The sequence below is a fragment of the Electrophorus electricus genome, chromosome 21 (genome assembly GCF_013358815.1).
Source record: "Electrophorus electricus isolate fEleEle1 chromosome 21, fEleEle1.pri, whole genome shotgun sequence".
Taxonomy (NCBI): Eukaryota; Metazoa; Chordata; class Actinopteri; order Gymnotiformes; family Gymnotidae; genus Electrophorus; species Electrophorus electricus.
Window position 1 is genome coordinate 7301540 of NC_049555.1, and position 71028 is coordinate 7372567.

A 71028-nucleotide genomic window follows, 5' to 3' on the forward strand; every position below is an offset into this window, starting at 1 on the left:
CCTGCTGTGTGGGAGCCAAGCGCAGGAAAACACACACACACACACACACACACAGCACGCGCACACACGCTCACTCTTAAAAATACACACACTTCATGTGGATTTTCCATTAAACTATGTATTATTGTAACACAACACAAACCTTAACCCCAACCTTATTGGAAACCTCAAAGCCTCAGTAAACTAAAAGGCAGTTTGTTATATTTAAAATAAGAGAAAAATTTTAAATATATGTAAATGAATATTTTCTCATGGAAACAAAATCAGGATCTCTCTCTCATTGTGAGATCACTATAGGAGTACTTGAATTGTACCTTGTTTGTATGTTGTACCTAGGCACAAAAGCGGGGCCCTACAACATAAACAATTTACACACAGCAGCTGTCCAGTTTCATCCTGTATTCAGTTTAATAGCACTTGTATATTACAGCCAGGGGAAATCTTTCATCTCCCACCAATCCTTAATGTCCACCATTGCTTGACCACACAATAAATTAAAATACATTTCAGTCTGTGGCCAACCATAGCCATTAAGTGTTAGTGACCACAGTTTTAAACAGTGCATTAATGGATGGGCACAGCACTGCCAGGCCTTAGCCTCACGTCCGCAGACCTGATCAATAGATCTCAGAGTGAGCGATGAGGCTACCAGGGCAGGCGGCCGATCTCTGACGTCTGGCCTGGTCCAGCACCACTCCATAACAGCTGCTTTAAAGAGACGGAGCCAAAACCTTTATGGACTACGCAGGTCGTGTTGCTGCACTATCTTCCCCCTGTTTGAAGAGTTTATATAGAACTCTTCAGGTATATGTTGGGAAAAGAAGAAGCAGGGGAAGCAGATCTATCTGAAGCGACACCACGGTGTTTGTTGTCAATGTCTACAGCAGCAGCATGTTAAACAAAGGCCAGAGGTAGTCCTTCAGAGCTCAGCAACGTATGTGCGCTCTGAAAAATGTTGCTCTCATTCTCATCTATTTGCTGCCATTATACGTGTTCTAAAGCCTAAAATGCCGACCCATGTTCAAATTCTTAACATTGCAATGCAGTAGTCAAGGACGGTTTCTGCTAGTGTTTAACTAGCTTCCTTCTTATATTGGAGAAAACAACATTTCTCTTTAAAGGAAAAAACACATCATTTACCAAGCTAAGAACAAATCTCGGAACATTCCACCTACATGGATGCCTTTTACATATTTGGTAAACCCCAGAACTCACTGAGCAAATGTTCTCCAGGAAAAACTAACAAACCCAAATGCTGGTGTATCATCGCTGTGTGCTTGTTGGAAAGACTCCAGAACGGTGTCCCCCACTAATTCATTTGTCTTGTCAGCTCTGTGCATAAGAATGTTGATGTTTGTAGGAAAATGTTCAGTCACTGTGTCCTAGTGTTTACAAAAGGAGACCCATCAGAGGAAGACTGAAACACATTCTAGAAAGCTCCAAATAGGGGTTGTCTGATTAAATGGAACTCAGATTACTGCAGGTGATATAGAATTATGCACATAATCATATTTACAACATTACAACCTGAATGCATGGGAGTGTGGACACAGCAAGTGCCTCACACAAAAGGTGAAACACCTCCTGTCTGTCTTTCTCTCTCAAACACACACACACACACACACACGCACACACACACACGCACACGCACGCGCACGCGCACGCACAGGCACACACGCATACATATAGTAACATAGCCCATCCCTTTGTGCTGGTAACTGTATTGTGCTGGGGGCCGTGTGACATCTGCCAACACCAAGTCCTTTGTCCCCTGCAATGACACACAAGCGCAGCCCAATCAAGCAGGCGTCTGCACCCAACCCCACTCCACACCCTCTAGGCAGATACAAGGCCATCGAATGCTCCCTTCTCATACTATAAATAGCATGAGGCCTGGACCTCATCACATTAATACTTAAAAACAGCGTTTAAATGTCTGCAGACCAAAAAGTATCTCCCCCCCCCCACAGACAGGCACACTATGCACAGGCAGCAGAGGCTGATATACTGCTAAACGGTTAAGTCAGAATAAGTCATTGATGAAAAGAAAGACACCGCAGTATTTATGAGTGTGTGTGTGTACTCACCGAACTGGGGGAAAGAGACCGAGAGCCCTCACAACATAAAATAATAATAAAAATAATAATAATCATCATCTTATTTCATATTGCACTTTTTATTTTAGTTCCAAAATCTTTAAACTAAAGACTAAAACATTTAATTTTATTATGGCAATAAATTCACAATACTACAAGGTAAAAAAATAACTAAAATAACTAAACTAAACTAAGCAAAGGACAGCCTAATCTGGATTTCATTTTCAATCCTAATATTCTCTACAACACTATTCCAGAGTTTAGAGCTTATTCCACCATCTGAGCGCAAACTACTTCAGAGAATTACCACTTGGCCAACTTCATCTGTATGAACAGAGTAAAAATGGAATGCTGGGACTCTCTCTCTCTCTCTCTCTCTGACTCGTTCTCTGACTCTTCTTTCTGACCCATGATTCATTATGGCCATAACTTCTTTTCTTTCATTCTGTTTCTTATTCTCTTTTCCTATTTTGTTCTGCTTATTCTCACAATTATACTGATGTTAACGGAAGGAAAATTATCCATCGAGGCAGCATTGCTGCAATGACCTGAAATAGAGAGAGAGAGAGAGCGAGTTTGTGCACGTTTGCATAAACATGACTTATCTGCCTCGTCATGGCAACCTTGTCAGGACGGATCTGCACATAAAACTCAGCTTCTCCGAGCCTGCCACTCCAGTGAGGAGAGCCCCGATGTTAACCTTTGACCCCCCAGCTGGTGCCCACGTGTCATGCAGCACTGAACAATCTCGTTAATGGGTAAACCCGGCCACCCCAAACCTCAGAGAAACCACTGACCTCATTACCAGGTCTCCATCAAAGTTCTGACCTAGGCCACTGCTGCTGGGCCTTTGCAAATATAGCGTCAAACAAAACTAACAAGCAAGCATGACAGTGAAAGATGAATTACAACCACTCCTGAGAATGAAACACTTGCTAACCAATTGGAACCAATTGGAAATGACAATTGGAACCAATTGGAAATGACAATGAAAAGCAAAGGCACTGTAAATTTTAATTCTGAGTACGGCCCACCCGTGGAGTACAACGTGGGTGGTTACAGTCCGTTTCCTCTGTAAAGGGGTTCTTAAAGCTCCACCAAACCCAGAGTGCAGAACAGATTTCTTGAACATTTGCAGGTGGGAACCTGTTTTAACACTGTGTCACTTTATATGACATTACTGTAAAGTAGTAAACCAAAACAAACAACAGGCATGTAACAACTGCTTTGGGGAACTGTGAGGCTCACAGACTGTCATGAAAGCCACAGAAAACAACAAATAACCTAATCTGCTATAATCTTTAAATCAAATATCAAACGCAATTCTAATGTGAAACTGGAGTCAAAATGTTACACCGATGGTCAACACTAAAGCAAACAGCGCAAGAGACGAGAACTCATAGCACGTGATCACTGCATCCGCTGCATTCTAATTTAAGCGCACTGATGGAATAGCTATTATCTTGTCACTGAGAGAGCTTCTCTTTAATCTGTTCACAAACTTCAAGGCTTAAGAACCGGAGCTAATTAACCGCACGCCAAAACAGGGAATACATTTCGATATTGATTCGTATCGCAGCGCCTGTCTTCCCGGTGCGCTGTGCACCCGGGCGCGTATGATTATGAATATTTCAGAGGCGCATTTAACGTGGAGAAGACGTGCGGCAGCAGAGAGCAGCACGCGCGCCTAATGACCCTGGCCGCTTCCAGAAAAGCGCCCTCGGATCTTAAAGAAAGTCAATAGTGCAGGAGCGCAGTCAGCAGCATTAGGGCTCGCGAAGATGCTGCCAGAATGCGCGCGGGCGCGCGCGCGCGAGAGAGAGAGAGAGAGAGAGAGAGAGAGAGAGAGAGGAATAACACGCGTGCCTAACAATCCTTCCTGCGATTTAGCGAGCCGCTGAGACACTCTGCTTGAAATGCAAAGTGGTGAACACACGCAAGATGAATTCTATACACGAATCTCCACATTCCCTTTTACGTACAGCCCCTCGGGCTACGTCACCTTCTTTTTAGGTTTTGTGCATATGTACAATATTGTGCAAATGTCTTAGGCCAGATTTGTTGTTTTAGCAATGGTATGACAATATACAATTATTTCTCAATCTCTATATTAGAATACAACCAGAAAATACAGGAAATTTGTATGCAGTAATAAATCAAATAAAGCAGCTTCTATAGGCTACAGTGGTAAATACTGAGCATGACCTCCCTTTAGCACTAGGACTATCCTGGCTCTCTGAAACCGGAATGGAATGGAACTTGAAGATGACTCAGAAAACCGCAAAGGAGTTCTTACTCCTTATGTGCTTAGTGCCAAGGGAGGTCACTGACTTTTGCCTGTAGAAACCATTTTGCTCTGAAATGTTTTTTATTTGTGAACATATTTCCTGTATTTTCTGTTTGTATCTTAATAAAGAGACATAATTACTTAATAAAGAGACTTAATAAAGAGCAATAATTATATATGTTCATTATACCAATTTAATGTAATGGTGGCCTAAGATTAAGCTGTTTTATCTGATTTTTTTTTCTTTTTTTTTTAAATACCGCATATACGAAGCCTCAACAGACTTGGGCAGTGGAACTGGTATGAGAGCCTCTGCAGCGTGGTACAGTGTATTTATGAGACATAAGGGCGATACTGCAGGTCTCAGTGTAGCCTCATTTTCAGTGATAGATAGAACCAGTAACTTGTGTGCACACACACACACACACACACACACACACACACATGCACAAACACACTTGTGCATACACACAGATACACACAGTTCTATGAACTAAGCAAAAAGACACACATGCTACTGGATCAGGGTCACAGAGGGGCAATGATACAGATTGTTACTGAAAGAAAAGTTCGACGAGCTTAAAGCCACAAAGCATACAAAAGCTGTCTCAGAAATAAAGCTCTCTCTCTCTCTCTCTCTCTCTCTCACACACACACACACATCATCCCTCTTTCTTCCTTCTTCTCCCTCCATCTCTCTCCCTCTCTCCCCTCCACCCCGGTCATCAGCGCCTTCCCCTCTGCCACATGCAGGCAGTGTCTCTTTTCTGCAGCAGGGCTGGGCCTCTCTCCCAGAGAGCCTAGACAGCATATGGTGCTGTCTATCTGTGAACACAGCACCAGAACAGCGTGACAGTCTCAGTCTCAAAGAAAGAAAGAGAGAGAGAGAGAGAGAGAGAGAGAGAGAGAGAGAAGCAGCTTGAGATGAGGAAGAGCAAGAGATGGGGGGGGGGGAAGCCCGACAAATACCGAGCCAGGAAAAAGAAAGGAAAGGATGTAAGACGAGAGGGATGGATGGATGAATAAATGGAGGAATAGAAGCAGAAGGAGGGCAAGAGTGCCAAAGAGGAAGGACTCAGCTACCCATTCAAATCCCAGCCATGTCACCACCGCAGGCTCCGCCCTGATGGGGTCGGTGGGGTGACGTGGGTCAGTGGGTGGTGCTTTACCACACACCATTATAAGGATCCTGATCTGGGAGCACGGTGGAAGAGCAGACAGAATCCCACGTGGAAAACTCAGGGGAGTCCAGGCACAGCGGGAGAAAGGGGGCAGTGAGGGACTGTGTGTTCGTCAAGGTTGAGTTAAAGTTCCCAAAACCACAATGGGGTTTAACAAATAGATATGACTTTACTTAAAGGTAAAAACATTCGGGTAGATGTTTTATTTTTATAATAACGAAAATGTTTTTACAATACACTCCCGACACTCCCAAATCTGTTCTAAAGACTTGATGAAAAGAATACAAGCATTCTATCTGGAACCCACTCCATAATGCTCCATCATAAGTGCACAAAAGGGTTAACTCAAAATTAAATAAGCAAACTATGAAGACATTCCAGCCAGAGACGAGGCAGGCCGGCTTTCCTGTCTGGACGCAGGGGCTATGGTTCTGGAGCAAACCACTCTGGCTGGGAGTCGCAGTCTCACCTCCTTGGTCATTTCCACAGCCTTGAGGAAGCACTGTGAGGGAACGGAGGGGGATCAATAACTCATTAGAGGAAGACCATGAGTCTATATGACTGAAAACTCAAGCGGGCGGAGCGAACAGACACCAGTGGCAGCGGGTCTGGCAAAGAGACAGGGGGACAGGGGAGCCCTCCTTGGCATGGCATGTTCCCCAGCCTGATCGAAACCAGCTTTCAGAGAGCTTCTAATGGGTGAGAGGAGCTTTACTGGAAGCCATTGGAAAGTTGCTATGTGCCCAAAAACTGACCCCCTGGTCCTAACCCGGCCCAAATCTGCCAATCATTCTTCACAGTTAACACGTCAGAGTGCATGCTCTTATCCTATCAATCACACCGCCGGCTGGGTTGGAACCCTGTGATGTTGCCTAATCACAGCCTGCTGACTGTGAATCATGACCGATTGGGGGCCCGGCTGTGTCTGGCTGAGTGCCAGCATGGTACCGTGTGTGTATCTCACACACCGTGGTCCCTGCAGGCATGAGGCTCATGCACTGATACCCTCCGCATGGCTGCCCGCCTGGGGCAGAGCCGTCTGGGCAGCTGCTAGCGTAGCCGCTAGGCACACTGAGCAAATGTCTGGCCCGGCCATGACTCAGGCTGTAATCATGGAAATGAGGGATGTTTTTCTTGGGGGGTGGGGGTGGGGGGGGGGGGGGGGGTTGAAGGCATTTTAAGCCTACTGGGCATTTCAGATCCTTTGGCACTAAAAGGCAACTTTTCATGACTGTATGTTTGGAAGTTGCATTCGAGCAGAGGCCAGAGTAAACACCCCCAGAACTGCAGGTCATTTGAGGGGAAAAAAGCATTAGGAAGTGTTCTCTCAGCAGCAACCATACACAACTAGTAACACATCATTTGTGTTTCTTTGTGTTCCTTCTTTCAAAGCATACGCGTCCACACGCGCGCACACACACACACACACACACACACAAAACCTCTCCACATGCTACACAAAGGAAAGCCCTTGTAGCCCTGGCAGAGGGGCATGTTCTCCTCCAGAGCCTCCATCGTGTGGGGTCTGAAGGGCCAGTGTGGATGACATATGCTGGTGAGGAGCTGCAGCTCGCCAGCCTGTTCCAGTGTCAGAGCAGAGGCGTGTGTCTCCTTGTTCCATGTCAACACCATCGCATACTCCCTCACCCCCGCACATATGCTCCACACACAGAGCAGTTGGACGTGACCATGGGCTAAAGTGGGTCACCTGCCACAGATAGAGCCAAAGGCCAGTGGGTCACCAAGAACACACACACACACACACACACACACACACATATGCACATGCACGCACACGCGCGCACACACACGCGCACACACACACGCGCGCACACACACGCGCGCACACACACGCGCGCACACACACACACACAAAACTGCCAGGCAGAAGTCTCTTAAATCTTAAGATACAAATGAAAGTATTAAAACCAAAACAAAATCCAATCTGGGTTGTAGAGAATCTGAGACCAGGCTTCTGGATGAAACAGATGTCTGGACCACAATAACACCAGCACATTCTTCTGTCAGATGGTTGCAGTGGTAGCCGTGCAGTTGTTCCGCTTTGACATGAGCAAACCAGTTCACTGGCTTGTAGAGGACACAGCACACAAGGCTTTATTCAAACCTTCTGAGGCATACTGTTGCTTCCTGAGGTTTTGCAACTTTTCACAACTTTTAAAGAATGCTTACAAAGAGCTGAAGTACCACATCCAAAGAGCGAGGACTTTGGACACACCTCAGAAGAATGAGGACCTTGGACACACCCCGGAAGAGCAAGGACCTTGGACACACCCCAGTAGAGCGAGGACCTTGGACACACCCCAGTAGAGCGAGGACCTTGGACACACCCCAGTAGAGCGAGGACCTTGGACACACCCCAGTAGAGCTAGGACCTCGGACACACCCCAGTAGAGCGAGGACCTCGGACACACCCCAGTAGAGCGAGGACCTCGGACACACCCCAGTAGAGCGAGGACCTCGGACACACCCCAGTAGAGCGAGGACCTCGGACACACCCCAGTAGACCGAAGACCTAGGAAACACCCCAGTAGACCGAAGACCTTGGACACATCCCAGAAGAGCGAGGACCTTGGACACATCCCAGAAGAGCAAGGACCTTGGACACACCGCAGAAGAGCAAGGACCTTGGACACACCGCAGAAGAGCAAGGACCTTGGACACACCGCAGAAGAGCGAGGACCTTGGACACACCGCAGAAGAGCGAGGACCTTGGACACACCTCAGAAGAGTGAGGACCTTGGACAGAAATCAGAAGCAGTAGCACGTGCAAGGTAAAAAGAACTGGGAATATTCTGGAAAAGAAAGGTGTGTACATCATGTTGGACATTTTAAATATCAGACTACCCCACCCATACTTTTTTTTCCATAGATGGAAAACACCATTCATTATTGATGCATGACATAGCATCCCAGAAAAAGCTCTGTATTTTAACCAAAGGATGTCAACTATGAAATAACCACAGTTCCATAGAGTCCAGAAGCACTAAGGAAGCCATGATCCTTAAAGAGGATATCTCCACAAATCATACATCACAGGCCATGCCCTCTAAAACTGAGATTTGCCCATTGTGAACTCCAAAGGTTTCAGAGGAGGTTTATAGAATTTTGAGCAAACTGCATTTCAAAAATCCCATTGTCTGTTAGCCCCTTGGCTGAAGAATCTTGCACCCTAAAAAAGACCATATCTCCCATAGAGATCACGCTCCCGGAGAGATGTCGTGTTGGCCCGGCTGCAGCAACGTCCCTCTTCCTGTTCGGTCGTGTGTGACTGTGTGTGGCCTGAGCGAGTGGTGTGCGTTTACACGGCTGCATATCTTGGAAAGAACTCAAGTTCGCAGCTGCAGTGCCAAATAACTCAGGCCCCCCTTCGCTTGCCCACGAGGAGCCACAGGTAGTTGATGAAGTGGCAGTGCCAAGCGTCCCAACTGGCGAAGACAATGCGCAGCTGCCGGGAGTCAGCCTGGCCAGATGCCGCTGCCGCCGTGCCATGTGTTCCGAGCGGGAGGTGGGGGAGTTGGGGGGTGGGCGGGAGCTTGCCAAGACGTTCTCATCTGGTGCCAACCCAGCTTTCTGGCACTCCCCCCAATTTCTGCATCCTGCTCACTCTCCTGGTATCTGAAAAGAGGTGGTTCCCATGCCTCTCTCTCTCTCTCTCTCTCTCTCTCTCTCTTTCTCTCTCTCTCTCTCTCACTCACTTTGATGTTTCTCTCAGAATCCTGTGCCAGGCATACAGAAAGTTGGCGCCCACTGCCGGACATTTTACCTGCCAGCACGCGGAATCCAGAAAAATCGTCCTGGCTTGGCGCCTCGAAGCCCTGGAGTGGCGCGGAGCTGAGCGGAGTTGAGCGGAGGATCTGCACCGGAGTGTCGATGCTTGGGCTTGGCGCCCTCCTGTCCCATGGACACCTCGATCGGCGTTCCTTATTGTATTCCCACATTTACCTGAGCCTTGTGCCAAAAACATGGCTGAACCTGGAGACTACAAAACGCTAACTGTGTCATGCAGGGCAGCTGGGATCGGCTTCCAAGCAATCCTAGAGAAGAGCAAAAACATCCACAGACCGTATCTTCTTATGCACCCAAAATCGCAACCACCTGCTTTAAAATGCAGAGCAAAAATGCAACATTCCACCGAGCTTTTCCACCTTCTGTAGGGCGCCGTGTATTCCGGCACCTTCTTTTTGTGTGCGAAAGAAAGCGCTGACGATACTACTCCTCAAACTGGAGGGGAGATTCTGAGAGAAAGTGCGCAGTTCACAGGAACATGCCATCCTCGTTTGTGGCGGAGGGGTTTTAGGGAAGGGAAAACTTTTTGAACGGGTGCCATCTCTGAGCGGCCCTTATCTGAGGCCCGCGAGTGCCAGCTGGTGGCTGAGTGTGCCCACGCTGTGAGGCAACGCCAAAGCCAATGGGCGTTTGCGCAGCCTGCCTAACAACAGCCTAATGGCATAACACATGTTTAGGTGTTGTTACACCGATCCGAATAGGATGCCGTCTGTTCTGCCAGTCCGCTTCCTCTCGCCATCTTTGTTTTCAGACAAGGTGCCATTGCTGAATGGTAAAACAAAGTAGTTTGGACTTTATTGCAAAGAGTTTTAGTCATTAAACGTTGTCTGTTAAACCAGTTTGTGTTCCTTTCCACTTCAGTCATGTTGGTTGGTATATTTATACATTTAGTTTTCTTTAGATGGATAGTTAATTAGTTTGTTATTAAGTTTTGTAATGGTAACTCAGCAAACTTTATTATGGGTAAGTCTGTAAGCTTTGAAGGCTTGACAGATCTAAAATGCCAAAAGCATCTTTGTGGATATGTGTGCCCATTAGTTTTCTAAGTAATAAAGAGTTAATTGAGACCAGATACTTCAGTTATATTAAGTACATGCAAAAGTACCGACCGTATTGAGCCCGCGATGGTATTCTATGACTTGGTGATTGATTAAAGAATGTGTTTTAATAATTTCCAACTGCTACATACAACGCATTTTTAAACCAATCCATGATACCAATTATCACTCATGCGAATGTTCCGGTAGGGGTTGGTTTCTACCCGGAACATTAAGGCGTCGTACTCCGTCGACAATGACTTTTAGGTAAGTGGATAATATCTGTCGTTTCGCAAATACTAAATTCTCACCTAAATTTTGCATTTTTATTTTGAAATGCGTCTGCTGTTTAAAATAAAATATTTTTGTAAATATAGTAATAAACGTAGTATTTGTTAGAATAATCCCTGTTGTGTTACTGCTATTCGGCATCGTGTTTACTTCCTCTCGATCGTTCTTATACATGTTTTTATGTGATTGCATCAACTTTTACAACTAACAACTAACAACTAGCGTCAATTAACAACTTGCGTTTATGCAAAAAAAAAGACGCTGTTGGACATTGTTGAGTAACGTTAGTCGCTGTCGTAGAAACGTCTGCTCACACACTTCTTCTACTAGGCTCAGGATATTAACAATATCTCAAACTGTATTTTAGCCAGTCATTTTAAACTGTTGACTCACTTTCTTCCCTTGAATTATTGCCCCGTGTCACTGTTTAATATTACTATCTTTTTACATTCCCTTGTTCAGCCTCTCGGACAGTTGAAGGTGGCCTTCAGATTGTCGCTGCAATCTCCCGTCATGCTGGTTGCTTATATGTGTGCGGTGAGGAGATCCTCACAGAACTGTTTAAACTACCAGGCTGGTAGAGCCTCCCTTCAGCGTCTTCTGGGAAATATATTCCGAAGGCCCTTGACGTCCTCTGACGTCAGACTGCCTGTAGCGGGCGAGAGGGTCACTCCTGTTTTTTTCAAAGCCCCAGCCTACGGAGAAAAGGTGGCCATTATAGACCATAGCGGAAGACACAGCTACAGCTCCCTTTACAATAGCAGCAGAGGCTTAGCAGGGCGAATCAGCCAATCACTCGCATGTCACTCACGAGACCTGCAGGGTGCACGCGTTTCCTTCCTGTGCGCCAATGACGCTTCATACACGGTGGCTCAGTGGGCAACTTGGATGTGTGGGGGCACAGCCGTGCCCCTCTACACGAAGCTCCCTCCGGCCGAGCTCGAGTACGTCATCTCCGATTCCCAGAGTTCCTTGCTGCTGGCTGGGCAGCCATACATCAACACTCTGGAGCCCCTGGCCCAGAAACTGGGACTGCCCTGTGTGGAACTCCCCGCTGTCTCCTGCCTGGACAGCTTGTATACGCCAGAGCTGCATGACCAGCCCGTGGAGACCCTGTCTGGTTGGGGTGAGAGGCCGGCGATGATCGTCTATACCAGCGGCACAACAGGGCGACCGAAAGGAGTCCTTCACACGCACAGCAGCCTGCAGGCCATGGTAAATAATGAACCGGAAACTCTGCATGCAATTCGTTCTCAGAAATAGTTCAAGGTCTTCAGCTATTCTTGTGACCGTATTCCAAGGATGCGCAGTGTGAATCATCTCTCTAGTAGGTTACCGTTATGTTTCTCATGTAGGTAACCTTATTTGACGTTAGTTAATTGCCTGCTCACTGGCGTATAGCATTGGATCTAAAAGCATGTTTTTCTTTTTTTTAATAAACATCAATGAGCCATATTTTTTAAGCTCTTCAGTATTTAACTCTTCTGTGATTTAATTTCATATGATGATTTCAAAGTTATTCTTTTAAATACCCTTCTACAAATTTTAACCAGCTGAATGGAATATTGGCAACTATACTGGTGCTTGGAACAGTGAAAATGAGATGTGCTTTCCCCACTGTGTCGCCGTAATGGTGCACGGTTCATCACTTTTGATATCACTTTTGATATCACTTTTGTCTCACAGTTTCACATACATCCTTCCAGTTCTCCAGTGACCCGGACATGTAAAGAACGCGTGATAATGAGGGATGCTAATGCTGCAAACATCGTCACTTCCATGGCACACTTTTTGTTTCCATGTAATTGCTATGTGCAGTTTGACTGCAGAAGCAGCATCCCATCCAGTAACTGGGGGTGAAATGACTGCTAGCTGTTCTCTGCACTGATGGAGGGCACGTCATCCTGCCATTTACTGTTTGTTCCGCACGAGCTGTTCAGATCGCCACTCAAACTATTTCATTTGCACAGGACACTCCAGGCACTGTGGGATTTTTATTTAGCAAATGTTTGACCGGTATTGACCAGCATGTCTGATAGAGTAGCAAACTGGATCGCTCTCAATTAAGACTGCAGTGCTACTGCATTATTTTTATATATATATATGCTGATCAATTTTTTTATATATATATATATAATATATATATATAATTATTAGATGTCAAGAATTTACAATTGTAATTTTGTCATGCAACAACTGTAAAAAATTTTACATACCTGTTTAATAATTTTTCAAATTTGTTTTTAGAAAAATCATTTAACTAACATGGTCTGAATGTGAGCATGATTCATAACTTGACCCTGTATTTGAAAAACGTTGGGTTTTCACCTGGAGGGAGACTGATCACCCGAACATGTCAGTATCTTTATGACATCCAAACAATAATGTGTTCCACAGCGCACGCCCTCTATGTTAACACTGCTATGACCTTAAATACCACAACTCGGTTTCTGTTCTCGTTTACCTGCTCGGACCCGCGTGTTTCTCTAGCACAGAGGAGCTGCTCTCTCACACTAGGCCCACTTTGCAGTCTGGGGTGTCTGGTGGTTCCTGATTGTTGGCAGCAGCTCGTCAGTCCAGGAGCATGTGATGGGTGTGCAGGCCACGACGGGCCCACCAGTCACACTAACCTACTTTTCACCATAGACGCCTTTGCTGTCTCCTGTTGTTGCGGGTTTAATGGCTTTTACTAGATGATTGATGTTGAATGGAAATATTCGCTGGGCCTAACTGCGCTTGCTTGGCCTGTGAGACATGTACATCATGCACTCCCTTTGTCTCCAAATACATTTACCGCGCGTCAGGAGTTGACCTAGTCTCTTATTAAAGGCTCTTATAGTGCAATATCAGCAATCCCAGATCATGATTTTCAGTGCTTTTCCAGCTTTCTCTCTGACTCTACCTCTTTCAGTCTTTCCTTCTCTAGCTGCTTATTGTTTCAGTTTGGTTCGCAAGGAACTTTAATTACATTAAAAATGGTCAAAACACAGTATTATTCATTTATTTATTTATAAACAAATCAAAGGGAAAAAAGTATTGAGTGCAGGAAATAGAAAGAATGCAGTCAAGACTGTTGGAAGGGAATGCAGCCTCCTGCGGATCTCTGTTACAGGCAAAGCACATGTCAAGGGAGGCTTAAATATGCATAAAGGATGTTTCTAATATCCCTCTCTCTCTCAGATCCGGGGCTTGGTGAGTGAGTGGGCATGGAACAGAGAAGACGTCATTCTTCACACTCTACCCCTCCACCACGTGCATGGCATCGTGAACAAGCTCCTGTGCTCCCTCTGGGTGGGGGCCACCTGTACCATGTTGCCCGAGTTCAGTCCTCAGAAGGTACCATACACCCTGCCAGACCTGGCGCCCCTGTCTCATATATAGTCATAACCGACTTTCATATAACAGTAATAATATCTATTCAAACATGCTGTATATACAAACCCTGTCAAAAACTTTGAGCATACCTCAATAATTTTACCTTAAAAATCCCCCCCCCCCCCCACCATGTGTGTGTGTGTGGGGGGGGGGTATGAGTGTATGCCTGCATGCCCAGTGATGGATGGCACTTTGTCCTGGTTGTTGTCCTCTCTCCACTTCCTGTGCTCAGTGCAGAACCCCTGGGGCTGTGGTTGCATTGTGTGCAGTTGGCTGCCACTTCTCACTGGTGTGTTGACTGGACGTAAAAGCAATGTGCTGGGTGCTGATTGTAATGCGTCCTTGAGCACTGAGAAAGGCGCTGTATAAGTGCTACTTCATTCATAACTTCCACATTGTTTATTTTTACTACCTTACAGCGAAACACAATAAAACTAACAAATAACATATGGAATTAGGCTAGTAAAATATTTAATAACTTTAAACTACCCTATACTTCAGATTTTTTTTTAAGTAGCCATTCGTTGCATTGATGGCAAGTTTGCTCACGCTTGGTTCTCAGCCATCTTCATGAGGTAGCCATTTGGCATGCTTCTCTAGCAATACTACATGAAGACCGTTCACATAAGTATTCAGGTCCTGCACCTTTGGCAGCATTGACAGCCTCATGGCTGTCTTCTTGGGAGTGATCCTACAAGTTTGGCACACCTCTCTGTTGGAAGTTTTTCCCATTCTGTCTTGGCAAAGTCATTCATGCACAGCCAGGTTTGATGGAGAGTATCGATGCACAGCCACTTTCTGTTCTCTCCAGAGATGCTCGCTTTGGTTCAGGTCCCGACTTGGCCATGCCAGGATTTTGACAGTTTTCCTGAAGCCACTCGTGTACTTTCTTGGTGGTATGCTTTGGGTTGTAAACCTTTACTCCAACCTGAAGCTTGGGCACTCTGGAAATGGTTTTCACCCAGGATTGCTCTGTATGTTCCAGCATCCATCCATCCCTGGCTTCTTCCATACAAGTCACTGGGAATTATGGTTAATTCCCAATAGTTAACCAATAGTTAAATATTTGTTTCATCAAATCAGATCTTGCTGCCCTTGGCCTGAGAGTTGTTCGGGTGCCATTTGACAAACTCCACATGGGCTGTGACATTCCTTTAGTGAGGAATGGATTCCCTGTGTCCACTCCCATAAAGGCCTGATATGTGCAGTGCTGCATTGTAATCCTTCTGGAAGGTTCTCCCATCTCCACAAAGGAACTCTGGACCTCATTTCATCATGTCCATTGGGTTTTTGGTTTTGTGTCTGACCAAGGCCCTCCAACCCCCATTACTTAGTTTGGCTGGAGGGCCAGATCTAAGAAGACCTGTTACCTTTGAGAATAATGGATATTACCACACTGTTGGGCACTTTCAAAATTGCAGAAATTCTGTCCTCACACAGATCTGTGTCTTGACACAGTTCTGTTTTGCAGGTCTACAGACAGTTCTCTGAACCTTTTGGCTTGGTTTTCACTTTGATGTATACTGTCCAACCAACTCCGTTGGATTCTGAGGAAGATATGGACGCATTTCCAGGCACTACTGATAGATGTAGTATGGACCAGAACACATCTCATAACAAAGGATCTGCTTATGTAAATGCAATATTTCCAGCTTTTATTTTTAAGAAATTTACAAAACACCTAAAACCACAATTTTTACTTTCTCATTGTTGAGTAAAAAGAAGAAAATGGATTTTAAACTGAGTTGTCTGAAAACTTTTTGTATGCACCTTTTCTTAGATTAAAAAAAAATTGATTAGAATATTTTCTTGTTCTAAAGGCTTAGATCAAAGTGTTTATGGAGTACTTGTATTCAGTCAAGTATGTCCAAACATGGTTCTGTACACTTTGTATTACTGTCTGTAAGCAATCGGAGTCCTTCAGCTAGCAGTGTTTTAGCTGTTCCTAATTGACATATTAAGGAATTAAATTGATTGATAGATTTGTTTATTTCTTTATTTTTACGTGTGGTTTCAGTCATTTATTTCAATCATTTCAATTTCAAACATTTAATGTGTCTTAGCTGTTTGGCATCCTACCTACACAGCCTGTGTAACAGCTTCTGTTACAGGCTCTGTTAGGCTCCTGTTAAAATACAGTACAGCAGGGACTCTCTGTCTCTGTGTGTGTGTGTGTGTGTGTGTGTGTGTGTGTGTGTGTGTGTGTTTGTGAAGCAGGCAGGGTGTTCAGCCTTATCGGGAAGTTGTCAGAAGGCCTCACTAATTGTAGCCACGCCGCTGTGCTGCCACAGCTATATGCGTCAGTGCCAGCGGTCAGGAGCTGACAGGCCGAGGTGTGTGTGTGTGTGTGTGTGTGTGTGTGTGTGTGTGTGTGTGTGTGTGTGTGTGTGTGTGTGTGTGTGTGTGTGTGTGTGTGTGTGTGTGAGAGAGAGAGGGAGAGAGAGAGAGACTAGACTGTCATGCTAAGTGTTAGAGTCTGTGTGATGGATTGCCTTGTGTGGTTTAGTATCTGACCACAGCAGCCTTCGGTAAGGGTCTCAGAAGCGGATCAATCGATGGGCTGACAGTGAAGAATGATGCCACTGCTCTGTAAAAGCAGGGGGTCATCGCGCGTGGACGGGACCGTCGGGACTTCCGGTCCTACCGCTTTCAATAGGAGACAAGGTGCTGACTGACATGGAAAAAATGACAAGGAGCAAAAAGATCAGCTTCACAACAGCAAGAAACATATATTTTATTTTCTGTTGTGACCTTGGATGCTTGGTTTTTAAAAAAAAAAAGAAATCAATGTGCTTTTCTGTATTTGCTCTCTCTGGCTTTATCATTTAAACATGGGCGTCAGGATTTTTCATGATGCGTAAAATTTTGTAGATGTGGCACTATTCTTTTTTTAAAGCTGTCTGAGTGATTATGATGCAATTTTGCTTCTTCTTAAAGCGGAAGATACTTGTGGCAACAGTAAGAAAGTCCAAGTTGGGTCAGGATGAAACAGAGACTACTGTCTGCACTGCACCTGAGCTTACATTGCTGTTATTTGGGTATGGCACACACAAAGTGCACATCCACTCTCGGCTTTGCTATAGACCCATCTAAAGAGCAGTGCGTGAATGGCCTCTCCCTAACAGACAACACAAAGTGAGGACTGCATGCACAGCAGATCTGCTTATGAAGACAGGCACTTGGGTCATGTTGGCATGTGCAAACATGATGGTCAAGTGAATGAAATCAGAGTTAAGGAAGGAGGAATCTGCTGACCAAGGAAAAGGGCTGGAGAGAGTGAGAGAGAGAGCGAGAGAGAGAGCGAGAGTGAGAGAGAGTGTTCTGAAAGTTGGGAACGTGGAAGTTCCAAACCACATCAGAATCCAAGGAGAAAAGAAGAGGGAGAGAATACGAAATGGGTTACATGTAACCTATTGTGTGTGTGTGTGTGTGTGTATGTGTGTGTCCGTGTGTGTGCGTGCACTTGCACACCTGTGTGTAGGTGTGGAGAGTGGGCGAGACAGGGAGACTGATAAGAACAGGGAGCCAGTGAAGCACAAAATAATGAAATGGAGAGATAGAAAGAGAGAGGGAGAGAGCGAATGAGGAGGAGGAGGAGGGCAGGCTGAAAGATGGAAGCGTCCCGCGGGGGGACGGAGCCGAGGAGAATCTGTCGTTCACCTTCAATTAATTCACACTTTTCTCCCACAGTGTTCTGAATGCAGCCAGCCGTGTTGCTGGGCTCTGTGACTGACTGACTGTGTGTGTGTGTGTGTGTGTGTGTGTGTGTGTGTGTGTGTGTGTGTGTGTGTGTGTGTGTGAGACTGAGACAGAGTGAGTGAGCAATTACCACTACACGCCTCCTAATGATAATTGATGTGTGCATGTTATTGTTATAGACCAGTATTATGTGTTTTGTTTACATTTAATGACATTATCTATTAAGGACTTTTGTCATGCTAGATCAGATATAGTTATAGGGTGATAACATACATATGTTTCAGAATCTGAAGGTCATTTTTCAGTAAGACAGCACATAAGGACACAGTCATTTTGCAATAGTATTGCTCTAAAAGAGTTGTGTAGACTTGTATGTGCATGAAGTCATTTTAATGCAGCTTTTATTCTGTGTATGTATCCTCTATTTTGACAAGAATATCAGCTCTGCATTTGACATGGAATGCAAGTGTAAAAACCACACAGAATTGCTTCTGAATCCGGTCCTCAGTTATCCACTGTCAGTCCAGTGGTCTGATGTTTTAAGCTTCCTCCCCCTCTCCTCAGGTGTGGGAGCACCTGCTGAGCTCCAAAGCTCCGGCGGTCACTGTGTTCATGGCTGTGCCCACCATCTACTCCAAACTGATCCAGTATTACGACCAACACTTCCCACAGCCCAGTGTGCAGGACTTCATCAGGGCCGTGTGTAAGGAGAGAATCCGGTACCTGCCAGTCTAAAATCTCTCTCACTCACACACACACACACGCACACACACGCTGCCATGCCATAACACTGAGGGCTTTCGCTGACTCCAGTGATAGAATAACAACATAATCATAACTATGTAACAACTCAGGGCAAAGATACACGAACAAGCACTCATTAAAAAAAACAAAGGAAAAAATAGTCGGGACCAGAAGAAAAGTACAAAGGCCCAAGTATAGCAGAGCATGTAGCATGTCCCGCAGGGATTGCAGCCATCACACTGTTAAACTCACATGCTTTCTGCCTCTCTCTCTCTCTCTCTCTCTCTCTCTCTGTCTCTCCGTGTTTAATCTCTTCAGTTCAGCTACGAATATCCTAGGATATTCTCTCTTCCAGTTCAGTTAAAAATATTTACTGGCATGGCCATGTTCAGAATGGTAGAGCATCTACAGCCATACAGAGATTACAGCACTACAGTTCTAAGCGGTTTACTGCACACCAGTGTGATTTGAGAACAGCATGTAGCAAAGTATCCTGTCTGTCTCAGACCTCTGTGGTGAACTGTAACCTGTAAATGTATAGGTCTCCTTAATGTTTTCAGTTCTTTGAACTTAAAATAGTAAGTTAACAAAATAATATTTTAATATTTGAAATTAACTCAATCTTAAGGCAACCCAGAAGTGTTGCTTTATTTTGTTTTTTAAGGTTAAAAGCGCAATAAGTAATTTTTCCAATGATTCACATTCACATTATAAAACTGCATAAAAACCATTATATCGACAAGTAGTGGCCTGGATATTTCAGAGAGTGTGTACTAAATCTGTTTTAAACATGGCCATCTCTGTGTTGGAGACCTGCTGTATGAAGCCTAAACTGGTTCATTTTAGGACTACAAAGCATTTACTTTTAGCTTATATGAGCTGTACTTTACAGAAAAATGTAAAAATAATAATCACTTTCATAAATGATGTTTGCTACTTTTTGGTGGTAAAAACATTATTTGTTGCTCTTTTAAAATACTTTATTAGTGTATAGTTGTGTTTGAAGCTGAGGTATGTTGGTTCTGCCTCTAGACTGATGGTGTCCGGGTCAGCTTCCCTTCCCCTGCCTGTTCTGCAGCGCTGGAGTGTCATCACGGGTCATGTGCTGCTCGAGCGTTACGGCATGACTGAGATCGGCATGGCCCTCTCCAACCCGCTCAACGGACCGCGAATCCCTGGTACCTCCCGGACCCCACTGTTTGCCCTTAATGCCTGCTGCTGAAGTCATGTTGTTGTCAGCTCATCATTAATTATGTATTATGCACCAATATTCCATATATGACTTCTAATGGGGCAGTCGGCTTTGCAGGAATTTGGTCAGCATTCTTACTCTTTGTGGAGGAAATGAGTGATCATGTGACTTGGTGACCTTGAAAGCAAATGCTGACCTTGGATGTTAGAATGAAAGATTGTTCTGGCTTCTTGAACAGTGTATTTGTTTATTTTGAGGTATGTGATGGTATATCATGTTGCTTTTCCAAAACTCCAAGTTAAACTAGTGGCTGGATTAATGACCTTATCACTCATCCCAGCTAGTCCATATGCAGATTTGACTGGTATCTAATTCCTTCCAAACTACTACTTCAGGTAAGAAATACGGGATATCAAATTAGGGGTTCTGAGTAAAAGTGCTTTTTAAATATTGTTTAAATAATAATTATTTTATCTCTCGTAATTATGATTTTCACAGTCATAGTTTGTGGCTGAGGTAGGCTTTCTTTTTTTAAGCTTATTTCCCTTAAATGCCACAGCAAGAATTGTTTGGTTGACAACCACATACACTCTACAAAACTTCCTTGAGGATTAATTGTATATGAAGTGCTGTCGTGCTTCAAGCTCCCATTTTGAAGTTCTTTGTCTGACGTTGTTGTTTTCTGGTACCGTACAAACGAGGTGTGCTGTGATCTTCTAAGAATTCTCCACTTTTGCGAAAACAAGACACCGACTGAACATAAACAGGATGCATCCCAAAGGCTTATGTCGTTCATACAGCAGCGGACATAGCTCTTACTCCGTACTTCAACCCAGACCCGTCACTTTCCGCTTGTTCTGCGTTCGCCACTATCAAAGCTGTTAATGCCCCCGTCGTCGCGTGCGCTTCTCGCGGATCAGCTTCAGAACAGCGATGTGACGCGCGCGCTAATGCCTCTGTCAGCGGCGACGCTCATGCAGGAGCACGAGCTGAAGCAAATCCTCGACGGTGGCGATTATGAACAATTCAGTCAACGGCGCCGGCAGGCGCTCGGTTGAAGCGTATTGGTTGTAAACAATTTAAAAAGAGTTCAAAAGAAAGTTTCTTCTCGTTTGCTAATAGAAAATCGCGCGACGAAAACCTATGTCGTTAAGAAAATTTGGAGTTTATAACAACAAATTAAACTGTGACTCATAAAAGGTTGATTTAGACGGATTGATTTCCCCTCTTTCTGGTCCCTGTCCTTAAGCTCTTTTGTCTTCTCCATATGTGCCTCCAACATAAAATCATAAAAGAGTGCTGGCATCTGGACCTGTAGAACAGATCTGTGTTTATACTTCCTTTGAGTTGCTACCATACCCTGTCTTTCTCACTTTTTTAATGCTTGTTTGTTGCTGTATGACATACGTTCGTTACTATATCTGATTTTGCTGTAGTCTTCCCCCACCCTCGACTAATTTCTGCTTCTCACCTTGCCTGTTCTGGTGTTCGGCCATCTTCTTCCTCATCTCTCTCTCTCTCTCTCTCTCTCTCTCTCTCTCTCTCTCTCTCTCTCTCTCTCTCTCTCTCTCTCTCTCTCTCTCTCTCTCTCTCTCTGCCCCTGATGCGTTCCCCCTCCCCCTCTCTCGCTTTCCTCCCTCCACTTCTTTATGCTGTGGGGCATCAGGGGGTGCAGCTTTTTGCCCTGTGGGCATCGCCGACTGCAGTAGTGTGTGAGTCTTTGAATAAAACATGGTGTGGGCTTGCGTGTGTGCGCACATGTCTTACTTGCATCGATGCCCAATTAACCGTCCTCACACTGATTCTGTGCTTCAATCAGTGTATCTAAAGGTCAGAGGAGGAATATCTTCTCAGCCTGTAATGAATTTGTCCCCAGAGTTCGCCACTGTGACGTACCAGCCCCTCACCGTTACTCTGTCGTGACTGCATGCGAACGTGGAGGCAAGACAAGATCTGCATTCCTGTGATGATGCTCGTCACTGAGCAAGCCAAACTCTCCCCAGTGCAGACTTCTGCCTACCCTTAAGGCTTTATCGTGTGTGTGTACTGCAGATTTGATAGCTACCTTATGCCCTACAGACCTGCATGTAGATGTGTTGTATGTAGCTTAACCCCCCCTCCCACACACCCACACCCACACCCCTTATGGGATTTGTGGGTGGGGATGTCTGATTAATAGGACTTAATAATACAGTTAACCTGATGTGGAATAGCTTATTTTCTTCAAACTACAGTTTCCTTTTACAGTTTAGTCTAAAAGACTTTCTCAGTAGTACTCGGACCTGGAGTATGGAACACTTTCTGAAGGGGCTCTACCTTCCCCGCTGCAGCTTTTGTTGGATGCTGCTGCTACCAGCATCACATTTGCATTCACAGGGTTTGACACATTCTTTATCCAGAGCAGCCCACACACATTTCCCAGTATGGCTGTGTATGTGCGCTCCCTGGGGATCAAACCCATGACTTTGATGTAACCAGCACCTTGCTCTGCCAGGTCAGCTACAGAAGCACTGCCATGTGCGCAAATTCTAACCTTCCTCAATAATTTGATATTGTAGTCTTAGTCTTGTATTAATAGGAGTGACATTTTTACCATGGTCGTGTCAGATGGGCATCTTTATCTTTGGTCAATCTCCGTTCCCTCTCAAATACTGTGGTTCAAATATTATGTGCTTAGAAATGCATCACACACAGCAATGAAGGCCAAGACACTGCTCTAGCTGAGCACTAACTGAGCATTAACTCTGCCTCTATAGCTCAGCTAGAGGTTTTTCGAGACTTTGTGGTTAGAGTGAAAGAGATGTCAATTTGTTTGTTTGATTATCTACCAATCTATCAATTTTGCAGCAGAGGACATATACAAACTATATTCCTAAAAACAAAAGATTACCCCCGCAAGAGCAAATCAAGAAAACAAGAGGGAAGAAAGTGTTTCAGAGTCTAAGGAGAGATGACCCTGCAGGGAGTTTGGAGTGGCCGGGTTTGCTGAGCGTGCCTTTAAAAGATCTCTCTTGATGTCATAAAACATCTTGTGGCAAATGCAGGTGCTAGATTAAAAAGGCAAAAAAATGTTTTTTGTGTTAGTTTTGTTTCATAACTTTTCTTGGTATTCCTTATTGTATTAACAGTGTGTTTGTGTGTGTGTGTGTGTTTTAGGTGCGGTTGGCATGCCACTCCCTGAAATGGAAGTACGTATCGTCATGACAAACACAACCAACACTACCATCGCGGAGAGCAACAGCAAGGAGACACGGGTACTTCATTAAGTCCAGCTGTCCATAATGCTTCTTACCACCACGTCATTCTGCACATACTTACTGCGTGTGTGTGCATGCGTGCCTGCACACGCTTAGCCATGCACCCTTATGGACATGCGTGTGAGTCTGTGTGTGTGTGTCTGTGTTCTCCTCCAGGTAAAGCCTGGTTTGGAGGGCAGGGAGGGGGAGCTGATGGCTCGTGGGCCGTCTGTCTTTCAGAAGTACTGGAACAGACCTCAGGAGACAGCAGACAGCTTCACTGGGGATGGCTGGTTCAAAACCGGTACCTTCTCTTTCATCCTTACCCAACAAAGTCAAACAAACACTCCTCTGTTGACTGGTTCATGTTCACACGTGTGTGTGTGTGTGTGTGTGTGTGTGTGTGTGTGTTGGGGGTGGGGGGGTGAGCAGGGCGTGTTTCCTGCATGCTGTTAAAGCTTGTTGGATTCATCTTTAAGTATGTTCACAGGAGGACAGCCCACCTTGCCCTCTGACAGAGGAGCTGTGCTTGAGACCAGAAACGGGGCTGGACTGTAGAGGGGAAAGCAGAGCTGGTGCAGGAGTGTGGAGGGGGTAACAGAGCTGGGGTAGGAGTGTGGAGGGGGTAAGAGAGCTGGGGTAGGAGTGTGGAGGGGGTAAGAGAGCTGGGGTAGGAGTGTGGAGGGGGTAACAGAGCTGGGGTAGGAGTGTGGAGGGGGTAAGAGAGCTGGGGTAGGAGTGTGGAGGGGGTAAGAGAGCTGGGGTAGGAGTGTGGAGGGGGTAAGAGAGCTGGGGTAGGAGTGAGGAGGGGGTAAGAGAGCTGGGGTAGGAGTGTGGAGGGGGTAAGAGAGCTGGGGTAGGAGTGAGGAGGGGGTAAGAGAGCTGGGGTAGGAGTGTGGAGGGGTAAGAGAGCTGGGGTAGGAGTGTGGAGGTGGTAAGAGAGCTGGGGTAGGAGTGTGGAGGGGGTAAGAGAGCTGGGGTAGGAGTGTGGAGGGGTAAGAGAGCTGGGGTAGGAGTGTGGAGGGGGTAAGAGAGCTGGGGTAGGAGTGTGGAGGGGGTAAGAGAGCTGGGGTAGGAGTGTGGAGGGGGTAAGAGAGCTGGGGTAGGAGTGTGGAGGGGGTAAGAGAGCTGGGGTAGGAGTGTGGAGGGGGTAAGAGAGCTGGGGTAGGAGTGTGGAGGGGGTAAGAGAGCTGGGGTAGGAGTGTGGAGGGGGTAAGAGAGCTGGGGTAGGAGTGTGGAGGGGGTAAGAGAGCTGGGGTAGGAGTGTGGAGGGGGTAAGAGAGCTGGGGTAGGAGTGAGGAGGGGGTAAGAGAGCTGGGGTAGGAGTGAGGAGGGGGTAAGAGAGCTGGGGTAGGAGTGTGGAGGGGGTAAGAGCTGGGGTAGGAGTGTGGAGGGGGTAAGAGAGCTGGGGTAGGAGTGTGGAGGGGGTAAGAGAGCTGGAGTGTGGAGGGGGTAAGAGAGCTGGGGTAGGAGTGTGGAGGGGGTAAGAGAGCTGGGGTAGGAGTGAGGAGGGGGTAAGAGAGCTGGGGTAGGAGTGTGGAGGGGTAAGAGAGCTGGGGTAGGAGTGTGGAGGGGGTAAGAGAGCTGGGGTAGGAGTGTGGAGGGGGTAAGAGAGCTGGGGTAGGAGTGTGGAGGGGGTAAGAGAGCTGGGGTAGGAGTGTGGAGGGGGTAAGAGAGCTGGGGTAGGAGTGTGGAGGGGGTAAGAGAGCTGGGGTAGGAGTGTGGAGGGGGTAAGAGAGCTGGGGTAGGGGAGCTGAGATCACACCCAGGCAGAACAAGACACTACAAAGGTTGTGTCTATAAAGTCAGAAAGTGATGAGGGGTAAAAAAAAACAAAAAAAAAAAAACAAGGAAAAAGAGGAGAGAGGAGTAGCGAGAAAAATAAGGCAAGTGGGCAGAGTGGGGGTGATGGAGACAAGAGGGTGTGTGTGTGTGGGGGGGGGTGTGCGGAGTGGCTGCTTGTAATTGGCTGAGAGGCTGGAAGGACAGAGTTGCAGTGTGCTATTCGCTGCTGTCACACTCCATTACACACAGCCACACTGTAATGAGTCACAGTGCAATCAGCTCCCGGCAGACCCAGCCTCTAGCTGCCACCACTGTGTGTGCGTGCGCGCATACATGCATATTTCTGCCCTCTTTATTTCATGCTTTCCCTATTCCCCAGTCACAAGTTAGGTGTGTGTGTGTGTGTGTGTTACTCTTATTAACATTGTAAAAATGAGGTTTAAAAGAGGCTCTTAACACCATCTAAAGTCGTCTATTTGCTTCGACTCTTTTATAGCCTTGGGCTGATAAACAATATTATCAACTGTTGCGATAATTTAAATTAGTGACGATATTAGCCAAATTCTGTCCTGCTTCCTGTCACGTACTGTGACCACGTGTTTTTTTTTTTTTTTTAATGCCTTCACCTTTTGTTTAACTATTCCTTTTGTACAAGCATTCTGATCTATGGTGATTATTAAAGTCTGCATTTAATACAGGGGACACCAAATCACCAAATAATCTGTAACATTTTTCAAAACACCACTCAAAAAGATTAGAACATTTTCTGTCTGACAAAGAAGGGTTACGTACCAGTGGAGCAAAGAACCTCCAGTACTCGCCCTACTCTCTGGTGGAGTGAGAGCTGGCTTCTCCAGACGGAGATGTCGGTGCATCAGTCAGGCAATGGTTGGTTGGTTTGTGCTCCCGTCAATGATTGATTTTTTTTTTTTTTTTTTTTTTCTTCTCCAGATCTAAGATACACTGCCTTTTAATTCTCTTCATAGATGCAGCTGTTATTATTTAGGCCACCTTTCAGCTAAAAGGATGATGGGTCATGCTTGCAAAGGATCATGGGTTATGCTTGAAAAGCTATGATGTGTCGTGAACAGATGTGTATCATATATAGATATCGCATATTATCGCGTATAGATATTGTGTGTTAATATTGTGCATTTGATTGTCTATAGATGTCATGTATAGATATTATTTACATTATCGTGTATAGATATTGTGTGTAATCGTGTATATATGTTATGTATATTATCGTGTATAGATGTCGCCGTATATATCATCGTGGTATTGTGTGGAAATTGTGCATAGATATCTTGTGTATTATCGTGTAGAAATATATCTGGATAATATCACAAATCTGGAGATGATAATCCTTTGTCTAAATTTACATCATCACCCAAGCCAACTGCTCAGCCTGGTAATAGCCGCTAGTTACCAGCGACTGAGTACGAACATTGAATTAAGGTGTGGTGTACAGCAGCTGTCTTCCAATCCGCGACCACAACTCGCGACTCATTAATTAGGATTTCTAGATTAAGGAGCAGTAATACCCCACCCTCTTTTTTTGCCCTCTCTCTGTGTCTCCTCCCCCTCTCTGATTGGTGCATCTACTCACCTCCTTACTCCTTCCAGTTTCTTTCTTCATATGTCTTTCCTCACAGTTTTTCAGAGTGTCTCATTCTCTCCCTCTCACCTGCTCACATTATCACCCTTTCTGCCTCACACCCCTTCCTCTATGCTCTGTTTTGACTGAGAGAAAGGGAAGAGGCGTGCGCGTGTGTGTGTGCGCGTGTGTGTGCGCGTGTGTGTGTGCGTGTGTGTGTGCGCGTGTGTGCGTGTGCGTGTGCGTGCGCGCGTGTGTGTGCGCGCGCGCGTGTGTGTGGTGTGCGTGCGTGCACATGCATGTAAAGTACATTATGGCCCTTTCGTCCCAACAAGAATGGGCAAAGCAGTAAAGATTATGTGCAGGTGTGCAAGTACAGTCAGAGACTACAGCCCATCTGTGGTCATTAGTGTTAGCCATCCACTAGCTATACGCAATTTGTTTACTGCATTTTACTGCCTGTCTGTACCCACGCAGAGAGAGAGAGAGAGAGAGAGAGAGAGAGAGAGAGAGAGAGAGAGAGAGAGAGAGAGAGAGAGAGAGAGAGACAGAGACAGAGAGACAGACAGACAGACAGAGACAGACAGACACCCATCTAGTAAACATCTACCGTGAAGCGATGAACTTGGTCAGCCACAGTAAGCCCTACTGTCCAATCATCCATCCACAGGTATCAGAGGACCCAGGTGTGTCAAGAAAACACTCCCCACACCATTACTTCATCTCCACCTGAACTGTTGACCTCTGACAGGAAGGGCTCTTAGAGTCATGTTTCTTGCTCCAAATTCTGACCCTCCCATCAGCATAGTGCAGCAGAAATGTGGAATCATCTGACCAGATGTTCCTCCACTTCTCAGTGATCCAGGTTTTGTTCTCTTTAGCCCACTGTAGTCTTGCCTTTCTGCTTCCCTTAGACATCAGTGGCACTCCATCTGGTCCTCTGCTCTTATAGCCCATCTGTACTAAGCAACGACAGGCTGTGTTGAGGCGCGTTAGCTGGAGCACCGGCGCTGTGTTCGGCTGCAGTTAGCCCAGCTCTGCACTGCCTGTTCATCAGAGCGAATCCTGACTGCCTTCTCCGACTCCTTTCGTCCAGGGTTGCTCATGTCCGCAGGATCCCCTTCCGCTGGATGCTTTGATCACATCGTTCTTGGTCTACACTGGACGCTATTGCACAATAAAACCCCACTGGCTGTTTTTGAAGTACTGCTCCCGGCTAGTATAGCACTGATGACCTTGCCTCATTCAGAGTCCCTCACCATGCTCAATCCTAATGTGGAGACACCATAATATATTAGAGTATTGTAAAAAAAAAATAATAATAATAAATAAATAAACTTTTTACTACATTTTATTAACTGTGCACACATGTTTGTGTATGTGTGTGTTATGCACCTGTGTCAAGGTGTTCCAGATGGTCTAATGGTCTGAGAGACGCAGCGCAACGTGGGGGAGGGGAGGAGAGAAAGCGGATCAATAAGGTTCCTGCGTGCCTGCCTGTGTCTTTAATTGTGTAAGTGAGGCTGCTGGCTATGGCTGGCACCTCTATGGATAATCTGTCACCCTTTCCCGAGTGCTCTGCTTTTGCCAATCTCCACACTCGTTTGTTATTATTGATTTTTTGTGTATTCCTTAGTGTCATCCTTTCTTTTTCTCTCTCTCTCTCTCTGTCTATCTGTTTGTTTGTTTTTTTTTTACCTCTTTCTCTGTCTTTCTCTCTCTCTCTATCCTTTGGTGCTGATACTCAGATATTCTGAGAAATAGACATCTGAGTTCTGGATTCTACATCATGTTCTTTCTGGGCCTCAAGTGGCCATTAGATTTATTCTCAGGACAACCATTGTCTGTCTGTCTGTCTGTCTGTCTGTCTTTCTCTCTCTCTCTCTCTCTCTCTCTCTCTCTCTCTCTGTCCAACCCCTTAACGATCACCTCTTCCGACCCTTAACGATCACAGTTCCCCACAGCCAGAACGTTATTATGAATTCATAACAAGTATCTGAAATCGTTATCTTGAGTTCATCATACTTTCCTGAGCTATTGCGGCGTATTTTGGCTCGGTGCTGTTCCCCGTCCTCTCGCGTGCGGAGGGATTATTCCAGATGCAGTGTGGTTATTAGCACGTGCGCCCCGCAGCCCTGGCACAGGGGAGGAGAGTGTGTGCAAGAAGAGCGGAGGGAGCCATAGCCAGGAAGAAGAGGATTGTGGGAGAGGGCTGGCATGGGTGGAGAACAGAGGGAGAGGAGGGAGAACAAGGCAGAAAGGAAGGATGGGGAGAGAGAGAGAGGTGGAGGAGAGGAGTGGGGTTCAGCTGGTCTCTCTGCAGGTCTCTCGGGCAGGTCTTCCTTTTCTCGGAACTGATTACACGCCAGGAACTGGTAAATAAATAAATAAAATAAAATAAAATAAGTGAAAGGAGGTGGCACACGGAGGAAAAGCATTAGCAATTTTCCAAATGCTGCCACTTGTGTCCGTGTGCTTATGAATAATGGAGGCAGGCTGAACGCTGGGCGCTGGGCACGCACATGCAGCCTGTCGGGGGGAGCGCATTAGAGCAAGCACTCGTAAATAACCCGGCTGGGCCGGGCCAGTGTGGGACGGGACAGGGTGGGAGAATGTTAACTAGCTCCCCTCTTTCTCTCTCTCTCTCTGTATTCATAACAGCTATCTTCTCTCCCCTCTCAGCGGAGGTCAGGCTGCAAGCACGTGCCGCCGGTGAGATTGACACTGGTAGGAAGGGTGGAAACGTGTGTGTGGGTGTGTGTGTGGGTGTGTGTGTGTGTGTGTGTGTGGGTGTGTGTGTGGGTACAGGTGTTCTTATAATTCCAGCAATGCTGCTGACTTCCTTCTTCACCCTTCTAGCTTCTTCTTCTCAATCCCATATTCTCTCTCTCTCTCTCTCTCTGTCTTGTTTTCATCCTTTCTCTCACTAACTTGCTCCTTTCTTATACTTCTCCTCTTTGTCTCTCATTCTTTCTCCCCCTGACTCTTCCCAGTCTCACACTCTCCCTCCTTTTTTTTTCCTCCATCTTTCTGACTTTCCCCGATGCTCTGCCTCCCTCCCCTCAACACCCCCCCCCCCCCCCCCCCCTGCCACCCCCCTGCCCGTGCTGCAGCTCAGAACTTTGATTTAAAGTTCTCCTCTCCTGGTCACCCACTTTACACTGTTCCCCACCAACAGAAAGCAGACACAAAACCACAGCTGGCCGTGCTGCATGTACGTTAACAGTGGAAGAGCTTCAGACAGGGTGAGGAGCCAGTCCTTCCCGCCCCTCCTGCTCGGCCGTGCGTGGAGCTGGACGCTAGAGGGGATGAGCTCTCTTCATGCCCTTGTCTCCTGCCCGTTTTGTGGGGAGGACACTTCGCCCTGGCAGGAGTGATGGTATTTTATTTTATTTAGGCGTAGGACAGGGCAGTGAGTCTCCTGCTGCGTTTCTAACACTGAGAACACGGGGGGACGGGAGAGGGTCCTTCTGATTTATTATTTTTTTTATTTTATTTTATTTTTTTTTGGGAAAGCTACTGTATTGGTTGGTGGGGGTGTGTGGGCAGGCATGTGGAAGGAGTGTGTGTGTGTGTGTGTGCGCGCGCCCGCACATGTGCATTATGGTAGAAGCTTGACTTTAGTCACCTTTGTGCAGTGAAAATTTTTTTCCTCATCCTTCCGATTTCTAAGACAGTTCTGTCTCAGACAGTTTCACCGTTGTTTAAAAGTTTTCAAAACGGGTCAGATAGGCCTCTGTTATTTCTCAGCTATACGTTTTTCATCCATGAGTTTGAAAACCTGACAAAAGCTAAAAGTAGTTTGACTTGACTGTATTCTGAGCACAGGAAAAAAGGATGAGCAGTAACAATTAAAAAATACTCCCACAGTGAAGATGGGAATGGGGACAAACTTTACAGCGTTGCCATGGGTACAGTAATAACATGTACGTAACACCACAGTAACAGTCTGAGCGTGGCCCTCCAGGCCATTTAATCCAATACATTCTCTGCTTCTGTTCTGAGATGTTTGATCAAAGTGGATGGACACACTGATCTTAGTTTTCCAAAGGTGGGGTTGACTGGCGGTCGAGAAGGTTGTATTGCATCATCAGTTGAATGTGTTTGGGTGTGTGAGTGTTGAGTGTGTGAGTGTTGAGCTACACACACATTGGAACCTCGGTATGTTCTTGCTTTTGATGCATGGCTGCAACTAGGGGTGATGTTAAACTACATTTTACTCTATTTTGCTGAGATGGTGAGAAAATTCTAATGTGGCTTTTACTCAAGATCAAGTCTAGCAAAGTGGGAAATAATGTGTAAGGATTAAATGTTTACGTTTTTGCGACGCTGTTCGTTATATTTGTATCCTACCATGTCATGAGTGAACATACTATTCTACTTCTAATGGATATAAAAAAACCAACCCATTTTTCTATGATTTAGACATTGTACAATGACACATAATTGGTCAACAGTGAACACTGTTGAGGTGCAAGGGGATGCGGTGGGGATTAAGTACATGGGGTCTACATGGGGTGGGGATTAAGTACATGGGGTCTACATGGGGTGGGGATTGAATACACGGGGTCTACATGCGGTGGGGATTAAATACACGGGGTCTACATGCGGTGGGGATTAAATACATGGGGTCTACATGCGGTGGGGATTGAATACACTGGGTCTACATGCGGTGGGGATTAAGTACACGGGGTCTACATGCGGTGGGGATTAAGTGCACGGGGTCTACATGGGGTGGGGATTGAATACACGGGGTCTACATGCGGTGGGGATTAAATACACTGGGTCTACATGCGGTGGGGATTAAATACATGGGGTCTACATGCGGTGGGGATTGAATACACTGGGTCTACATGCGGTGGGGATTAAGTACACGGGGTCTACATGCGGTGGGGATTAAGTGCACGGGGTCTACATGGGGTGGGGATTGAATACACGGGGTCTACATGCGGTGGGGATTAAATACACTGGGTCTACATGCGGTGGGGATTAAATACATGGGGTCTACATGCGGTGGGGATTGAATACACTGGGTCTACATGCGGTGGGGATTAAGTACACGGGGTCTACATGCGGTGGGGATTAAGTGCACGGGGTCTACATGGGGTGGGGATTGAATACACGGGGTCTACATGCGGTGGGGATTAAATACACTGGGTCTACATGCGGTGGGGATTAAATACATGGGGTCTACATGCGGTGGGGATTGAGTGCACGGGGTCTACATGGGGTGGGGATTAAATATATGGGGTCTATGTGGGGTGGGGATTAAATACACTGGGTCTGCATGCGGTGGGGATTAAGTACATGGGGTCTACATGCGGTGGGGATTAAGTGCACAGGGTCTACATGCGGTGGGGATTAAATACACGGGGTCTACGTGCGGTGGGGATTAAGTACACGGGTTCTACGTGGGGTGGGGATTAAGTACACGGGTTCTACGTGCGGTGGGGATTAAATACACGGGGTGCAGACAATTCCTTCCTCATGCAGCTCTCTATTCTGACCGCAGTCTTTATTTCATCTGATCCAGTTCTAGACTTGAACGTTGTGTGTGAGCCCAGGGCTAGAGTGGGGTGCACTGGTGCCATGCCTTGCGTACAACACACCCACACCAACCGCTGACAGCCCTCCCACTCCAACTGCTTGGCCTAGTCTCCTTTCAAAGAGGTGCAATTCTATTCACTAACTTTTAAAAAATGCAAAGTATTTATTCTTTTTGTGTGTGTGCGTGTGCGTGTGCGTGTGCGTGTGTGTGTGTGTGTGTGTGTGTCAGGTCCCATTGCTTTGGGTTTCTTGTGTACATCTGATTGAATGTGTATCAAGCTTCACACCACAACTCCCCCTAAGCATGTGAATCTTGCTTTTGCATATTTTTCTAGCCACTGCTTGGTGTACGTGAGTTTCCCAGAAGACTCAACATTCCCAGAAGAAGCATAACATTGCAGTGTTAAACTGTAGCTTCCTTATCTCTGTCTACTGTCTACTCTTTAACAGTGATTGCAACACACAACTTTTGGAAGTCAAATTCCAGAACTCTCCATGGCCTAACATATGCTCCTTTTGGCTAGTGGTAGATCAGTCTTACCATTGCCAATGAAGCGAGCAAAACATCCATGTTCCACATCCAATGAGAGTGCACCTAGCAGTGCTGAAGCCCCTCCCACAGACACCACACTGGTACCATGCCACCCTGTTTTTCAGTCACAGGCTCCATGCACAGGTCCTGAAGGCCACAGGCATCAATCCAGTACTGAAGGGCTACTGATTGGTAGACCCACCTCCCGCCACGCCCAAGAGTCGGGCATCTTAGTGAGAACCGCCAACCCACTGCTTCCTGTTGGATATCTACTGTGGCAAACCTCAGAACACACTCAGCCTGCAGGGCACCGCCGAACACGCGCGCCACACTCAACCAGCAGGGCACCGCCGAACACGCGCGCCACACTCAACCAGCAGGGCACCGCCGAACACGCACGCCACACTCAAGCAGCAGGGCACCGCCGAACACGCACGCCACACTCAAGCAGCAGGGCACCGCCGAACACGCACGCCACACTCAAGCAGCAGGGCACCGCCGAACACGCACGCCACACTCAAGCAGCAGGGCACCGCCGAACACGCACGCCACACTCAAGCAGCAGGGCACCGCCGAACACGCACGCCACACTCAAGCAGCAGGGCACCGCCGAACACGCACGCCACACTCAACCAGCAGGGCACTGCCAAACACACTCAGCCTGCAGGGCACCGCTGAACACGTGCGCCACACTCAACCAGCAGGGCACCGCCGAACACACTCACCCAGCAGGGCACCGCCGAACACACTCACCCAGCAGGGCACCGCCGAACACGCGCGCCACACTCAGCTGCATTACCATAAAGCAATTCCCTCCCTTTAATTGCATTGCATTAAACAAATTAGATCACTCAGCCGAGTGCGAAGTGCTTTCATGTCGCATATTAATTACCAAGGGAAGAAGAAACGGTGACGGGGGTGGGGAACACCGGCGAGAGCAAAAGTTAAGGAAGATAAATCCCCCCCGAGCTGTGGCTTTGGTCAGCTGCGCTCTAGTCCTGCTATTGGTGTTCATGTTCTCTCTGCGTTTGGTGCAGTTTGCTGCTCCCTGGACAGGGACGGTCTCCGGAGTTTACAGTGTGTGCTGTCAGTGCCGGGAGTGCCACATTGCCATGGCGATGCACCGTGCAGTTTGTTGAAATGGTGGATCTTTGCTGCAGCATGGTTAAAGATGGGCCTTCACTTTTAATTAACCAAAATGTTGGTGAACTATGTTTATGGGATCATGCAAAAGCTGTGATTGAACTGCAGAGATTGATCAGAGTGCTCACTGCGCGTGCGCGCACACACACACGCACACACACACACACACACACACACACACACACACACACTATTGGACTACAGTTTTGGTGATGTGTTGTCAGTAGCTCTGGAAGCACACATTCTAAACCCCTGGCCCATCCCACCCCTGGGAAGTGAGGTAGCATGCAAGGTTAGTCCATATGTAGTTCTCACAGAGAATGTAGCAGTGTACACACACACACACACACACACGGTTGGGTTTGTAACACCTTGAAGAACATAGTGGCGGCTTGTCAGACAGGTGTGTGCGCTCGCTGATGTGTAAGGCTGCTGGACATGAAACATGGCCTGTGTCACACTGCCCTTTCTAGTCCTGTCAGCTCACCCTCATCCCCCTCAGGTGGGTGTGGGTGTGTGTGTATGTGTGTGTGTGTGTGTGTGTGTGTTTACCTACTGAACTCCCAATACAATGCCTGTTTTTGTTTTTTTTATTATTATTATTTGTCCATGGCGGTGTTCAGATTTGTGTTTTGAAACATTATATTATTGCCAAGCCTGGTAAAGCTAGCGTTCATAGCTGAGGACAAATCCATATCCACAGAATCAAACCCACAAAGCAAAAGGTGAGGCTGTGAGCCCACACCGGGACGTAGCCTCTCTCCCTGCATGGTTTACCCTTCTTTTTCGGAAAAGTAGCCGTGAGCGTTGCTGCATAAATCATCCGTAATCCTGAAGACGCTCTCCCACTTACGTAACGTCACAAACGCCGACAGCGCCCCGAGCCTCACGTCCTGTTGCATGCGTTCTGGAACTTTCTCCGCGTTGCATCATGACTTCGCTCTGTTTTAGCATCCGTCTTGCCGTCGCTCCCTTCGACGTCTCCGACAGGCAGGAGGGGTGGGGGGAGGGGGGAGAGGTGCAGTAAGACTCCTTATCATTTTAATTAGCAAAGCTGTTGGACCATATCGCCTTCCACCCAGATAACAATAGTCTGACGGAGACCTACAGCTCCTGCCTGCCAGTAACACAACTCCCATCAAACCTTGTCGCCATAATCGGGGGCGGGTCTCTGTTTGGCCCCTCCCTCTGCTCACATCGCCCTGTGCCCTTGTTTTTGACTCCTGAAAGGCACTTAGCTAGAGGGGGCACTGCACGTCCTGTGTCTCACGCATGCAGCCTTGAGGTGTCAAGGAGACGCATATGACCCAAACATTTAACGCTTCTGAAAAAAAAAACCTAAACGCATGGCCGCCCTTCTCCCTTCTGCGCCCCCTTTTCTGCACACACACGTGAAAACACACCTCGGCAGCTTATCTTCGCCCATGTAAAACACGCTCTCATTCCCCTGTTTCATTTCCATGAGAAGGGAGTTATGTGACTGTGACCAAATGATGCCCTGCTTTTGGTTGGTTTATTTTAAAGATGGAATGGAGAGTGTAAATACTCTATTACTGCTGTTAACACCCAGCCACTTTGCCCACTAACCCCCCCCCCCCCAAAACTGTCTTGATCTCCCTTTCTCCCTCTCTCTTCTTCGCACACACACACACACACACACACACACACACACACACACACACACTCATCTCCTTCACCCTCTTCCCCTCACCACCCCCCTCACCCTAGCCTATCAGTGCAGAGCAGTGGTGTGTGAAGAAATTCCCAATATCTAAATTTACACACTGTATCAATCTTGTTTAATAGACTGGAAAGCTTATTGCTACGGCGCGGAGCGGCAAGAGGGGCCAGTGGTGATAAATTGCGTCGGCGCGGCGACAGCCGCCTGTGATGTATAATGAAATATTTATGATTTATCCCGGCTAATAAACCGAAATGAAGAGCATGATGTATGGGAACAGATGGGCCCTCTATTGACGCCGTGCTTCTCGGCGGAGGGGTGGGGGGGTGGGGGGTGGGCAGTGGTGCAGGCTGGGGAAAAAGAAGAGAAGAGGGACAGTTTATTGAGTGTGAGGGAGAGGTAGAAGAAGAAGGGGCACTGAGGAAATGGTTAAAAAAGAGGAGTGGATGCGCTGTAGAAGCCAAGAAGAAAGGATGGAAGACAAAAGGAACTCTCAGGTGGGGTATGAGCGCAGTGGGAGGGGCCGTACGCAGACGCGGAGCACGGCCACCACCCTGACGGTGTTGCCGCGGCACGGGTGCCCACGCCTCCCTCGGCCGTCGCGCCGGCGTACACGGCCACCGAGTTCCTGACTCGGGTGCGCTAGAGGGTGGAGCAGAACAAATAAGGTGGAGCGAACCTCCGGCTTGAGAGCGATGCCCATCTGAAACCCGTCCATGGGGACCAGCCTTGCCCACAGTGCGTTAGAGTGGGTCTGCAGCCCGTCTGTCTGCTGAAGTGCACCACAGCTGATGGCTTCATTGATTTGGAAGAGTTGAGCTTAGCCAAAGCAGGTGACTACTCTGGAGAGGGGGGGGGGGGGGCTAGTGTGTGGATTCTCTTGGGTAGCTGGTGGCCTTCCCCGTGTCCGTATGAGATGAGGACTTATTGCCCCCTTGCCAACTGTAACCAGTCACTGGCTGCCACTCGTAGCCAGGCTCCGCTTAACCCCCCCCCACCCACCCCCCCATCACCACACCCACCACTACCACCCCCCCCCCCCCAAGGCACCTCACTCTGACCCTCTCCATCACAGCTGGGGCCTACAGCAAGTGATGGTCCATGGCGGACATTCTCTCTCTCACTCTTTCTGACCCATCTCCCCTCTTCATCATGTCTCCACCCCACCTGAGCCCTCACTTCACTTCATTCTCTCACCTGCATCCTCACCCACTCGCTGCTTCCTTTCTCTGTCCTCCCCCTCTCCCTCTCTTCTGTCCATCTCTCTCACCCCCTACTCCCTACTCTCTGTTCACTCTCCCCCCCCCCCCCCCCCGGTCCTCTGTCTCCCCCTTTTCTTACTCATACACTGTCGCAAGGTTGTGGGTGCCTTGTAAAAGCAGAGGAAATAGGTGTGACACGGTCTGTTCCAGAAGGTGTTAGCTTGTGATAGGCTTTCTTCTGCCTGACTACCCATAGGCCAGTCTTAGGAGTGTGTGTGTGTGTGTGTGTGTGTGTGTGTGTGTGTGTGTGTGTGAGAGAGTTTGGGGAGGGTATGGGCACTGACAAATACCCATAAGGAATGCATACTACTGATCGTGCGTGCTGCTCACACACACCTGGGTGAGTCTCATGTGGGCGGAGCTGAGCTTAAGGAGACAGCCAGACTTGCATGTACTGCTGTGTGTGCTTGGGGGAGGAGGAGCGATTAAGGAGTTTCCACCCAACCAGCTCTGCATGACTGGGGAACAGGAGCATCTTCAGCCTGCAGTCTGGACAGCTCTGTGAGTGGCTCAGAGTCAGAGCACCCAGCATCATCCTGCCTGCACTGCCCTGTACCCCCAGACCAGCAGAGCACTCCTGATTTAATGGCTGCCCCCCTGCTGTTACGGGTCAGGGGTGGGCGGCTTAGAAAAATTGCCTTCCAGTTTCTTGGAGTACCCAAAAACCCGTGTTCAAACGATGCTGTTTGTTTGTGTAGCGTCAGGCCTCACTCCTCGTTGCCGGTGGGCGCTTTTTTCACCCCCGCCTGATTACAGCAAACATACTTATCTCATATTGAAGAGTCTTTAGTGGCATCGATCTGATGGCTGCTGCTTTCCACAGGAGACACCGCCGTCTACAAGGATGGTGTCTACTGGATCTTGGGCCGTACCTCGGTGGACATCATCAAGAGTGGTGGCTACAAGATCAGTGCGCTCGATGTGGAGCGCCACCTGCTGGCTCACCCCAGCATTGCGGGTGCGTGCCAGCACAGCACGCACATACGCAGCACCAGTGCTTCGTGGGAGACCAGTGACATGCAATTATTTCTGTACTCTGTTTAGAAACAAGGACACAGTGTCATTGATGTGAGGCGCCACTCCTTTGTACCCTTACTCAAATGCCAATTGTACCTCCTAGTGGACAGTCAATAGCCTGCTAAATGTGTGTGAATGAATGACCTAGCAGCCATGTTTGTAAGATGTGAAAACACTAGTGGGATAAAATGCAGAACGCATATAACTGGAATTAAAGTTATGCAAACCTACTGATATAAAGTTGACAGAATCAGTGTGTCTGAGGGGTGGAGAGAGGTCTACAGCAACTACCATGCACACAGGTACCTAATAATAACCTCTGTATGCATATGCAAACGTGGACATAAATAAATGCCGTTGCTTCTCTGTGTCAGACGTGGCAGTAATTGGAGCACGTGACGCCACCTGGGGGCAGAAGGTGATAGCAGTGGTGCAGCTACACAAAGGCAAGACTCTCGCGCTCCCTGAGCTGAAGGCCTGGGCCAGGTACCTCTGCTCCTTTTTGTTAAGAGGTGTTATGACTGTATGAAAGTGCTATGTATTTCCTATAGCCATGCTAATAAGGGTTGTTTATTAAAAACTTTGTTTTGTTTGGGTTTTTTTTTATTTGTTTGGTTGGGGTGTTGTGTTTTTTTGTTTTTTCTTCTTTGCATTACACCAAATGCTTGATCTCAAATTGTCAAGTGATGATAGTTTTGTGGGGCCTCTGTGCAGGGTCAGCATGGAGGGTGGAGTGGTGGATAGGGAGGGGCACGCCTGTGTGCGGGGTCAGCATGGAGGGTGGAATGGTGGATAGGGAGGGGCTCGCCTGTGTGCGGGGTCAGCATGGAGGGTGGAGTGGTGGATAGGGTGGGGCACGCCTGTGTGCGGGGTCAGCATGGAGGGTGGAATGGTGGATAGGGAGGGGCTCGCCTGTGTGCGGGGTCAGCATGGAGGGTGGAGTGGTGGATAGGGTGGGGCACGCCTGTGTGCGGGGTCAGCATGGAGGGTGGAGGGGTGGATAGGGAGGGGCTCGCCTGTGTGCGGGGTCAGCATGGAGGGTGGAGTGGTGGATAGGGAGGGGCTCGCCTGTGTGCGGGGTCAGCATGGAGGGTGGAGTGGTGGATAGGGTGGGGCACGCCTGTGTGCGGGGTCAGCATGGAGGGTGGAGTGGTGGATAGGGTGGGGCACGCCTGTGTGCGGGGTCAGCATGGAGGGTGGAATGATGGATAGGGAGGGGCTCGTCTGTGTGCGGGGTCAGCATAGAGGGTGGAGTGGTGGATAGGGTGGGGCACGCCTGTGTGCGGGGTCAGCATGGAGGGTGGAGGGGTGGATAGGGAGGGGCTCGCCTGTGTGCGGGGTCAGCATGGAGGGTGGAGTGGTGGATAGGGTGGGGCACGCCTGTGTGCGGGGTCAGCATGGAGGGTGGAGGGGTGGATAGGGAGGGGCTCATGTCAGAGTGAGGTGCATGCTGAGTGAGTCATCCAAACCACCACCACACCGAAGCGCATGTTTAGAAATTTGTTTCATCTCTGTTATTCTTCCAGTGTAGTGAACAGTAAGATTAAGAGTCTGGACATATGAGCTGTGGCTCTGAACTTTCCTTCTTTCTATTGTTTTTGTCTTTTTTGTCACATACATTTGTTTTGCCCCCCATCTCTGTCTCTCTTCTTTGAGCTTTCTGTCTCTTACCCCTCATCATTCCTTGAAAGCATGTGTTTTTGTGTGCTTGTGTCATTTTGCACGTTTGCGTGCATCTGAATGTTAACTCGGATACATATGGTGTTAGGGGTATTGGCATCGTAGCTGTGGTGTGTGTGTGCGTGCGTGCGCGTGTGTGCATGCGTGAAAAGCTGTAGTGCTGACCTATCCTTCCCCCTGCCAACACAGCCTGAGGTAGACAGACAGACAGATACACACACACACACACACACACACACACACACACACACACACACACACACACACACGCGCGCGCGCGCGTGCAGAGAGAGAATGTTCACTCCTCAGTGCCATAGCTCCAGCTGTCATTCTCCATATTTGTCACTCTTAATATGGCATATGTGGCATAGAGATGAGATACAATGGGCCCCCGTACACTCACAGACTCACTCACACATACTCTCACACACACACACACACACACACAGAAATAACCAACAAATTCAGGCAGTCTTTCTAAAAGGAGCCAGAATTAGATTAATGGGTGCGGTAGATTGAATGGGAATGCACGGTGATGAGGGGTGGGGTTAAGACAGAGACAGCCCACTCCTCTGAACTCATATAGGCATGCACTCTGCCAAATCTCTGCAAAAGGCACAAGATAATCTTTAAAAAAAACAAAACCTCCAGGCCACAACAGTCATGCCTTCAAAAACACTAAACATTTAATTAACTCGGCGCCCTGTTCTGGCTTTTATTACTTTATTTTTTTTATGTCTTGCTGATTTCATTGTTTATTAAATTAATGGAATTGTACGTATCTTGAAGCATTCTGTAGAATGCCACAGACAAAGGAAGAAAGCCGAGGGCAAGATCTAGTTGGCGGAGGGGAGCGGAGATTAATCGCCTAGCTGTGTTGGGTATGTCTGTGTCTGGATGTCTGGATCTGTGCATGTACATGCGTGTGTGTCTGCGTCTCCTCCTCTCAGAGAGCACATGGCCCCGTACACCATCCCTGCCGGTCTGATAACGGTGGAAGAGATGCCCAGGAACCAGATGGGTAAAGTTAATAAGGAAGGCCTGCTTGGCCAGTTCTTCCCCAGGTACACGTCTCTGCGAGTCTGAGCTGCCGCTACAGGCGCAGGGCAGAGACCAAGGTGGCAAACCTAGTACTGGATCAGCCCTTAAAGACCAACGCTGGCAGACTCGCCTTGAGCTCCACGGCGGACGTCAGCCTGGACGCTCGACCGAAGACCTGCGGGAAGACACGTTTGTCACATGGTTTCAGTGTGATTTCTTACCCTGAGGTTAGCTTGGAAGAATGGTTATGTGATCTAAGGTAAATCTAGCCTTTAGTGCACAAGTCCACAGTGGCTGTCCTGAAGGAACTCTACCTCACGCAGGGCAAGGCTTTGTTGCTATTGATTCAAATCTTTAAGATCTTTTATCTTTAAGGAGAATTTTGTCTGATTATTACAGTACCTTCCTACAAAGAAAACTATTCTAATTTTTTTTTATTAAAAAATTTCCAGTGGTGCTTCTGGAAATGTGTACACAAGTGTGAGATTTGAGAGGTACTGGCCGACATGCGTCATACCCGTTGCTGGGCTGACAAGGTTGTCAGGTGGATTATAAAGGTGTGCGACACAGGTGGTGTGTGACCTGTAGTGTGAAAAGATATCACATCACACTTTACACTCAGAGAAGACATCCACTTTCCCATAATGCTTGCCAGCAAGGAAAAACTCTACAAAACTAAGAAGCAAATATATATCATTGAATGAAGTATCATAAAGGGAAAGAAAATATGTATTTCTTATAAAATGTAAATTTATATGTATATTTAAATGTATATTTCATGAGACTAAAATGTAAATGTTTGTTTGCGTTGACAAATGTACAGAAATTTACTGCTAATTAACTTTTTATCCACTCCTGGGTTTGATCAGTATTGCAGACAATGCAGTGTGGAATTTCTGTTAAGAAATAAAATAAAAATAAACATTTTTGTTCGTTTTCTTGTGCTAAGAAATCCATGCAGGTGTATATGTGCATAATATACGTGAAGTGTGAGAGGAAGCAAAGAAATCTCCATTTCTCTCTTCTAATGGTCTTTGCTTCTCTTGTCTTTCTGGTGCTCGTTGTTCTGCGGAGAGAGAGAGAGAGAGAGAGAGAGAGAGAGAGAGAGAGAACAGCAGGAAGGAGGGAGAGGACATCTCTAGGGCCCTTTCAGAGCTGAACTCAGAGTTCAGAGTTAAGTCCCCCCACCCGGGACTTCACACTGCCTCTCACTTGTGGGTGGGTGGTCCATTTTCCTTTGTGAAGACCAATGTTCCTAGAGTGACACAAAAATTTGCATTCTGAAACTGGACATTTTGTTTGTCCCCATGAGGATTTTTTTTTTTTTTTTTTTTTCTTTCAAAATGAAGCTTGAGAAGCTAAAAAGGCCAAAATATTTTTAGGTATCCTTTGATCATTGAGGTCAGAGGAATTCAGCAGAGAATTTCCATTAAAAATAAAAGTAATACAGGTAGGTGTGAGTGTATCATCAGCACTTTGCAGCGTGCGTGCGTGCGTGCGCAGTTTCTCTCCAGGCCTTTTTGCTTGTGTGTTCTCTTCCATTCCCCCTTACAGTGAGCGGCGCTTCTTCTGCAATAAATCACCACAATTAGCAGCAGTGCCAAACTCCTGCTGCAGCACTGAGAAAGGAGGGCGGGCTGAGGTGGGCAGGGAGGGGGCGGAGCCAGGCAGGGCCCAGGAGCCTCTGCAGGGGTGAGCTGTGGAAGAGTGGCAGTCCTGCCACCTCAGAAGAGCAGTAGGAAGGGAACACTGCTGAAATAAAATAGATAGTGAACAGAGTTAGCCATGCAGGAGACATGGGGGGGGGGGGGGGGGGGGGGGGGGCATGGTGAGAGCCAGAGCAATCATCTCTCTCTCTCTCTCTCTTCCTCCCTCCACAGCCACCAGAGAGCTGATTAAGAGAGCAGGGTTATCGATCCCCTGGCTGGCGCTGGAGGGCTGATGTGCTGGGAGGAGAGTGGTGACGTTTGTTGACAGACAACCTGGAGGCCCTTGGAGTGGGAGCTGTGTTTGGGGGAGGAGGTTCGGGGACGGGGACTCTGGGTGGGGCGTGTTAGATGGTGGACATCTCGAGAAGAGACACTGATGGTCGGAATCATTGGAGTGTGTGTGCGTGTGTGTGCGTGGGGGGGGGGGGGGGTTACTCCCCAAGGCTCAGAGATGATTGAGTGTGTGCAGCTTCAGTCAGACACTCCTGGCATAAACACACACACACACACGCACACGCTCCTGCATGTGCAGTGGAGCGTGTGCAGTGGGGCTGTCTGCAGATGGATGTTTATTGGGCTCGAGGGCCCTGCGGGGCCACCAGGGATCTGCAGGGAGAAGGACAAATATTACACTGGACTTCTTCCTCTGCCTGCCACTCTTACAGTCTTGCACCAAAACCCACACACACACAGCGGTAAAAAAAAAAAATGCCAGAGCAATCAGGTGCTGATTGGCTGTAGCACAGCAGGACTAATAACTTCAGGGTTGTGAAGTTAAAAGGAGTTTTACCGCTGCGCACCCTGGTTAATTGAGCAGCTTGTTGGGTGAGTGACTGGTGTTTTTACACAGCACTCTATCTCTTGCTCTCTCTACACATTCTTCTCATCTCAAGTTCTTCACTCAAAGGGATGTGCTGTGACTGAGTCTGCAGACACCTGCTAAGGGAGCAGCTTTGAAAGCGCCGCCCCCCCCCCCCCCCCCCCCCCCCCCCCCCCCCCATGACGCCTCAAACAGGTTCACTTTGTGTCTGAAGTAAAGGTGAGACGTGGAGACAGGATATTCAGGAAGTGAAGCCCTGGTTAAGGACATGAGAAGTTGAAGGTCTGGGTACCGATTTGAGGGGAGGAGCCAAATGAAGCGCTGGTTAAGAACATGAGGGGAAGAGCCAAATGAAGAGCTGGTTAAGAATGTGAGGGGAGGAGCCAAATGAAGCGCTGGTTAAGAACATGAGGGGAAGAGCCAAATGAAGAGCTGGTTATGAACGTGAGGGGAGGAGCCAAATGAAGCGCTGGTTATGAACGTGAGGGGAGGAGCCAAATGAAGAGCTGGTTATGAACGTGAGGGGAGGAGCCAAATGAAGCGCTGGTTAAGAACGTGAGGGGAGGAGCCAAATTAAGAGCTGGTTAAGAATGTGAGAGGAGGAGCCAAATGAAGAGCTGGTTATGAACGTGAGGGGAGGAGCCAAATGAAACCAAATGGTTACATATGTTAGTGGAGGAGCCAAAGGAAGTGCTCATTACAGATGTGAGGGGAGGAGCCAAATGAAACTCTGGTCACAGACATGAGGGGAGTGGGTGCACTATCCGGGGGCGAGGCCGCCTCACCCAGACTGATGTGGTGCAATGTGACCGTTCTCATACACCACGGCGGATCCAGGCCTCCCCTTCCGACAGGCTTCAGGTTGTTTTCCCGTGGATGTCCAGTCGAGAGACCCTCTTCCCTTTTCACCCACCATGCCTCTCCACACTCTCTCACTCTTTTCTCTTTTTCTCTCTCTCTCACACACGTTCTCTCTCTTTCTCTGTCTGCATTTATTTCTCACTCTATCTCTTTGTCTACCGGACTCGTGCCTACCATCCATAGGGGATCCCATTTGCTCCGTCGCTCTATTCCGTTGACGCGGCGGTGGCGTTCTTTTTATTTACATTAAAATTTTTTATTGACTGGCCGAGGCTCTCGCATTAAACTTTCCGCCAGCCTTATGATCAATATTAAATTATCATGTCGCAGCGCTCATAAGTTGGTGTGCTTGACAATAGGGAGAGACAAGGTCATAGGAGAATAAATAGCAGGCCGACTGGCTAATGATCTATCATCCCGGACGAGCTCCAGCCTCCTGGAGCTGGCCGGCTGACAGCGCCATTAATAAAAGCGGCTTGGAGTGTGATCGATCGCTCTGATGGATGATCACAGCCACAAATACTATAAAACACCTGGCCGTCAATCCAGAGAGGGCAACCCATCCACACTGCATACCTGCCTCACTGTATATATGTGACAACACGTACTGCACTGCCCTGGGTTCAGCATGGACACGGTCATGTGTTATATGGTGTCTATACTTAATACATAAACCGGCCTCAGTGTAACGTACACTGCTCTTGTAGTAGCTGTTCAGCAGTGTTGATCACCGCCTCTGCTACCACGTAGCCTTGATCTAGCGTGTTGAATGGCGTGTCTCTAAACAGCACGACCGAGTTGAAGGCCAGCGCTAACACATTAGCCTTCCTGATGTGCTACAAAGCCGTATTACGTATTGGCTTTTGTAAAAAAAAAAATAATAATAATAATTAATTCAAGTCAGAATTTTCTTAAAAGGGTTTGTGTAAATACCCAAACAAGACCGCTGTTTTTGTCTGTGTGCACTTTGCAGTAGCTGTGTTCAGTTGAAGGCACACAGCAATACAGTTGTGTGTGTGTGCGTATTTGATAAGATAGATGGTGTGTGTGTGTGTGTGTGTGTGTGTGTGTGTGTGTGCGTATTTGATAAGATAGATACTGTGTGTGTGTGCGCGTGTGTGTGTGTATGTGTGTGTGCGTATTTGATAAGATAGATACTGTGTGTGTGTGTGTGTGTGCGTATTTGATAAGATAGATACTGTGTGTGTGTGTGTGTGTGTGTGTGTGTGTGTGTGTGTGTGTGTGTGTGTGTGTGTGTGTGTGTGATGTACAGTGTGTGTCAGTAAGCGTGGTGGTCAGCAGTCACCCTCTCCATTCTGTAATAGAACACATTGATTATTGACCTGTTTGCAGCACTCATCAGCCTGCGCTGGTGATATTTATGTCCTTCATCTCTCTCTCTCTCTCTCTCTCTCTCTCTCTCTCTCTCTCTCTCTCTCTCTCTCTCTCTCTCTCTCTGTCTCTCACTCACATACACACACTTCCTGTTCCCTTACTCAGCATTTGGTCCTCGAGCTCCCCTCCCCCTCGGTGTGGAGCTGACGGGGGTGAGGGTGAAGCAGTCTTCCAACCACGCCTGTGTGTGCAGCGGTACCTGTTCATCGATCCCCACCCGCCTCCCTATCCATCCCCTTGGCGGCGGATCCTGTGAGGAGCTGGGAGGCTGGGACAATCACCCCAACTCGCTGCAGCCGGAGACATGTCCTCGGCCAGCTGACACCCCATCACCCCACTGGGATGAAACCCAGAGCGAGACAAAATAGATCCGTTCAACCCAAATATTTTCTCAAAGGAAAGCATGTCCAGTTTGCTTGCTGCACAGTAACATGCTTGAAGATGGTTTATCTAGTCTTCATCAGGAACGTTAAAGGTGGACACTCTAGTCTTCAGCAGGAACACTAAAGCTGGATGCGCTAGTCTTCAGCAGGAACACTAAAGCTGGATGCGCTAGTCTTCAGCAGGAACACTAAAGGTGGTTGCTCTGGACTTCACATTACATGCTGTTGTTCAGGCAGCTCTGGAGTGGTTCACTTTCTGTGTGAGTGTTACTGTGTAGATGCAAGATGTAGATTCCCTTCTATAGGGCAGTCCGTTCAGGTTTGGTTGGTTTCAAATCTACGGTCAAATGTGTTTTTTGTGTAGCGGAGGTATTAACTCCAAACCTGTATTCAGAGATCCAAGTTTAGTTCCAACCCACATCTAACAAATGTGATTGGACTAATTAAAGAACTATAAAATACTAATTATGTGAAGAGAGGAAATAGCAGTGTAGCCACATCCCCAGTGTTGGTCTTTGCAGTATATTTTGTTGTTGTTTTTGTCCTTCACGTCTGTAAGCCAGTTAAAATGCAAAGACTGTTTTCCAAAGTGCCGTTTATTTATTTAAGGGATAGTTTTCTCACTTTCCCTGCCAGATAACTTTAACCAAAACTTGAGACTGTTCAATAGGGCGACAAGAGATAAAAGTGCTCACTTTGTGCTCAAATGACTCACTTTTCTGAGAAGTCCTGCTGTATTAAACAGCCCCAGCTCTCCAGGGTGCACGAGCCCAAGCTAGCCCTCATGGGGTTCATTTGTGATGCACCCAGGCACGTGGTAGAGGTCATTGGGCAGAGCCTGATGTCACATGGTGCTGCACATCCCCAAGAGGGCAACTCAGCACACGATCCCTTGGAATTACACAACTGACATTTCAGCTCCACACACACACACACACACACACACACACACACACACACACACATACACACAGAGATACTCCAAACATTGGCACCAGAGTTAAAACTGAAAAAAAGAAGAGATGTGGGTTGGAGAAGATCGATAAGAGGTAGCCTGCATTCTAATGCCCCGTTAATGGGCTGGAGTATTAATTATTCAGTGGAGGCCATTTTAGCTGCTCGTTAAAGTGGCAGCCAGGAGGAGAAATATGCATTGTTGTACGACATGTCCAGGGTCATTACCGAGCCTGTCCTCTCCGCGCACACACTCTGAGCCCAGAGATAATTTTATCTGCCCAACCTCTTTTACTCTGCGTGTGTGTGCGCGCGCGCGCGCGCGTGTGTGTGTGTGTGTGTGTGTGTTGGTGTTTGGTGCGTGCGTGTTTGTGTGTGTGAACCTGGCTCTCCAGATGCATCTCAGCACATCATTGCATCTCTCTCCCACCATCCATCAAGCCCTCCAGTGCATCTTTAATGTGGCCGTTGGGAAGGGGTGGGGGAGGGATTCAGATTCCCCTGCCTGGCCCACGGTGGCCTGACGCGAGTGCCCCTCACTCTCCACGCCTGCGTGACGGGATTCCTAATGACACTGTGGCCGCCTGGCCTACTAAACCGCTCCCGTTTGATTTATTTCTCCTGCTTCTGCCACCTCAACATCCCCCTCTCTTTCCCCTCTACTGCCACACACACACACACACACACACAAACACACACAGAACATCTCTCCAGTAGGATGCCACTGGTAGGGAGCATCTGTTGGAGGATCCCCCTGCCTCCCAGCGTTAGAGTCAGGCAGAGGAGCTCACTGCAGCCATCCGGCCATGCAGGCCCCACGGCTGCACCTGAACACGGCGCTGTGGCCCCCAAACCCTGGGGGCCATCCCTCCCTCGTATAGAGAGGCTGTTTGGGGGGGGCTGGGGCATTCTGGTTCAGTGAGTCGGAGGACGTGTTTACTGGGCTGCAGAATAGCATGTCCATCGGTGGTGGGGGCGGAGCAGACAGGCCACTGTTTCAACACTTTAATCTCCCACGTTTAGGCTGTTGAAATGGCTTCAGTTCAGTTCAGATGCTGTTTGTCTTACCAAAGAGCAGCCATATCGGTCAGAGGAGCGATGGGCACTGTCACTGTATGTGTGTGTGTGTGTGCGTGTGTGTAGCATTTAATCAAGCCCTAGAGAGGAAGGATGTGGGAGGTTCTAGAAACTGGCAGGTATGATTTTGAAGATGCTTTGGTTCTACCTTGTTCCATAATGAGCAGACAGCAGTTATTGTTATCTCTCTTCTCTATCCTATTTCTCTCTCTTTTGGCCTGTCCTCCTCTCTTTCTCTCTCTCTTCCTCTCAGCCTGTTTCTTTCACCCTTTCTCTCTCCCTCCCTCTTCTTCTCTCCCTTTCTTTGCCTCTCCTATCTATTTCTTTCTGTGTGTGTGTGTGTGTGTGTGTAGGATGGGTGGAGTATTTTATCATCTTTATTCGTGGAGTGTGAGCGTGGTGGAGCAAGCGGCGTTGCTGGGGCTGATGAATGGGCCAGTCAGTGATGTGCGGCCTCCTCGGGGTGGAGGGAGGGGTGGGGGGTGGTGAGAAAACGAGACAGCTATTTAGTGCCTGGGCAAGACACATCGCTTTGCTTTTATTGTTTCCAAACTGCACAGGGGGAGATCAAACTGAGGGCAGACGATCAGAGCAGAGAAGGAACAGGGACCCACAAAGCTGAGCCTGAGACCTCACCGTGGCCCAGTACCCACATATACAGAGAGCGAGGCGCCTGAGAGTTCTCCGATCCATATGATGGAGCATTGTCCTGCATAAAAATCACGGTCTTCTTGAAAGATCTAGACTTTTTCCTGTACCACTGCTTGAAGAAAGCATCTTCTAAAAACTGGCAGTAGGTTTGAGAGTTGGTTTTGAGTCCATCTTCAACCTGAAAAGGTCCAACTAGCTCATCTTTATCAGCCCATAGCAGTACCCCACCTCCACCTTGCTGGTATCTGAGCTGAAGTGGAGCTCTGTTACTGATCCAGCCACTGGCCCATCCATCTGGTCCGTCAAGAGTCACTTTCGTCTCATCAGTCCATGGGTCTGTGATCACGCTCCAATATCTTAGCCATTTTAAGAGTGCTACATACCTCCGAAAGACCTTTTACAATTTTTGACTTTTCAGAGTCAGCTAAATCTCTTTTATTGGCCCATTTTGCCTGAGAAAAAGAAGATGCCTAATCTTTATGCACACCTTGATATAGGGTGTTGATCTCCTTAGGCCACACCCTCCCTCCTTACACAAATGCGCATCACCTGATATGCTTAAATCCAATAAGCATGCAAGTTTATACAGCTTGTGGAAAATATGCATAAAAATGAAGATATAGTCAAAAAACTTGCTTAATAATTGTGCACACAGTGTACACTCATATAGGCATACAGACACACACACACACACACACACACACACACACACATACACACACACATATAGATATACACTCACATACACTCACACAGACTCATGTGCCCACATACACTTGACACTGCCCTGAAACTGTAAGAAGTCCAGTGCATTTAACAACAGGTCCTTTCACATACCTTCATCAGAGACACTGTGGCTACAAAAGCAAAACTACACCCTACTGTACTAAAACCAATGTCAAATTAACACACCGTTCAGATTCTCCCACATTTTATGCCATTTAAGCTCAAATGAGTTACACGTCACACGTGACATATTGATTCAGTCTTAGCTATTTGCTCATGCAGTGACAACAGATATTCCTAAAATGGCAATTATAGTAATATAATCATTTTCAGTATGTAATATGTAGTGTCTAGCCTGCAGTATATGGTTTTGGGAGCATTATGATACACATCACCCAAACACAACATTCTTTCCCATCCCAGGAATTATGTAGATCAGCTTCTTATCCCTCGCATGTCAAACACAGACACACACACACACACACACACACACACACACACACGTACGTAATGATAATTAACTGATGTTTTTGATAATATTCAGTGGTCACACCAGGTACATATCAAGTTTGTACTCAAAAACTTGAAAGGGCATGATTATCCAGAGATTGGGAGCTTCAGTTTATAACAAGTAGCTGTAAGCTGAGATGCCTGGTGTAGAAATCGAACCGCAGCTTCTGAACACCTGACCCATTCACTATTTTGGTCACATGGGACGACCCAAATTCCACTAACCTGCTAATGCAATAATAGATTAACAGTGACGACCACATTATGATTTCATGAGAGGATTTGTTATGACAAGCCATATAAAGATCAGGAGGGCATAAAGTTATGTCTCTCAGGTGATGTGCGCATCCCTTCGGTAAAGATGAAGAAAGGCATATTGATCCTTGAACGAATGATAGTCCAAAAAACAAGAAACCCCCCCCCACACACACACACACACACACACACCCTTGCACAAAGATAAAAGAGAAGACAGAGTTCAAAATGATCGATTTTTCTGAAAGCGGAGAGGTATTGAGTAAAGTGGAGAGAGAGTGAGAGGAGAGAGTGTCAGCAGAGGGAGTAGCAGGGTGGGCAAAGGAGGACAACAGGGATCAGAGTGGGAGGGGCCGCAGGCAGGCCGAGAGACGTGCGCGGGGAGAAGACAGGAAAAAGACGGAGACTGCCCCATGTCCTCTCTTCTCCTCCAGAGCAGATGAACATATGTGGCCTGACAAGCCAACGTTGCCAGTGGAGTGAGCAGAGCTGTGTGAGTGTGTGTGTGTGTGTGTGTGTGTGTGTGTGTGTGCCTTGACATCCACCGCACTGACAGCCGATGGAGAAGATTAGCTTCACCCTCGCTGGCAACTGTCATCATCATCATCATCACTACCTACTACACTGCAGTGGAGGGCCTCCTCACTGTGCTCTGCTCTCTTGACACGCACAACCACACACACACACACACACACACAATCATACACATAGGTCCCTGTGTCCCACCTCACACCCTTTTATAAACAAGACCCAGAAATATATGACAGATAGTGACATAGAAAACAGGCCCCATTTCCAGAAGCTTCCATGTGTGAATGTGACCACACGTCAAAAAGTTTCAGCACTGAGCGGTGAGGGTGCAGCTGTCTTGGGCACAGGATTACAGTGCACCTGTGTAATCCTGCAAAGCTCTTAGTCTGTATTTGACCACCTACAGGACATTAACCACCAATCACCTCCTAAAATTATCATGAATAATACCTTACAGGCCTATGTTAATGTTAGAGAACATATGATTGGTTGGTTAAGGTGGACCGTCCACTCTCATCAGGGTATGTGGAACCCTCCTGTGAGCTCACTTTGTGCAGTGGTCTACCTGCAGCAGGTAGCAGGTGTGTTTGCCTAGGGTCTGTGATTAACACAGAAAACCATGGAGACACCATGGAGACGACATGGAGATGCCCTGTAGTCTGCGTGTAAGGCAAAACTCAGCAGGACAGACAGCTGCATCTGCCAATTTATAGTATGCTGCAAAAGTCTTAAGTCACCCAAGGAATTATCAACTGTTCAGGTTCCTGTAAAGAAGTGTACAAAAACTACATGGGCACTGACACAATAAAATGTGCAAATGAACACAAAATGTAACAAGATTTTTTTGTGCGTTTTTCATATTTATATCTTTTGGGTTGGCTAAAAGTAGGTAGTTATCAAAGCTCTCACCTACATTTGACTTGCAAAACGCTGTCATGTAATATGATAATGATTTCAAACACACTAAAACGCAATTCAAACCTACAGACCTATCACATCCAGAACAGGCAGAAGAGCACAGAACTCCTCACTCAGAAGAACTGTGTGGCTGTGCTGGATTAGCCAGACAGTGGAAAAAACGAACAAACGGTAGCACTAAAGTCAAAGGAAAAAGTAGAAAAACCCCATGAGACCATTTTTTTTTCCTTTTCCTAAGAATTAACATAAAAACAGGTTTAAACATAACTTTCATGGGTGTCTGAACAGCGCTAAATATGTGTGTGTATATATGATGTGGATCTGCACTCTTAAAGTAGGTGGTTAATTCTGTGTTAATTGTTGTGTGGGTGGACGTGTGTGTTTGTGAGCAGGTACCAGTATTATGTGTGGATGTCAGTAAAATCTTCACTGTGTGCTTGTATGAGTGAGTTGTTGTGTTGTTTGTGAGTAGTGTGTGTATGTGTGTGTGTGTGTGTGTGTGTGTGTCTATGTGCTGACATTTCTCTGAAGGCGGCTGTTTGAGGTGTGTGTGTGTGTGTGTGTGTGTGTGTGTGTGTGAGAGAGAGAGAGAGAGAGAGAGCACTGGGGGATGGGATGTCATCGATTGAGGGTGAGACAGAGCCCCATTATCCTGCTCCACGCTCGACTGCAGTCGACCACAACGCACGGCGGGTCATATGTGTTAGCTCTAATAGGCAAAGCGTGGCAGTTCACCCGCTCCACCTCTGCATCTTCCACCCCCCCCGCTCCTCTTAGTATCTTTGTCTGAGTTCAATATTTTATACTGTGTTTGTGGGTCTTCATGTGATTGTGTGTGTGTGTGTGTGTGTGTGTGTGTGTGTGTGTGTGTGTGTGCATCCATGTGTGCATGTGCATGCATGCGCGCATGTGTGTGTGTGTGTGTGTGTGTGTGTGTGTGTGTGTGTGTGTGCATCCATGTGTGCGTACATCCATGTGTGCATGTGCGTACGTGCGCGCGCGCGTGCGTGTGTGTGTGCATCCATGTGTGCATGTGCGTGCGTGTGTGTGTGTGTGTGTGTGTGTATGTGTGGTGCATGGCCACCTATGTCCTCATAAACAGGGAAGCTACTGAAAGGTTGTGCGTTTTCTTCACTCCGTGCCTCAGTAGCTCATTAGACAGTGAGACGAAAAGACAGTACTATCGAAAGCTGCCTCAACCCTGTATAGAAGCACTAAACTCAAACCAGGGGAAAGGAAGCTGAAAGTTCTGGGATGGTGTGTGTGTGTGTGTGTGTGTTTGCATAGGTGAGTGCATGAGAATGTGTGAATGTATGTGGATGTATGTGTGGATGTACATGTGGATGTTACAGTGAATATAAATATGAAATACATACAGGAGCACATACAGACATGTGGATGTAGGGGGGTAGCTGTGTGTGTGTGTACGCCTTTATTCGTGCACCCTGTGTCTGCGTATTCATAAACTGGGCTGAGACGTCGGTGAGTCATGTTGTTTTGTAGTGAGCATACACACTCCCTCAGCCAACTTCTGTCTTTCTGCACGCATCAGCGCCCTGGCAATGGGGAACGATGCAGACGATGGAGCGCTGGGTGCGAGGGGCGGAGGGGCAGAGAGACACGGAGGTAGAGGAGACATGCCGTCAGTGGGCGAGGGTTGGGGGAAGCAGTCGCTGAGGCAGATTCCTGGTGTGCTCGCCTCATTAGTACCGCCTATGAGTGACACTTCGGGGAGATGCTGCATTCAGATTTCACTCGGCTCCCCCTTTTTCATCTCTATTTTTGAACTAATTCTCCACAAATGTGGGTTATTGGAACAGGCAGGGTGTTGCTAGGGAGGCGATTCATTAAGATCTCACTTATTCACTTTCAATTCCTGATAAATATACACATAAATCATGCTACGACCAAGAACATAGCATATATGCTAAAAATATATATATTTATTAATTTTTGTTTAATCCAAACGCGATCTTCTTTTAATAAGCAGACAAAAGGTAATCGCGGCTACGGAATGACGATCTGAATAATAGTGTGTGAATATGCAGAGTGCGTAACCAGCGCACGATGGGAAGGTGGCCGTGCTCATTAGCTGCAGAGAACAATGGAGCTCCGCAAACAAAGACTGGGATTAGAGCTCTGTATTAACACAGAGGCTGATAAAGTGGCATTGCGGTGTCTGGGACAGTGTGTCTTATTTGTTTCACGCATCACATACCGATATCTGATCAGATTAGGTTTGCTTTTCATTCTAATTTAGCCCAAAACAGTACTGCAAGAGCAGGAGCCTGAGAACCCACAGGCTCGATTGTGTGCATCTCTTTGATTAGATATCATTAAATCATTAAACAAAGCCATGGGCTGAAATATACTTCCAAGAGCCCGTTGTTAGCTGAGGTGTCTAGTGCTCGTTCAACGTAGATAGAGCGTGCATGCCTAAAGCAGTCACCAACACGTTGTGTATGTACAGACACGACTATCTCTTTCAGAGTAAATCCATGAACAATTTAATCAAATCAGCGAGTCAATAAACTTTTCAATCAATCAATCAACCAATCAATGAATCAATCAGTCAATCAGTGATTATTTGGACCGTCTATATTGGCCGTGGAGGCTCATTTATCGCAGCAAAAACTTTTTTGAATTTGAAAGTGCAATACTGCACTCTGCTGGTTAAAATACAGAATGCATTTCCTTTTATTTCGTTTTTGCAGTTCTACTTTTAAGTCATTTTAACATTTCTGAAATGTTTAATCGTGCGGTAATGGTGAGGGGACTGTAAATACCACTACGAAAGTTTCTGTAGTCAGTGTATCTGTGGCTTCGGAGGGCCATCTGGAAGATCTTGTGGTTTGTGCTGTGAAAAAAAAGTATCTTTGTCTTATTCCGTTCAAAGTTCCAGTGATGTTCAGCGTACGTCAGTTGTTTTACACGTCTGAGTTGTTGCCATAACTGTGGATATTTGGGGGTATTTATTCTCTGTAGTCGCTAAATGATTTCTGAAGGTGAATCACGTTTCGTTTTCTCGTATCTTCACTGAGTTGATGGACAACTAAAGGAGTGAAGCGGGGAATCACTGATGACCCGTTAAAAGTTCCCAACGGTGTCCAAACATTCCTCAAGTTGCTAATGGTGTGCTTAGAAATAGACATATCTGTCAGATTTTGTTTTTGAGGAAAAAAAAAAGAGTTTATTATTTTATAAGAATTTGTCTAGGAATTTTACCTTAGTGATAGGTTACATTTTCTTACACTTTATGTGTAAAATAAATTGGTAAAGAAATGTATTTTATAAAAATATTATTTTATAGCCTTCTTTGCTCATCTTTTACAAAATGTGACAATTTCTGAAGGGCACTGTATGCTATACTTAGCCAGGCAAAGTTTAAGTTTCTTCTGACTGATGCTCCATATTTTCCAGCAATGGGAAATTTGAACTTCACCAAGATTTTGTCAAGCCTGTGAGTTTTGTCAGCCTGATCCGTGTTGTCTGGTTCACGCCACGCCTGTCTGCACCGACTCTTTCTAGCCAGGTCTCATTATCTGTGTCACTGTTACAGCCGACAGGCCCACGTCTCCCCTTCGTCCTCTCCATTCTTCTAGAACTTATTGCCACCTCTCCCTCTCCCCCACAGAGCTGCCAATGATACGAAGCGCAGTTCTGCCGACAGCTGGCTCCGGCTGAGAGGCTGATCATCTCATTATCACCTCCAGGGGGCGCCACTGCCGGCAGCCAGCAGAGGCGGTGGGCAGAGGGACTCTGATGACCCCTCAGTCATCAGGATCCAGCCGTGAAAGCAGACACGAGCCGTTCAGCATGGCACAGGCTTCCCATAATGAAATTGTTCCTTTGGGCACGCTGCAGTTTTACTTTTGGGGTGGGGGGCTCCACTGCCTCCTCTCTTCAGTGCGGAGCTACGAGACATTCAAAGTACTTGTTTGTTGTTTTGTTGTTGTTGTTTTGTGACCTCATTGTACACATGGACATGGACCATTATGCTTCCCCTTTAGATTCATGTAGTTCGTTAAATTCACTTTGTTCTTTTGTAGCCCAAAAGCTACGGAGAAAAAAAGTAGAAATCACATAAAAAGGCTGAGTCAGCCCTCACTCTGTCTCCTACTGTCTGTCTCCTTCTGTGTTTCTCTCGCTCTCTCACACCCTTGCAGGAATGGTAAAGGGCAGGCTCGGGTAAACGAACAGACCGGATCCTGACAGCTGCTGCCCAACGTGACAGAGACAGGTGGTGTACAGTCATCCCTTCAAGCATATACCCATACAAGCACACACACACACACACACCCCAGCTCACAGTCGAGCTTTAGTTCATAAACGTACCAATACACAACTCATTGTTTCAAACAATAATTTCAGTATGATACGCCAATGAGTGCATGTTTTGTTTTCAAACACTGTTACAGATACCGTCTGTGTCCTGTGTGGGGACGCTGGTTCGGTCCAGGCTGTGGGTCAGGGACACAAGTCTTAAGCAACAGCTGGGACGCCTGGTGCAGGGGTAACGTGCTTTCCCACTTGGCTCCGTCCACCCGCCCACGCTGGAATACAGTCTGCAGTCTCCTGATCTCTTACTATCTGTTATCTGCTGCTCATCATGATAAGCCATCGAAGTCTTAGAAACCAAGCAGCAACATTAGCTGAGTGTAGACATTTTTAATAAGAAGAATAATTTATATTGAGCCTTTGTCAAATCCAAGATTATTTTACAGTACAAATATGCAATAAATGCATATACGCACAAATACCTTTTTGTAATACTCAGTTTGCCAATGAAATACAGTAAAACATTGTTAAAGATCTTTAATGCTGTAACATCATAGTGATGTAATGCTGTAATGTTGTAATGCTGTAGTGGTTAAGTGCTATAATGTAGTACAGTAATGCTGTAGTACTGCAATACTGTAGTGCTATATACTGTAATTCCATACTGCCTTAATGCTGTAGTATTCTAATACTGTAGTGCTCTAATCCTGGGGTGTTTTTATGCTGTTGTACTGTAATTATCTAATTCTGTAGTGCTGTATACTGTAATTCCATAGTACTTTAATGCTGCAATGCTCTAATGGTGCAATGATTTAGTTCTGTATTGCCATGTAGTTGTAGTACTGTAACACTGTAATGTCATTGTGCTGTAATGGTGTAGCACTGTATTAATGCAATAACATTTATCCACAAGCTCTGAGATTTAACCTCTGGCCTATCACATGGAAAGGCCAAGAGAGTGGTAATGCCGCTGACCTAGGGTTGCAGCATGTGACCCCTCACTCAGCGCAGACAGAAAAACGGAGAGAAAAGATCAACTGTCTGGAGGCACTCAGACCCAAACAGGCAAGAACACAGCACCCCTCCCCACAACTTCAAAGGTCCTGTTAGCACGCAGGGTCACGCAGCATGGTGCTCTCAATCACCATACATCATACATGTGTAATGAGGTCGGGAGTTGCTGGACTCAGCTTTTACGAACATCCAGCCGCAGTAAAGAATGCTCCTACTCATTTGTCTTTTGTTGCTCTTTGTCTCCTCAGTGCGTCTGTCACAAGCAGGTCTCATGTTGTGCAAAAACTCATTTATACCTTGTGCATTTATTAGTGTGTGCACCCAGGGAGCTGAAGAACACGACTTGTGAGGAAGCAAAGGCATGAAGGACCCTGGGAGACAGCCACGCATCCCAGCGTGCATCTGTGCGCATGGACGGCAGGTCCCTATGTGAGGCACACCACAGCAGAAAGCAGCAGAGATATGGAGATCATGACACACCAGAAGCTGGGTTTTACGAGGAACACTCTGTCTGCTTCAGGTAGGGGGCCTATATTTGTCGAGATAGCATCTATTTACACACTTGTCTTGAGTCACACCATTTTTCATCTGCAGATATAATTGAATAGGTATCAGACCGGTTTCTACCAATATGGTCCTGCATTAGCCTCCATGTCTTGTCCTAAAGTCCCAAAACCCCACCTCTTCATTAGCACCCCTGCATAGTCAACTCTGGTTTTCCCCTCTAACAGTGGAGAAACCATCAAAATGAAATACTGGATACAGGTTCAGTCTTCTAGAGTTCAGAGCTACTCTGACCCCGGTATGCTCAGCTTTGGTCTGTAAGATAACAGCAGAACAGAATGTCGTTGGTTTTTGAATCCTATTATTAATATTTTTGACAGTAAATATGCAGTGTTTTAGTGTACAAGAGATAAACACCCTAAAAAGTTGAAATTCTTTACTTTTCCTTTTTTAACCATGTCAGTTGTGCAGCTTCCCGTTACATGTAGGACATTTATAAAAACCGAAACGTTCTTGTCTTAAATGAAAGCAGGATCTTATGTATTTCCATTTGGACTTTGGATTTCAAACATAAATCAGTTTCTCTTTAACAGCTTTTCAGGTGCATTTCAGGTGCTTATTGACCTGCTTAAAATCTGATTCATCGTAATGCAAATTAGACGCCACTGGGGAACAGAGCCTTTTAGATCAAATCAGTTTGTGTGGTTATACTGAATATATGGCTCTTACGTGGAGCCATGTTGGAGAGGCAGGGCTGGAACCACAGATGCTGCCTGGTAATGAGAAGGTCAGGAACAAAAGGTGAGATATGTGACCAAGAGCATGCTGAACTCTGACCTTCTGCAGGGCACTCTGCGCTGCAGCCAGCTGCTCTGGCTCTCTCCAGATTCTTCAGCTTCGTCTTCTTCTTTTCCCTGCCTCTCTCCTCAAGTTCTGCTCATTCTTTTGCACATTTAAAGTTTATTAGCTGTAGCGCTTTGCGTTTTTTGAGAAATCGTTTACAATGCCATTGAGGAGGGGTAGTAAATAATAAAAATCTAAGTGCTCAGCATGTAAAGAGACAGTCATCATTCATAAAGCATTTCCTCCACGTTCTGGGGGTTTCCTTTCCTCTGTGAACGGGGCTCTTTGCGTGGCCTCCCCTTCCGAGCCTTGAAACTCTGGGGTTTGTCAAAGCTTGGGGGAAAAGAAGGGGGGGCTAGGATTACAGCCTCATCAGGCAGGCTCAGTAACAGCACATGTGCTGTCACTCATCTCCCTCTAAACACGGTCCAGAGAGGGAGAGAGGGAGAGAGAGAGAGAGAGAGAGAGAGAGAGAGAGAGAGAGAGAGAGAGAGAGAGAGAGAGAGAGAGAGAGAGAGAGAGAGAGAGAGAGAGAGACAGAGGGACAGAGGGGCTCAGGGAGGTTTCCACATCTCGAGCACTACCACGGTCCTCATCGACCCAGAGGCACGCAGTGGCCAGCGAGGACAGAAAGCTGTAGGACAGGATGGCAGGCAAGGTGCTGGCTGGACTGGCTGTGCTGCTGGGGTTTGTGGGACAGGTAAGAAAAGAGTCTTTGCTATCTTTAAGAGAATCTATGTCACCCAGGGCTCCGCTCTTGGGCCTCGACACGTTCTAGCCGTGCATCAGTAAGCTGTACGTTTCAGTTTGGTTTTTACGATATGCTTGATGAACGTTGAATGCATTTAAAAGCTAGATAAAATTATTTTTTAATGAAATTCTCCATCATGTATCATTTTGAATTAAGGAATTTTCAGTTACTACTCAATTTTGTTATTTTGCAACACTAGCAGTCAAGAAACAATACTAAGTCATTTTATTAAAGGAAACTTATCTGGTGGGATGGACTTTAGAAAGTGCTAATAGCCTGTGGTTCAGGTCACATCTGCTTAGCTCATCTATATACATTAGGGATCACGTTCAGTAATAGATTGTTAACTTCCTTTGTTTTGAGTTACCCAGATCGACACTGGTCGTTAGCAGAGTACCTCTGTCTCAAACTGTGGAAGAGGTGGGTCTAAACATGCGACACTGCTGATAAATTAGACGTTGAAAGCTAATCAGTAACAGCAAGGGCAGACTTCAGATGGGCCGTGCTTTATTCATACATTATGGTTTGTTGGCCTTCCAGTCTGTCACCATTTCCATTATGAGATAATTAATTAACAAGGAGAAAAAGCAGAAATATCAAACATGGGAACATAAATCACAATCAGTAATTCACATTGTTTGTGTTTGTAATGAATAACAGAATAAATGAAAGTTTTGACCCTCACATGCTCTTAGAAATAAAGCATCCTTCCTTTCTGAAATAAACAGGAGAACATCAGCGTTTACCAGTCGTGATGAGTGCATCTTTTATCTATGAACAATTGAAAATGCTTTTTGGAGTGTGTATGTGTTCATCAGGAAAACCTTTCATGTTTAAAAGCTAATATCTTAAGTGGTAAGAAGCCAATGGTTGATTCTAGTGTATCAGCATAAAATATGATAATTGATATACCAGTTAGTTCTGATCAATGCCATTATTACCATGATTTGGTACTACAATGTGTCAATTTGACCTTTGGAATATGTCATCTGCTGAGTGTATTTCATATCGGTTACAGTGCAAAAGGGATATGGCAAAAATACATCAAAGCATTCCAGCACTGGGCATGGTGCTATTTGATTCCTTCACCAAATAACTTACATTTCTTAACTGTTACTAAGTGGATCATTTGGGATTTATTTGTTGTAATTTTTTCCCAGTAATCATTTTTGTTGAATTAGTTTAGGAATCTTACCAAATCATGGTTGGTCATGTCGGTTATCTACTCCATCTACATGTATTCTTTGATTGTGAGGCTCTCTACAGCCCTGGTTGGGGGCATCAGTCAACTATTTTAGCTGCGTGTGACACCTGGAGAAGCTTAAATTCCCCCAGTCAGAAACCAGCAGTGGACCGCACTACCCATGGTCCAGGCCCGTCTCCTGGGAACGTCCTGAGCTCTGAAGAAGGAGAAGGTGCCATTTCCATGGGAACAGTGCAGGCAGAAAGGGGGAGTGAGAGGCCCTGTGTGCCTCCAGAGCGTGGGCTGTTTTACAGTCAGCTCTGATGGCCAGCAGCTGCTCCCAGATGTGCGGACTCCATGATGTTTGTCCTGCGAAGTAAATCCCTGCTGCGGAAAAGGAAGGCCAGCGCCCAGAGACCATGAAATCACAGACAAATCAGCTTTTAAAGCAGCCAGTGTTGAGCTCATGCATGTTGGAAACAATCACTCGGGCCAGCTGGAGGGTATCCAATGTAGGGGCAAATCCCTCTGTTCTCCCAGTCCCTTCCCAGTCGTCCTTCACAAGCTGTGGCAGATGTATGTCTCTGCTGGGGGGGGGGGGCATCTCCGGAAGCTGAACTGTCACCTCCATATTTAGAGAGCTATATGGAGCTTGCTGCTCAAATGAAAGGGAAAGAAATCAGGGTATAAATACTTAATCAGGAAAGGTTAATTGCATATTAGTTATTTCCTGCAATGCTTACAAGTGTGTGTTCTGTCAGCTATATCCTCCCAGAGTCTCAAATGGCATTCCATGACAGTAACGGGACTAATGGAGACCTTTAATAAGTTCAGGTCCTGGCTGGGTTCTGGAAGATGGGACAGAATGGGACACAGGCACCTAAGTGCGTCTACCAGCTCCCTCTGTCTACCAGCATTCTGACTGACCTCCGCTAGGATCTTCACTCTGAGATATTATTCAGCATTTGCTTTAGTACTGACACTGCCTAACAGACTCAGACTTAGTCTGGGTCTGGGTAAAGAGGGGTGAAAAGGTAAATTAGTTTACTTAATTATATTACTCATGAGAAAAAAGATGATAGGATACTGTGGGTAAATGAATACTGCATTTTTATTTACCTGGAAAGGAAAACAGCCAAAACATCTTTACTCATCTAGATAAGATGGGGATATTTTTCACTATCTGTCTCTATTGTAGCTTTGTGTTATAAAGATTTTGCCTTTAGTACACTACTCTAATCTTGGCCTATTCTGCATTCCATAAACGTAGCAAATCACAGTTCATTAGTCATGCCCCGCCCCACTCCCCTAGCCAGTTGACCCTGACATATGTGGCTTCCTGGAATGTCTTACTCTGGTAAAAGTAGAGTTATAAATGGGGTTAAATATCTGTACACTCTAGAAATTTCCAAAAACTCCAAAAAATGGAGAACAATAGGCAGAATATGTTTTGGCTGTTACTGACAAACGCTGTAGTTCCCAGTGCCAGTCCCAAGGGCAGTGTTCTCAGCATATGTTAGTGCTTTCCCTAATCTAACATACCTCCGTCCATTCTCACTAGTAAGAGATACTCCTGTCGACCAATTCTGACTTTGAGATGTAACTTACGTGTGTCATAAAGCAAGATTTCTCAGTATGTGATTCAGCTTATCGGTTAACAATCACAAACTGGGTCAGATGTACTCAAGCAGAGGATAATGTGTCCAGAGCATGGAAACTGTTGAAGTAGAGACAGGCTTCTCTTGGAAGGGGGTTTATCCATCCTATTCCCCTGGTCCCAACATAAACACAACACCATGATTGGTGTACTGTGTACTCACAAATGACACACAATCATGAAGAGAAAACCCAAATCAGATGAACATCAGCCTATTATGTGCAGCTACACAATTTATCAAAGTCATTTTGGAATACCCATTGTTGTTCAGAAATGAGAAATGTGGTATAACTGCTAAACATGTAGGGTCTGGTTACAGAGGTTTATTTGAGGCATAGCATATCAGGAATGTCATAAAGGTTAGGTGGAACCTTCTGCTGACAGACAAGTGATGGGAGTCATTGCACACCAACCAGATACGACCATATTCAATTCCACAGTAAAATGTTCCAGTAAACAGTGCAGTGAAGAAATAACCCTTCCCCCAACATGCTCACCTACAACTGTTCAAACGCTGGTGCTGGCCATAGGGTCAGACCACTGGCAGCAGAGTGTGTAAAACTGGCTCCACCAGGCACTAAAATCTTGAGGAAAATGAGCATGTGTGGGCTCTGACCGGGTCCCAAACACAGCGCGGTTAATTCACGAGACTGCAAAGTAACCATGTGCTACACAGCTAAAGACATTAGCAGACCTCTGCAGGATGCCACCCAGAGACTCACCAGTGCCTGCGTCTGGGCCCCATCGGCCTGATTCAGCTCTGTCAGTAGTGGGTACAACATGTATCTAGAGAAAATGTTTCAATCAATTATTAAACATTTTTATATATTCGCTACTTGACATGAAAGCTTGTAGGATACATGTATGAACCTCATTAGAGTATTAAAGCCATAGTATGAAAAATAGTATGAAAAATAAGTACTTGTGTGTATCCATTTCTTTGAGACATATTAGAAATTAGCACATAATATTGGTGAGTCCATACTCTCATTCCTGAAAAATATTATATTATTGTAACTACATCATATGTGTTTTGATGTAGCTACTGAACAATTTCCGGCAGAGCCTGAAAAATACATTAGTATTAATAGCAAAACAATAAGCTTAAAGTTTAGAAGGTTAAACGTAAGTATAAATATGAAGGTCAAATCTTTTTCTTCAGTTGCAATAGCTCTGACCATTTCTGATGGAGAGACTCAGAAGCTAAGCCTGATCTACCGCATGTGGGTGTACGCAAGTGGGAGACTGGGTGTATGAGAGGGCATGAGTACGATGGAATGCGGCAGGCTAAGATTAGCCTGCTCTAACTCAGCCTGCGGGCGTCTGGCAGGCTTGCCATTCCATAGCAGGCTGTTCTCGGGCATGCCAGAGTGCCAGCAGTTCCTCTCCAGCACCATCAGCTACAGACGAATCAATCAGCTGCCACCCACAGACACAGCTCCTGCTTATTCCTCTGGAACGGAACCCAGTTAGGACGAAATTCTTAAAGGCAGCATAAGTTTTTACAGTGTCACCCCCAATGGCGAGAGAGCGGTTCAGCACGTCTCTTTGAGAAGTTTGAGTATTTATTCTTACGTATATGTGTGCAGTGTTCCCAAAACGTCTGCCAAGTTAAGTGATGGTTTTCAGAAGGTTGCCCCTCGTTCTATGCCATGCCAAAGAAAAACATATAGTTATAGCATAACTTAAGTTTGGGAGCAAGACAATATCTGAATGTCTTTTTTCTTAGCTAATATAATCTGCATGCCAAAAGTGTTTTCTGTAGCAAATGGTCAGCCACCAAACTTTTTCTCCATGAATTCTACATTCCATTCTTGATTGTTGGGAGGGGGGGTGCGCGAGTGGGGTTGGGTAAAATGGGGGGCAGCCTTTTGGTGTACAGCAGAAACCCCCCAGGTCTCCAGCCTAAGTTCTCAAAGCCTGTTCCACCTACTACAGTTTTACATTCACACTACTGTCAATTGATCAAAACCATGACCTGAGGGCAGCATCTGATCCAAATAGCTTAGGGACTATTCTGGTTGAACTGAGTGCACAGAATTTCCAGCGAGGTGAAGAAGGCCCTGTGAGGGAATGTATTAGTGGGGGAGGATGTAGGACTCCTTAACTGTAGCAACCTCAGAGTTTGACCTGGGAACTCAGTCAGGTGCAGCGTGGGACAGTGTGTGTCTGTGTGGTAAGCCGTGGGTGGGGAGTGGAGTTCACTGCGCCAAGAGACAGCTGTGCAGTGTGAGAATGAGTTCATGGCTGAGCAGAGATATATGTGACATGTATGTGAGGGTGTGTGAACAAGTGTGTGAATGAATGATTATAAGGCATGTGTGTGTGTGTGTGTGTGTGTGTGTGTGTGTGTGTGTGTGTGTGTGTGTGTGTGTTGGGGCATACAGAGAAAAGAAGAGAGGAATAGCAAAAATGAGAGGGCTCCACTCTTAATTTGCACAGGGCTGCTGTGTTGCACATCTGTAGCACTGCAGACTGGAACTGTGCACACAGCTGCTCCCTTTTACCACACACAGGAAGACAAATTTTGTTTGTTTGTTTGACAAACTAAAACAGGTAGTTTTCTGCTGAATTCTAATCTGTTTTTATACTTTTTCAATCAAGTATAGCTTTTAAGTAAATCTTAGATGAAGTATATATTATGCTATTTATTTATAAATAAGGCCAGAGGTGGGGGATGGGCACATATCATACACATTTTAATAAATGTATTTATTAGACTTAATTTCAGGACTAATAACAGTTGCCTTCAAAGCCTATATGGCCAAATAATCATATTGCTCTCCATTCCACTCTCCAGTAAAAAATATATATATATATATATATATATATATATATATTTATTTATTTATTTATTTTTTTATTATTTTTTTTTTTCTTTGGTCATAAAATAAATGAAATTCAGTTACCACAATAATCCACTACTTCACTAAACACTTTTCAGTAGTTCTGATATAGCCAGGTATGCTTTCATCAATCTGTTTTAGATTTTAGAAAATGCTATTTTAACAAGGCAGATGTGTAAACCATGTGGGTATCTAGTCTAAAATAGATTTCCACACAAACACTGTCCACATCTATAATTATGTCAGATTTGTTTTTAAATTCTGTTTTATTAGACTTACATGCCTAAAAAAAACATTTAATGGGAGTGTAGGTGGGAGGTGGGGTGTAAGTGTAAAGATGCTGATTTATTTTGTTACATGCATGCTGTACACAGATATAATGGATATGGACATAAAAATGTCTGCTGTGTTTGGGCATTTTTAGGCCTTATATCATATTAAAGGTAAACTTCACGCTTCTGTGATACAGCTGAGGTCCAGTCTGATCAATGGTTGTGTGTAGGGCATGTACATTATCGACTAATTATGGTGTGTGAGAAGGCGGGGCCTATTAAAGAATGGTGAAAGCGATGCACAACCAGCCACAGTGTATGATTGTAGAAAGCAATTGTCAGTCAAATTCCAGACATTTTAGAATTCCCGGCCAGACACCTTTTTGGTATATTCTGTTGGATTTTAGCGATCTCCAATTCTCACCCATCAGGTATGTCTTCCCAGTCATAGAACACCTGCCAATCATGGAGGGCGAGGGCTGTCACATGCTTCCTCCAAGGCACAAGCAACCAATCATTGCATCTTTTCAAGCTGCAGCTCATGCAAAAACAGGAGCAAAGTAACATGCTCAGAGAATAGCACTATCCCCCCATTTCTGATGCATGAGCTCAGAAATGCATGAGCTCAGCCCGTGATTGACAGGGGAGAGCGAGTGTGCCACCCTCCCCCTGAGAGCACAGCCAATCTGCTCTCTAAGGCTCCCAGGCACAGATGGCTATGGCATCACCGGGCATGAAACTCACAATCTCCCCATGATGGGCCAAATGCTTTCTGTTGGACAACTCCGATTCCAGACACATTTATAGGTCACAGAAAGTGGACATGTCTGGGGAAAAAGTGGAAGTATGGTCATCCTACTATTATTACTGTTAACACATATGTGCAACCTTCTAACATCTGTGATGTTTGCCTCTATTTGGCCTCAAGAACATCCCCTCTTCAGGGAACAGCAGTAGTCTGCCAGCGCAGAGGGTATCTGCCTTCCTTGGTACCGCATTTCTATACCGTATATAATGGCATGCACATATACTGGAACAAAAACACTATGGGTGGTAGAGAAATTCTGAAAGCATTTAGATTCGGCATGAAAAAAAACACCTAACAAACAGGGGAAGCAAATTCATGAAGCAGACAAGTGCTATCACCATTCAGGACAATCTAGCACTTCACCTTTTTCCTTTTAAACCAACGGAATTCACACCGGTGCATTCTTATTTCTCTGAGATCAGGGGAGAAATGCCTGCCCCATGGTCGCAGTGTCCTGTCTGTGTTTTCCAGTATGACTGTGGCACATATTCTAAAAGAATACTTCAGAAGCACTCATAAATGCACCACCACACTGCAGGCTCTGAGCGGCACCCCACTGAGGCAAGATGGCTTGAACCCAGATGTGCTGTATCCATGGCGAGCGAAAAGTGCCGGTCTGGGCCGGGTGAAGAGGGACTGGATCATTCCACCCATCCGGGTGTCTGAGAACAGCAAGCATGTTCCTGAGTACCTGGTCCAGGTAATTCACGTCCACGGAATACAACGGACAAGCCGAAGGAAACGAAGCTTCACAAAATGGTTACATTCAAATAATTCGGCTGTGTGTATACCTTCCAAAAATTGCATATAGCTTAAAAAATAGAAAGCAGAAAACACAAAAAGTAGAAAAGAACCTCACTGCAACTTTGTCATATTCTGTATATATCTTTTCTTACATATTACATATTGCCCTGACTGAAACGTTCCTCCAACATTTCCATGTCCTTAACACACATTCCACGTCTTGTCCTGCAGATTAAATCGGACAAGGTCTTCAGTGGCGAGGTGATCTACAAGCTGGAGGGTCCTGGGGTCAACCAGGAGCCCAAGAACCTCTTCGAAATCGAAGATAAAACCGGATGGATCAAGAGCATGATGCCCCTGGACAGAGAGAAACACAATCGCTTCACGGTAAATTGAGAGCCAAGATGTTTCTCTGGGCTCAGAGGTGTTCACTGGTGGAAGGCCATGTAATGTTGCAGCAACTTGCAAACAGCTGTTTCAGGGTTTGGAGGGTTAAGTGTTTTAGATGGAAATGAAATGTTTTAAATGGAAAGTCATATAGGTTTTCAAAGTGACTCACACCTTGAACAATGAGAGTAATTCACTAAAGTGACTGATTAGATTTGATTTGTTTGATAAAATTAATGCATGTCATTATATACTGATAGGTGAGAAATTAGTAGCTTATGATAATACACGTGTCTAACTTGGGGATCTAATTTGTGTGCCCACAGCTCAAGCCTTTGCTCTTTCCCTGAGTGGAGAGCGTCTGGAAAACCCGACCACCATACAAATCTACGTACTGGATCAAAATGACAACAGACCAAAATTTATCCAAGAGGAGTTCATTGGCTATGTGCCTGAATTCTCCATCCCGGGTAACAGAACCAATGGCATAATCAACAGCTCTAAGAAGCAAGGAAAATCATGCACACATAATTCAGTGTTTTAGATTATAAACCTTTTTTTTTTTTTGGAAAGCTGCTTTTTAAAACTCCCATCCGTTTTTTAAGGTCATAAAACACTAGACAAACAAAATTATAAATCAGCCTAAACTGTGGTGGAACTGTTGGGACGCTGTCCTCATCCTTCTCCACCTTTTAATGACTTTACCCAGGCACTTCGGTGCTCACAGTGGCCGCGCTGGATGCCGACGACCCCTCGACAGACAACGCTGCGCTGAGCTACACCATCACTGCGCAGGAGAGCTTCCCGCGGTACAGCATCAACAAGACGATGTTTGGCATCAATAATGAAACAGGGGTGATCTACACCCGAGATGTGGGCTTGGACCGAGATGTAGGTTGCATTTTTAAAAAGTCAAAATTACTGTTGTCGTTGATATTATTACTATTATTATTATTAGTAGTAGTAGTAGTAATTTAATAGACAAGTATTTGTAAATGGATAGTGGCACTCCCATGCTTTGGAATACAGAACAAATTGAGGAACTTTTAAAAGAAGTGATGTCACTGGAGCAAAAAAAAAAAAAAAAATCCCTTCATCTATCTAAAATGTAGAATTATAGCTTAATGAAAAACAAAACAGGACTTGGTTGGACCCAAGGGGCATTCAATATTGGTGGACACAGCTGCAGTCCACAATCTTATTTTGTCCTCAGGTGGTGCAGTCCTTTCTGCTGACTCTGCAGGTGGCAGACATGTCTGGACTGGGCCTCACCAGCAGAGGCAAAGCCATCATCCACATCCGTGACATCAACAACCACGCGCCGCAGTTCCATCCTGACACGGTATCAGCCTGCTGGGGGGGGGGGGGGGGGGGGGGGGGGGGTGGGTCCGGTTCTGAGCAGCAGAACCCTGCTTTATCACAATGAACCTGACCCCAGGTTCTCTCCTGTGGTTGCAGTACAGTATGTTTGCTATGGAGAACAAGGTGGGCGAGGATCTGGGCAGAGTAAATGCTACAGACAAGGATGAGCAGAATGGAGAGAACTGGAGGATCACTTATTCCATAATAAGGGGGGACTCTGCTGGGAACTTTGCCATCCGAACTGAGCCGAACACCAACGAGGGTATAATCTCAGTGGAAAAGGTCAGTTAAAAGCTCCATTGATCGCAGCAATTCGGTTAATAATGCATGCTTGCTGTAAAAAGCCTCCTAGTGTGTAACACCTTTAACAGCTGACACTGAACCTTTGGCAGGACATGTACTGTAAATCTACTGCATCCAGCTCACGACGAAGTAGTCAAAAAAGTTACTCTGTCACCATCTATTGGTCACTCATAGATCTGCATGCTTCAAAATTTCACTCGCAAAGAACTTCCTTGGCCCTCCCAAAAACAGAGTTTGGGTTTACAGGCACACATTACAAGTAAGCACACTGAGTATTTGATCGTCAGTTTTGTGGACTACAGCTCCCACGTTTTCTTGCAGCCCTTGGACTTTGAGTCTCGGGCAGAATACCGACTCACAGTGAGAGCAGACAATGACGTTCCTCTCAGTGTCAGGGCTGCATCCGAACAGGCTCACACTGCTACAGTCAGCATCAGGGTTCTGAATGAAAATGAGGCGCCCCGATTCTATAGGAACCCCATAGAGGTGGCAATTCCAGAGTCCACTGCCCCAGACACTGTCCTGGTGTCGGACATCGCCCACGACCCTGACAATGCTAAGCTCAGGTAAGACTGATCCACCTGAAACCTGCTGCCTACTGTGGCAATACTGACCCACAATGCACTCCAGTAGTGTAATGTCTTCATAGGAGTTTTTGACTAAACAGAATCATTCATACAGCTGGATTGCTTTAACACATAAGTCAAAGTCTGTGTGATAAGAATGCCCTTTATTGGAGAGGTTGACCTTTAACTGAACTTTGACTTATTGCTAATTAAGCAATCAAGCTTTCTGATATGCCATTTTGGTCAACTTCTGCCGGTATAGAACATAACAACCATAATGACTGTCCTGTTTCCACCCAGGTTTGAAATCATTCAGGATCCTGAGAGGTGGCTGATGATCAACCATGAAACAGGCGAGATCCGAGCCAGAAAGGCTTTCAACATCCGCTCTCCATATGTGAGGAACAACAAGTACATGGCCGTGGTTAAGGTCACCGACCTGGGTGAGTGTCCCATAAACAGGCCACAATTTGCAGCTGTGGTGCTACTGTTTATTAATTAGGTAGAAGACAGAAATTAAAATATGTTAACCTGTAGTGCCAATTCCCACACATGAAGGAAGCATACATTGTGTGTGTGTGTGTGTGTGTGTGTGTGTGTGTGTGTGTGTGTGTGTGTGTGTGCGTGCGACGTGTGTGTGTGTGATGAGAAAAGATACAAAAGAGAGAAAGATACAGTTGTGTAGAAAAGGACTGTAAACCCTTTGGAAAGATCTGGACCTCTGCTTGAATGGCTCCTACACATTATCAGGTATTCATATATAAGTCAGTAACTGAATAAAGTAATTGAACACAAACAGCCTCTCACAAAGACTGTATACAGAGTGACTGACAGAAAGGTATGCAAACCTGAAGGATAATGGCCTCCTGGAACATTGGGCTTTTGACGTGCCCCACCATATAAAGTTTAGTTATCCTCTACTCAACAGAATTCTGTTCATGTGTAATATGGCCAGACCAAAAGAGCTTTCAGTGCATTTCTTTGTTGAGAACTCTTTTCTGATAGTGGCTCTTCTCCCTGAAGTGTGTGTCCTACAAAGGACAGTGCAAGGGCATGTCATAGAAACCTCACACATACAACAGTGAACACAAAGATAACAGGAACAGTTCTGGAGGCATCTTTTTGCATTTGATAACCTCAATAAAAAACAAGCAGACAGACCCAAAAACCAAAGCAAAACATTCTTTCCCATCTGAGATTTGCTAAGGACCACTGGCTAGTCCATTGCTATACAGACGCACTGTGGACAGATGATGGCTGATAATGTACACAGTGTAGGTTGGAAGAAAACAAAATACTCAACAGCATAAGGCCTGCAGTGAAGGAAGAGGGTATGATGACACAGGCCTGGTCCCAGCCATGCTGGGTGGGGGAGGTATAACCACACGGGGCTGTTTTACTGACTGCAGTTGCTGAATGATCAATACAATCAATAAATGCAATCAATATAATCTATAAATACAGAGTCGATGCCAGTAACCCACGGCAGAAGGAAAGGCTTGTCTGTCTGTCTAACCCTCTAAGAAGGTTATGCAATATGACAACAGCCCAAACCCCAGGAGACGCCCAACACCTCAGAAGAAATTCTGCATTTCCAAGTGTTTGTTAAATAAGCGCCATTCATGCAGAAATGAAGAATTCCAAAAAGTTTTGCAAGCTTAACACCTGTAATTATCCCAGAGGGGAAAAGCCATACATCATCAGCCTGAGCACAAACCTGATGGTGCAAAATGACATTGACATACAAGACAAATACAAGTCATTGACAATTGGAATTGAACTAATAATCAAGAATTATCGTTGGTAACGGTCTTGTAGAAGGACAGAATTTTCAGTCTAATGTAAACCTCTTTTCTACTGAACTGACCAAGTGAGTGAGCAGAGTGATCAGTGATTGGCTCACTGCCCGTTACTTATGTAATCTAACCACGCCTCCTAGACACGGGAGGAGTTTCTGCTAGAGCCTCCCTGGTGATCACACTGTGGGAGACCAACGACTTCCCCCCTGTTCTGGTTCCTCTGAGCGGCACCGTCTGCAGAGACAGAACCTCAGACCTGACCCAGATGGGTCTGCTGCTCAGCGCCATGGACCAGGACCTGACCCCTCATGCTGACCCTTTCACCTTTGCCCTGGCTGACGCAGACATAGCTGCCAATTGGACCGTCATACCACTTAATGGTAAACAAACACATACAAAAAAATAATAAATAAATACATTGAATTAAGCTTCTATGCACATGCTGTAGGCTTATAGTTCTTTGAAAGAGATGTATTAAAAATGTTAAAATGCTTAGTAACAGAGGATAGTTAAATGGTCCCAACTTGTGTTACATAGCCATCAGAGCCATATTAACATATTAGCATTAAGTATTCTTTTAAATCACAAGGGAAAGAGCAAATATTGAGATGTCTGCTTGTTAGTTCTGGAGATCAGAGAGTGAATGATATATTAATATTGTGAACTGTATCTCACTGTTTCTTGTGTCTCT

The 71028-nt window shown here is 46.2% G+C and overlaps 3 protein-coding genes across 9 annotated transcripts in view; 2 read left to right on the plus strand and 1 right to left on the minus strand.

Moving 5' to 3' along the window:
• Window positions 1-5339: 5339 nt before the first annotated feature.
• Window positions 5340-9843, minus strand: LOC113575708. 2 transcript variants are annotated; one of them, XM_027007358.2, is made up of 3 exons: window positions 9349-9843; window positions 7801-8321; window positions 5340-6066 (listed from the first exon to the last, which is right to left on the minus strand). In XM_027007358.2, the coding sequence occupies exons 1-3, from the start codon at window positions 9547-9549 to the stop codon at window positions 6042-6044; spliced, it is 747 nt and encodes a 248-aa protein (XP_026863159.2). In that variant the 5' UTR covers window positions 9550-9843; the 3' UTR covers window positions 5340-6041. The 2 variants fall into 2 exon arrangements, with proteins under 2 accessions (XP_026863159.2, XP_035376890.1); XM_035520997.1 differs by lacking the exon at window positions 5340-6066 and having other exon boundaries at window positions 7403-8321.
• A 782-nt stretch (window positions 9844-10625) lies between these two features.
• acsf3 (acyl-CoA synthetase family member 3) lies at window positions 10626-41156 on the plus strand. Of its 5 annotated transcripts, none has more exons than XM_035520994.1 (10): window positions 10626-10675; window positions 11162-11914; window positions 13880-14035; window positions 18338-18492; window positions 19550-19695; window positions 22866-22963; window positions 23123-23249; window positions 37316-37450; window positions 37884-37995; window positions 40243-41156. In XM_035520994.1, the coding sequence occupies exons 2-10, from the start codon at window positions 11213-11215 to the stop codon at window positions 40454-40456; spliced, it is 1845 nt and encodes a 614-aa protein (XP_035376887.1). In that variant the 5' UTR covers window positions 10626-10675; window positions 11162-11212; the 3' UTR covers window positions 40457-41156. The 5 variants fall into 5 exon arrangements, with proteins under 5 accessions (XP_035376887.1, XP_026863150.2, XP_026863152.2 ...); XM_027007349.2 differs by having other exon boundaries at window positions 40140-40364; XM_027007351.2 differs by lacking the exons at window positions 37316-37450; window positions 37884-37995; window positions 40243-41156 and adding an exon at window positions 31861-31959.
• A 17030-nt stretch (window positions 41157-58186) lies between these two features.
• cdh15 (cadherin 15, type 1, M-cadherin (myotubule)) overlaps window positions 58187-71028 on the plus strand; it is a 16215-nt gene continuing 3373 nt past the window's right edge. Inside the window, exons 1-10 of one of the 2 annotated variants that reach the window (XM_035520993.1) lie at window positions 58187-58359; window positions 65715-65876; window positions 66152-66311; window positions 66637-66777; window positions 67017-67198; window positions 67521-67649; window positions 67766-67951; window positions 68294-68538; window positions 68839-68981; window positions 70478-70717. In XM_035520993.1, coding sequence (XP_035376886.1) covers window positions 58306-58359; window positions 65715-65876; window positions 66152-66311; window positions 66637-66777; window positions 67017-67198; window positions 67521-67649; window positions 67766-67951; window positions 68294-68538; window positions 68839-68981; window positions 70478-70717 — 1642 coding nt within the window. In that variant the 5' untranslated portion in view covers window positions 58187-58305. Of the gene's footprint in view, window positions 58360-65714; window positions 65877-66151; window positions 66312-66633; window positions 66778-67016; window positions 67199-67520; window positions 67650-67765; window positions 67952-68293; window positions 68539-68838; window positions 68982-70477; window positions 70718-71028 lie in introns of those variants that run through there. The other variant, XM_035520992.1, reaches the window with a different exon arrangement.

What these genes read in the sequence shown, in the direction of transcription:
- LOC113575708 (XM_035520997.1), bottom strand. Translation starts at nt 9,549, where the DNA reads ATGTTTTTGGCACAAGGCTCAGGTAAATGTGGGAATACAATAAGGAAC. An exon ending in TGGATTCCGCGTGCTGGCAG is followed by an intron (nt 8,322 to 9,348) that starts GTAAAATGTCCG and finishes TTTCTGTCCAAG; the next exon opens with GTCCTCACTCTTCTGAGGTG.
- acsf3 (XM_035520994.1), top strand. Translation starts at nt 11,213, where the DNA reads ATGCTGGTTGCTTATATGTGTGCGGTGAGGAGATCCTCACAGAACTGT. An exon ending in GTGTGTAAGGAGAGAATCCG is followed by an intron (nt 18,493 to 19,549) that starts GTACCTGCCAGT and finishes TTCTGCCTCTAG; the next exon opens with ACTGATGGTGTCCGGGTCAG. An exon ending in GGATGGCTGGTTCAAAACCG is followed by an intron (nt 23,250 to 37,315) that starts GTACCTTCTCTT and finishes TGCTTTCCACAG; the next exon opens with GAGACACCGCCGTCTACAAG.